General features: G+C 42.3%; 2 protein-coding genes across 5 annotated transcripts in view; both read left to right on the top strand.

Annotated features, from left to right (window-relative positions):
- The window catches only part of PLXNB3 (plexin B3), a 100,630-nt gene extending 97,834 nt beyond the window's left edge, over positions 1–2,796 (top strand). For all 3 annotated transcript variants that reach the window (XM_070741350.1, XM_070741351.1, XM_070741349.1), the window contains exons 32-34: positions 585–660; positions 1,376–1,450; positions 1,957–2,796. In XM_070741350.1, the coding sequence (XP_070597451.1) occupies positions 585–660; positions 1,376–1,450; positions 1,957–2,061 (256 nt within the window). In that variant the 3' untranslated portion in view covers positions 2,062–2,796. The remainder of the gene's footprint in view (positions 1–584; positions 661–1,375; positions 1,451–1,956) is intronic.
- A 7,026-nt stretch (positions 2,797–9,822) lies between these two features.
- On the top strand, positions 9,823–56,012 carry SRPK3 (SRSF protein kinase 3). Of its 2 annotated transcripts, XM_070741348.1 has the most exons (16): positions 9,823–9,889; positions 10,167–10,254; positions 14,588–14,724; positions 15,074–15,182; positions 17,404–17,491; positions 20,198–20,285; positions 22,791–22,897; positions 25,475–25,640; positions 29,092–29,117; positions 39,474–39,612; positions 43,461–43,733; positions 44,060–44,157; positions 49,208–49,315; positions 50,857–50,926; positions 52,636–52,728; positions 53,555–56,012. In XM_070741348.1, the coding sequence occupies exons 1-16, from the start codon at positions 9,847–9,849 to the stop codon at positions 53,737–53,739; spliced, it is 1,818 nt and encodes a 605-aa protein (XP_070597449.1). In that variant the 5' UTR covers positions 9,823–9,846; the 3' UTR covers positions 53,740–56,012. The 2 variants fall into 2 exon arrangements, with proteins under 2 accessions (XP_070597449.1, XP_070597448.1); XM_070741347.1 differs by lacking the exon at positions 9,823–9,889 and having other exon boundaries at positions 10,015–10,254.
- Positions 56,013–57,788: the final 1,776 nt, after the last annotated feature.

Here is a 57,788-nt window from a genome sequence, read left to right as displayed (position 1 = left end):
GGATTCCCATAGAAGAAATTATAATTCCTGGGTATAATTGAGGTCTAAACCCTTTTTACTTGAGCACTCCTTGTGCCAATGGAAACTGGCATGTGGAATGTACCAGGTCAATTTAATTAATGGCTCTTCAACTGTTTTATTTATGTTTCACAAAAGCTTTTTAATTCAAAGATCCTGCTCAGCAGGGAAAAAAATATCTTAACGTATCTAGCTAGTGACATTGAGTCTGGGTAGCTACTAACAATGATGGGAAACATGTGACTTTCCTTGTGTTATTGAACTATACTCTCTGACAAACCTAGCTAGCAAGATTTTGATATATTAGGAAAGGTAGTTCAACTCCATTTAGACTAGTGTATTTTAAACTTGGCAACTTCAAGATGTGTGGATTTCAACTCCAAGAATTCTGAATCACCACGCTGGCTGGGGAATTTCAAGAGTTGAAGTCTTAAAAGTTGCAAAGTTTGAAAAACAGTGATTTAGATAGAATAAATGATCTGAAGCACTTAGCCGAAGAGCTAGTTTTCACTAAGTATTCTTTAGTCCATTTATAAATGTTTGCCTTCCCTCCCAAACCTAATCAGGTATTATGCAGATATTCAACAGACTGTTCCTGCCAGCTACCAAGAGATGAATTCAGCCCTGACTGAACTTTCAGGGGTAAGAAGTAAATGCCAACATCCCCTTGTTCATTATTGAGAACCAAAGTAGTATATTTTTTTTAAAGAAAATCTTGTCAGCTTCACAAACTAGATATGGAAAAGTAATCAGGAAGATTCAGTTTCCAAGTATGCTTCATGGTTGTTTTTTCTGTAATCTTACACTAGTTCTTTGAAATATTTGTATATTACAAGGATTACTTTGAATACATTGGGTGTCTCTGCCTACACACCTCTTATATTTGATGCAACCCAACAAAGATTTATTTTAAAAACACAGCTTCTTCTTTAGTTTGGCAGTGGAGACTGCTTGGAACCATATCCTGTTCCATATTAAATGGCAGCACGGAGAAATATGAGTTGACTAAAAATACAACAATTTAGGCATGTGCCATGTGGAATGGGTTTTATTTGAAAGGAGATCACATTAGTTCTGAATAGGGTTTCCCAAAATGGAAACAGCCTACCAGCACACGACAAACAAAGCATTTCTTGGATGGTTCTTGAATTGAGAATGCTGTGATTTGTGTTCGCTTCCCTGGTCTGCTGGAGGACAGAAATAATTTGTAGAATTATTATAAATACAGATGGCAAGTGTAGCCAAGTAATTGGACAATTGAACGTATATAAATACATGCATAAAATAATGGTGATTTGCCTGCACTGTGAAAAAGTGATTGACAAAATTAATACTACTTTTTATCTTGTCTTGGCAGAAATATTCCTCTGATCTCAATTGCTTAGTGGCTCTGCAAGAACTTTACAACTATATTAACAAATACTATGACCAGGTATAGTAACATATTTATTGGAACTTAGTCGAGGGGAATGGGGAGACATTACAGGTAGCTCTCGACTTACAACGGTTCACTTAGTGACCATTCAAAGTTACAACCTCACTGAAAAAATTGACTTATGACCAATTTCTTCACATACAACCATTGTAGCAACCCCATGGTCACATGCTTAAAATTAGGATGCTGGGCAACTGGTTCATATTTATGACATTTGCAATGTTCCGAGGTCATGCAATCACCATTTGAGATCTTTTGACAAGCAAGATCAATGAGAAAGCCAGATTCACTTCACAACCCTGTTACTAATTTAACAATTGAAGTGATTCACTTAGTGATTCACTTAGCAACAGAAATTTTGGGCTCAATCGTGGTCATAAGTTGAGGACTATCTGCAGTTACTGTTGGTGATGGTGGAGATGAACGCAGAAAAGGTAGCAGAGGTTTTCTGAACAGAATGAGCAGGAATTTAATTGTTTTTTGTCGGTATGTGTTTTCTGCAGATAATCAGTGCATTAGAAGAAGATCCAATGGGGCAAAAGATGCAGCTAGCATATCGATTGCAACAGATTGCAGCGCTTGTAGAGAACAAAGTGACTGACTTGTAACAATCCTAAATCAGCTGTCCACCCAGGTCCAACACCACTAACTAGAAACCTAAGCATATTTACTAAGAAGTATATCTTCCCATGTTCTGTGATTGCTGAAGGAGGGCAAATAGACCTATCGTGAAAATTCTCCACTCTCCATTGATCAGCAACATTTCCAGGTGCCAGAAGAGCATTGCACAATCTCCCTCACAGGCATCTAAATTTTAAATGGCCAACACCACTCCTTCCCTCTTTCCACCACCCCCAGTGCCTTAACTGCATGGATGCTATAAGGCTCTTTTGCACTTGGTGCTCATTTTGTCTTTTATATAAAAAAAATCTAACTGCAAAGGGAGTAATCCCTGTTTGGAACACTGGCTTTGTAAATATAAATGGTGTATTTATTTTGGATACCCTACAAGAAGGGTGTCAACTTACAGTGTCCCCCTTTTGAGCAATGCGTGTTAATGGGCCATTCTGTGCTACCCACTTCAGATTGGGGATTGGGGGACTTTTATCCCTTCCAGACCTCATTTCCTAGCTTATAATGCACTAATATTGCAATTGGTGATAATACCATGTTTTTAAAGAAATAATTTGTATAAAATCTATACTCTTAATTGGTCTTTATTTTAACTCTTCCTATCTATTGTCCTCTCCTCCCAATTTTATGTATATATGGGAATCTTCTACTCTGGGATTGTATTTATTTTAATGACATTTTGAAGAATTAAAAAAAACTTTTCAGAAAAATACTGTTGTCTGATTTACTTACAGATTCTAAGATGGGGTTTAAAATCTGCAGTTATAAGATTGAATGCAGAGTTATTATATTCCATAATCTTTAATGTGGCAAAGCAGAAAATTATGAAATGCATAGGAATTAATAAGTTTAAGAATATTTGTTTATTTTTTTACTAATATTCTTTCTTGCACTTTTTCTAGATGTAAAGGCAGAGGTGGGCTGCTGCTGGAACACCTAACTGCATGCAACTCCGCGGCGCTGGTGCATGAATGCAGGATCGAGCACAATTTTGCTTCCCGCACCTGTGCGGGACGCAAAATCTCACACAGGGACGCACCTGCGGGCGTGTTTCGGCTAGGTTTTATGCTTCCCCGCATGCAGCGAAGCAAAAAACCTCACCAAAACATGCACACACGGACGTTCCTGTGCGAGTTTGCTACCTGCACAGGTGCAGGATGCATAATTGTGCTTGATCCCACACTCGCATTCCAGCCCAGAGCTGCGCACACTTAGGTGTTCCGGCAGCAGCCCACCTATGTGTAAAGGATAGTCTATACTTTCTAAAATTACTTTCTAAAATTGCAACTATATTGTTTTCTAATTCTTGATAATAAAAACTGATCATCCTCAATTTCATATTGAAATCATTGGAATCCCAAGAATCCTGAAGTAGGCTTTGTCTACTTCAGGATTTGTCAGTTATATATATAACTTCAATGTTATTTTATTTGCCTGAATTCATGGGACAAGAAGTTGCAGGCGCAGTGAACCTAATTCAAAGGGAAGTGGTAGGTTTCTTTTTGTTGGAAATGTTAAGGAGAGGTTGGTTCTTCATTGGTCAGGGATGTTTTAAACTGAAAAACTAGAAGGTAGAGTAGAGAGTTGAGCTCAAAGTCCTAAAGAGTCCCTCCAAATTTTATCATTCTATAATGGTGATTAATGATAGTGATTAAGATGGAAGGCAAGAGCTTTGGTCAGGGAGAGCAAACAGTTAATAGCTGAGCAAACCTAGATCTCTATCTAACTCTATTCTACATGAAACATTATTTCTTTAAAAAGTTGAAGGCAGTCATTTATGCTTATTGATCATGGGTGTTTATTATTCCACTGAAGAGGGATGGGTCTATTTTGGGCAGGCAATCAGGATCATATTTGATAATTTGGCAGAACATTATTCCTAAATAAGATGTTTGATGCCTGTCATGATTATGATTTTTGAGAAAACTACAAGGACTAGGACTAGGATGTATTAGTATACATGTACATATACATCAAGGCAGCAAAAAAGCAGATAAATCATTATCAACAATCACTGGCAATGGTCATAAGCTATGACTATTAGGCTAGCTTGGGAAGTACATGCATATTCATACAATTTCAAGCATGTTAATTTGCCTACTATAGACAAATTTGGAGACACTGCAAGTATTTCCCCAAAGAGAATGCCCACTCCTATTAGTGATGAAACATTCTTAAAGAGCAAACAGTATAAGATAAAGATGTTACAAAGTTGGGCATGACTTCATATACAGTGGTGCCTCTACTTAAGAACTTAATTCATTCCGTGACCAGGTTCTTAAGTAGAAGCATTCTTAAGTAGAAGCAATTTTTCCCATAGGAAGCAAATAATGCATGCAAACCTATTAAGAAAGAAATAAAAGCTCGGAATTTGGGTGGGAGGAGGAGGAAGAGGAGGAGGAGGAGAGTCGCTGCCGAAGAAAGAAGGTGAGGTGAGGGGAATAAAAAAAATCCAAAACTTTTCAGGCTTAAAAAAAAGAGGGACTCAGGCAGTGAGGAGCACGTACCTCCAATACACGCGGCGCGGGGCTGCCTCCCACACACTGCCTCCCATACACTGACTGCTGCTGCTGCTGCTACTTGCTACCTCTTCCTTCCCATGCTGAAGGGCTCCCCTCGCCTCTTGCTCGCTCACTTTGTAGCCAGCGCCTTTCCTTTGCTGTGGTGACTCCTCGGCTGCCCAGAGCGAATGGATCGTTTCTTTTCTCTGGGCGCTGGCAGAGGTTTATTTCCTGTCCAAGCGCCCAGAGAAAGGAAAATGCTTTGTTCGCTCTGGACTACCAAAGCCTCAAGTGCCACCAAAAGGCTCCTCTGGCAGCCCAGATGGCCGGGATAAAATGGGAAATTGCAGGAAACTGGCCAGGCGTTCATGCCGCTCTCAAATTTCCTGGGAAATTTTTCCGGGCTTGGGTTCTTAAGCAAAAAATTGTTCTTAAGTAGAGGCAAAAAAATCTTAAACACCTGGTTCTTATCTAGAAAAGTTCTTAAGTAGAGGCGTTCTTAAGTAGAGGTACCACTGTATTTTCTTCTGGGGTTATTCAACCTTTTAGTCTTATCCCAAGCCTAAGAACTGCGCAGTTGTCTTCCAGTTGTGTATTAAGGAAACCCAACTTCATCTGTTTTTGGAGCCCAAACAAGATCAGCTGGGGGCAGTATGTAAAAAAAAGCAAGCAAGGTATAAAGGTCCATTTCTTGTAGCAGATGTGTCGTGCAGAAGGATAATGCATCTGTTAATGAAGTTGGGATTTATTTCAGTGATTGATTTGTAATAAAGCAGTCCTTAGGTGATTTTGTGACGTCGAGCTGTCCACACGACCACAGACCTATTTGCCTTGAAACAGAGATGAAAACCGCTCCCTATAGTTGGCAACGACTAGTGGAGTAAAATCTGTTGGGACACCTTTTAGCTGATCCAAGCCCTACTACGAATATGTGCCTTTGTGTCAACGTCAACTCTAAGTGAATATTACATAGATTGAGTTCTTTAGAATGGTCTGTCCCCAGCCTGGTCCTTCAGTGCCTCTATCTACTAAAACACAAGTGATATAGTATTATTTCTTCACTAACTTCTTGTCATTTCAATTAAGAGATTATGAACTAATGAAAACTATTACAAATTCAATAACAAGACTGAATTCGTATTCAAAACACATGACAAATACAATTAAAGCATCCCACAAGACCAAAAGCATCATGCTTAAAGACTTTTTCCGTATGAAATTAGGATGGAAAAGAAATGGAAAAATGTAGAAGCCAGATATCTGAGTCTTCGGAGAGGGGCAGCATACAAATCTAATAAATAATAATAATAATCCAGGGTATGCCCAGGAACCAGGGTGACACAGTGGTTAGAATGCAGTACCGCAGGCCAATTCTGCCCACAGCCTGGAGACGGGCTCAAGATTGACTTGGTCTTCCATCCAGGGGTGGGCTGCTGCCCATTTTGGGGGGGGGGGGAAACAGTGGGATAGCGAAAATGGAACTCCACCCCAGAGCATCCAATTTCCACTGAAAGATGTTGAAAGAAAATGCACGGCATCCGGCATAAGCCACACCCACAGTGTGGTAGAAAAATTGTTGGTAGCCCTTCATTGCTTCCATCCTTCCAAGATCGGTAAATTGAGGAATGAGATTGTTGGGGATATGTTGAGACTGTAAACTACTCAGAGGCTGCTTAAAGTAGGGGGTCTCCAACCTTTTTGGTTCTGTGGACCAGTAGTGGGAACTTCGGTGGTGGTGTGCAATGGTTTTGAGCATGCAACCTAAATCCTGCTCATGCGCAAATAAAGCTTTGTGAGCTCGCCTACTGCTTCAGCAACCTGATTCCCAATGGACTGTTGGTAGTGGTCCGCAGCCCAGGGATTAGGGACCCTTGCTGTAAAGCACTATGAAGCGATATATAAGTCTAAGTACTATTGCTATATAGCGCCAAAAATTAGGATGCCAAGAATTAAGTACTTGAGTATGAAATTCAGTATCTGAAAAATGTCTCCTGTTCTACAGAATGATAGGGCTTCAAAGTTAAGTATTTTTTTCTTTTTTCCCTTTTTTATTTATTAAAAACAAATTTTATTTACATAAATAAATGCAATAACAATACAAGTGACAATACAAACATATAAGAAAAATAAGAGAGAGAAGAAGACAAAGGATATACAGTATAATGAAACAATAAAAAGCAGGCGGGTGCACGACAGATCTGTATTGGGAATATGAACAATATATATTCTCTATAGCCAGTTACACTATAGCTTAATAATCCAAAATATAAATAAATGAAAGAGAAATGTGAAAGAAAGAAAAGATTTAAGTAAATAAGCTTAATTTTTACATATATCTATATCTTATTTATATAATTAACTTTGACACCAGATAATTATCTTTTGCATATTAAGAATTTTTAACAGTTGTTGGGTGGAAAGTGAAGTATTTTTTTCCAACACTTAAAAAATACTTGCACTTAATTTAGACAACAATAGGAATAAAACCAGCTTTAGAATTGACAGGGAAGATATCGAAGACTGCTTCTTCCTTCTGAGATCAACCATCAACTGCAAAGGAAAAAGCAGTCAAGAAATACACCACAGACTAGCATTCGGCAGAGCAATAATGAGGCTGGGATGCATCTATACCTACAAAGGGCATGCAAGCCATGATAGTCCCTGTAACTCTCTAGGGAAGCAAAAGTTGACTTTCAGGGGGCAGAGGAGGAAGAGTGTTAATACCTTTGAACTATGATGAAGTGCCCCATTGTGCCCACTGTCCCTGTCCTATTGCCTAATTTACCTATACCTATTTTGCTAATGTTTATGTTTATACCAATACCTACCTTGTACATTTGTAATAGATAAATAAATAAATAAATAATCACATTGATGTCACCATGCCAGGTGACAGTCGTATTGATGAAAAAGAATAAAAAAATCTTAGCCAATCAGATCTTAAAATCAAACTATAACGACTCTGGCATAAACCTGTACAGGTGGTCCCAGCGGTAATCAGCACATTGGGTGCTGTGCCAAAAAACCTCAGCCAGCATTTGAAAACAATAAACATTGAAAAAATCACAATCTGTCAGTTGCAAAAAGGCCACCGTACTTGGATCTGCGTGCATCATACGAAAATACATCGCACAGTCCTAGACACTTGGGAAGTGTTCGACTTGTGATATTGTGATGTGAAATCCAACACATAAATCTTGTTTGCTGTGTATTACTGTTTTTAAATATGTTAAAGGGTTAAATAAGGTCCAGGAAAGAAGTGGTTCAGGAGAGAATAGGAAAGTGAACCGAAGAACAAGGGGGCACAATCTGAGGTTAGTTGGGGGAAAGATTAGAAGTAACGTGAGAAAATATTATTTTACTGAAAGAGTGGTAGATGCTTGGACCCAACTTCCAGCAGACGTCATTGGTAAATTCACAGTAACTGAATTTAAACATGCCTGGGATAAACATATATCCATCCTAAGATAAAATACAAGAAATAGTATAAGGACAGACAAGATGGACCATGAGGTCTTTTTCTGCTGTCAATCTTCTATGTGTCTATGTTTGTGATAATAATGATGATGATGATGATGATGATGATGATACTACTACTAGAAACATAGAAGTCTGACGGCAGAAAAAGACCTCCTGGTCCATCTAGTCTGCCCTTATACTATTTTCTGTATTTTATCTTAGGATGGATATATGTTTATCCCAGGCATGTTTAAATTCAGTTACAGTACTGTGGATTTATCTACCACGTCTGCTGGAAGTTTATTCCAAGGATCTACTACTCTTTCAGTAAAATAATATTTTCTCATGTTGCTTTTGATCTTTCCCCCAACTAACTTCAGATTGTGTCCCCTTGTTCTTGTGTTCACTTTCCTATTAAAAACACTTCCCTCCTGGACGACTACTACTACTACTACTACTACTACTACTACTACTAATAATAATAATAATAATAATAATAATAATAATAATAATAATACTGTAACTCAATGTTGTATGGATAGTTGGCGGAACAAAGCATTGCATGTCCAGTTCTTGGAGAAGATTGAAGGCAAAGTGGATAAAGAAAAGACCTGGTCATGGCTTACAAGTGGAACACTCAAATAGGAGACAGAAGGACTAATACTGGGGGCACAAGAACAGGCCATTAGAACAAATGCTGTCAAAGCCAGAATTGAAAAATCAACAGATGATCCAAAGTGCAGACTCCGTAAAGAAATAGATGAAACAATCGATCACATACTCAGCTGCTGCAAAAAGATAGCACAGACTGACTACAAGCATAGACATGATGCTGTGGCACAGATGATCCACTGGAACTTGTGCCGGAACTACCATTTCCCAGTGGCAAAGAACTGGTGGGATCATAAGCCCGAAAAAGTGGTCGAAAAGGAGCAAGCAAAACTACTGTGGGACTTCCGACTTCAGACTGACCGATTTCTGAAGCATAACACACCAGACATCCTGATTGTGGAGAAGAAGAAAGTATTGATCATCGACATTGCAATCCCAGAGGACAGCAGAATTGAGGAGAAGCAGCTAGAGAAATTAGTGAAATACGAAGATCTAAAAATCGAGCTGCAACGACTTTGGCATAAGCCAGTGAAAGAGGTCCCAGTGGTACTTGGCACGCTGGGCCCAGTACCAAAAGATCTCAGCGGACATTTGAAAACCATCGGAATTGACAAAATCTCCATCTGTCAATTGCAAAAGGCCGCTTTACTGGGATCGGCAAACATAATTCGCCGCTACATCACGCAGTCCTAGGTGCTTGGGAAGCGCCCAACTGGTGATGAAATACGAAATCCAGCATAGTGATCTCGTTTGCTGTGTTGTATTGACATCATCATCATCATAATAATAATAATAATAATAATAACAACAATAATAACAACAACAACAACAACAATAATAATAACCAAGAAAACAAATCGAGGGATCATTTAAGGAATCAATCCTTACTCGTGGCAGACGACCTGGCTCATGTTTGGAAACAATATGTAAAAACTGAACTCTATGGAGAAGGCTTTAACGCCGAGAAAGGTGGATGGATGGATTCAGTTAACGGCGGCGATGGATACCTGCCTAAAAAGTCAGGTCAGTCCTCTTCTCCCCGCTTGTCGGCAAAGCTAGGAGTGGGCGGAGCAGCCAAGTTGCTGCAAGCTCCTCCCCTTCGGTCTCACGTGGTGTGGTACAAGCCGCTCTTGCGGTTGAGAAGGGGCCGGATTGCGCAGGCGCAGTAGGGTGAAATCCTCCGCTTGTATGGAGCTCACCGGGGCAGGGGGGGCGATGAGCAGCAAAAAAGGTGAGGAAGGGGGGAGCAGCGGCGGGCGGGCAGGGCTGCCGTGGAAAGTAGAACGACGGGCGCGCGGGGGCTGCGGGGAATTGCTATCGATCGCACGGAGGAGGAGAGGGCCCGCTAAGCAGGTGCAAAGAGAGTTCAGGAGGGGGTTTCCACTTGGGCGGACCGCCCGCTTGCCACTCCATGCCGATCGCAGCCTTGCCCGCAAAACTTTTGCAGTGCGCGGCTTCCTGCAGCCCCGGCGCGCCGACCGATCTCGCGCTACTCCCCTCTTCCACAGGGCCCGGGAGCAGCCGTGGCAAAAAGAAGAAACATAAGAAAGAAAAGGCGCCGCCCCCTCCGCCGGCAGAGAGCGGGATCCCCCCGGGGTGAGTGTGGAGCGATAGAGCTGGAGGGGAAGGGGGGGTTGGATAGAGAGAGTGTGAGGGGTGGCTGAATGCAGCCTCTTGAGGTTACCCGGGTGGGATAGTGGGTGGGTGGGGGGCACGGCAACCTTGTCTTCAGCGGAACGTGAATAGGTGTGAACTCATCCTGCCTCTTGCAAGTTGTGGCTCTTAAACGCAACGCGCGGTCAACCTGCATGTTGACTGGCTTTTTGGTTGCAGGAGGAGATAGATGCCCAGGGTTGGTTCACACGTGTAAATTGTTTGCTGGGTATTTATGTAAAGGAACTGGCCCTCATCATTCCCCCACTGCCTTAAGTGCACCTGATATAAAACGACTTTTTAGGGTTATGTGCAGATGAGAATTTTAGAAAAATGCTGGTGTCCCCCCCCCCCCCCCCATAATTTCACCATAAAATATGTATCTCTTGATGTATATGTAAATAGAGATGATCCACATCAATGGATTCATGAAATTAGTCCCAAGATTAAATATGTTAAAGGGTTAAATATGGTTCAGGAGAGAAGTGTTTTTAATATGAAAGTGAACACAAGAACAAGGGGGCACAATCTGAGATTAGTTGGGGAAAGATCAGAAGCAATGTGAGAAAGTATTATTTTACTGAAAGAGTAGTAGATGCTTGGAACAAACTTCCAGCAGACGTGGTTGGTAAATCCACAGTAACTGAATTTAAACATGCCTGGGATAAACATATATCCATTGTAAGATAAAATACAGGAAATAGTATAAGGGCAGACTAGATGAACCATGAGATCTTTTTCTGCCGTCAGTCTTCTATGTTTCTATGATTGTATTATTAGGGCTGAAAAGACAAAACAGTGAGTATAGATTTTGTTAAGTGGGCCTAAACCTCTTAGAACAATAACTGCTGTGTAACTTTTTGGGGGTACTTTTGAGTTTTTCCATTCAGTGTTGCTGCATTGATGCATGAACTAGTCAGAAGAGATGCTATGTAAGATCATTCACAATTGTAGCAATACGCTGAGTCTATAAAGTTCAGTTCTCAAATTGACAATCTCAAATCTCCTCTCCCAGAAGCCCTTTGGGTCTACTGGGTAGGTAAATAGGTCAATTTCACAAGTGACCAGCAAAATCAAATTATACTGCCCCCAAAAATAAAGGGAACACTTAAACAACAGAATATAACTCCAAATAAATCAAACTTCTGTGAAATCAAACTGTCCACTTAGGAAGCAACACTGATTGACAATCAATTTCATTTTGTTGTCAGCACATTCAACTTTGTACAGAACAAAGCATTCAATGAGAATATTTCATTCATTCAGATCTAGGATGTGTTATTTGAGTGTTCCCTTTAGTGTATAAGCTCAATAATAAATATACGTCCTAACTGTCTGCTGTCCTGGTTTAGTGGCTTCATAATGACTGCTTCCACTATGTATAGCGTCTGTGGGGCACCTCTCCTGTCTTCTTCTAACCCTGATATATGGGAGAAATAAGGCTCCCACAATCTATCCCCCCCTCTCCGCAAATTAAAGGGGAGGGATGGGGAGAAATAAATTCTATATGTCAGCTTTCTGTTTCTATAGCATTTGGACACATAACTTGAGAAGTCAGCCTTTCCTTCTTTGTGGGTAGGTAGGTCAATTTCACGAGTGACAAGCAAAATCGAACTTCATTTAAATGAGGAAATGAAAAAGTATATAAAAGTTTATTTAAAACTTGTTAAGTGTCAGCATGCAAAGCATTCACCACTTGAAGAGGTAAAATGTCATTCAAATCACAGACAGCATTCTAATTGAACCTCAAATAGAAAACCATAAAGGAGAATACAGTATAAGACTGAAACGTACACTGTCCCGATGATGCTGTCTGCTCCTATTCTGAGAAACGTATTCTGCTGTAGAGAAATCTCAAGGAGCAGAAGACACATGCAGAGCTAGGACAGAGAGAATAAATCCCAGACGCAAAATGTTATGTTTAAATATATACACATGTATCAGAGCAAAAGAAATCCCTTTCTGCCTAGACTTGTTTACCTTTTCCTTAGAGATAAATGGATTTCTGAAAGCAGCAGCCTTCTGCTTGCTTCCCTGGAGATTTTCTAGCTTTCTTCTACATGCCAGCCTTTAATCGGGGCTTAGGATAGGGAAGATGAGGCTACTTCCTTCCTTTACCTTATCCATGTATCCTCCTGAGGAATTATTTGCAATTTTAAAAGGAGCAAAAGCCCTTCATGGGCAGAGGGAAGAGTTTTGGGGAGTCCTCTTATTGCTAAGTGCTGAAGCAAGCCCCTCCTTACAGAGAACCTGCTTGAGACAAGGAGATGTGTAACTGGGTTAGTCTATTTAGCAAACCCAGCAGTGTCTTGTGTCACCTTACACATTAGCTGATGAAGTAGATACTTGGCCCACAAATCTTAATTGCTTGCAGTGATAAGTAGATTAATCTTCAAGATGCCATAGGACCCTTCCTTGCTTTTGCTATGTGAATTGTACCATTTATGCCGACCTCTGTCCTTCACAGAATAATGAGCAGCTGTGACGCAACATTCGCATTGCCCCCACCCTCCTCGCCTTCCACGAGAGTCTTAAGACTCATTTATGTCGCCAGGCCTGGGGCGATTAGATCTCGGCCCCCTGGCCGACGAATGTTATGTATGGGTGATGTCTGAATGGGTACAATTGTTTTTTAGCACAGTTGGGGATTTTAGATTAGTTTACCTACTTTTAATTAATTGGATTTAGCCACTATACAGTGTTCCCTTGACTTTCACGGGGGATGCGTTCCAAGACCGCCCACGAAAGTCAAATTTCCGCAAAGTAGAGACGCAGAAATAATTACACTGTTTTTGGCTATGAACAGTATCGCAGGACATCCCCTAACACTTCAAACCCCTAAATTACAATTTCCCATTCCCTTAACAACCTTTAGATTATTACCATTATTACTGGTACTCACCATTGAAGAAGATAATGATCCTGATATTTATTAACATAATTATTTATTAACAATAATTTGGTGACGATGTATAACGTCACGGGCGGGAAAAACCGTGGTGTAGAAAAAAACCCCGCAAAGTATTTTTTAATTAATATTTTTTGAAAAACTGTGGTATAGACTTTTCGCGAATGTCGGACCTGCGAAAGTCAAGGGAACACTGTATTTTATTGTTTTTGTATTGTAAGCCGCCCCGAGTCCTTGGAGAGAGGTGGCATATAAATCCAATAAATAAGTAAATAAATAAACATGTCCATGACAGTTAGGGGCGGTTTTTAAAAATAAAAATAAAAATGGAAGAGCATTGTTCTTGGAATCCACGCTTGCCACCACCTCAGTGGCCCTAAGACACATGGGGTTGGTTCCCTTCTCCTGCGTGTCCCATCTTCCCCACTCCCAAATTCCATTTCCATCCCGGGGTGGCAGCTGCTGGAAGGTGCTAGGTTATTTTTAACGCTTCGTCTCTCTCTTGTCTCTGTGCGCATTTGGGCTCTGACGGAGAGAGGAAGTTTCTGAGCTCACAAGGTATTAATGCCTCCTTTACTAATGGAGGGAGCATGTGGAACAGATAAAGTGCCAGCCACTAGCTTGCTCTGCTTTGACAAGAGACTGTCTCGAGGCTCCCCATTTGTGCCAGAATTGGCAGCTCCCTCACAAATCTGGAAGTTTTCCTCTGAGGAATATTATCTTCTCTCTGGGGAAGACATCAGAGAGGGAGAAAACCTCCTTTCCTTGATCAGGAACTGAAAATCCACAGGAGTAGCTGAGCTATTCATTCTCTTGCTGCCTGTTAAATCCCTTTTCAAGTTGGCTGCGGTGACTCTCTCCCTCCCGCCCCTTAAACCTGTCGAGATGGGAAAAACAGCACAGATTGAAATAGAAGGCAATAGGTACGTACAGAGAATCTCCCAAGGTGAACAATGGGAATTATTTGAGAGCCTTATTGTTCTTTAATAGAGTAACGGCAAGAAAACGTTAGTGGTCACATCCCACTCTCTGAGGGCTGAAACCTAAAGGAATTTGAGGAATTGAGAGAAATGGGAGGAATATGAACAAATGAAATTACATTTTCGGAAGCTGTTATTCCATAATACAGTTTTCCCGGGCTTGTTAACTATTTAAGTTTGGTATGGTGGAAAGTATAGCAGAAGCAGTCTGGAACAGTTTGCTGTAGTAATTTATGCGAGCAGTTGGCGGCTTTGAATTAGAAGTAGGCTAGAAATGTTTCTCAGCTGTTTGTGAAATAAATAACTTTGAAATTTGGAGTGCCTTCTGATGGTTCTTTTTTGCCCATATTTGCCTGCCCCCTCTTCCTCTCAATTTCTTCATTATTAGGCCACTTAGTCCCTCCTGCTCGGATGACCCTGCCCGCCCGCCTTCCGTGCCCCCCTTGCCTCTTCCTGCTGCAGTTGGAGGCGGGCTCTTGGGATCTGATGACGAGGAGCAAGAGGACCCCCGAGATTATTGCCGAGGTATCTGAGTAATGCAGTGAATGGCCTGGGGTCTCTTAAGTGAAGGGGGGGTCTCTCTCTCTCTCTCTCTCTGTTGCTGGCAGCATCTTTTTTAGTCTTGGATGCTGTCTGCAGAGAAGTGTCTGGTTCTCCTTTGCTGGAACAAGATGCTAATTTAGAAGCTGTTTTTGTCTGATCTGTTTGGGTTTTCACTTTTACACTCCTGAGGAATAACAACAAATGAAATGTATGAGCATTTGTTTTAAGCATAAGATAGAACCTAATCAGGAATGCAATTTGTATGTCTGCCTCACATACTGAGACTTGGACAGCTAGTATATTAACTGGCCTCTTCTTTGTTCTATATTAGGTGGGTATTACCCAGTAAAAATTGGGGACCTCTTCAATGGGCGTTATCATGTGGTACGGAAACTTGGATGGGGGCACTTTTCGACGGTCTGGCTTTGTTGGGACATTCAGTAAGTACAACAGTGAATAACACACTTATTTTCCACCCTATATTAAATATACAAGGAATGCCTCTGAAAAAGAATAATATATATTCACTTTAAAAGTGATCAGGTTGCCACATATTGCCAAGCTAGATGGTAATGTCTGGTGGGCTTGGTTAATACAAAAATGAGATTGGACCTTGGTTGGACTTAGAGGGGAAACTGCTAAAACTTATCAGAGTTATAAACTAGACTGAACAGTAGAAAAAAACATTCCAGAAGAAAGGAATGGTTAAACCATATATTCACAGATGTGTCCATGAAGTCTTTAGGAGTTCAGTTCAGGGAAACAAATTTATTAGAAGAATTAAAAAGGAAGAGAACTAGAAGTATATAAAAGTTCAACCCTTATGACCATTGGCCCATTTGTATTCTTAGCCTACTGTATCATACATTTTTAACTTGTTCTTCTGGTTTCAAATTTCAACAAAAGTTTGTACATTTTAGCAATTACATGTTCGCCATCAGTGCACATTTGTACTTCAAATTCTTACATGCTTTGTTCCATACTATAAATATTTTCCTCCATTGTGAATTTTTCTGGTAACTGTAAATAGGAAAACCACTGTCAACTATATCCTTCCGCTACATATTAATTTCTCACTTGACTTAATGTTAAATTCCCACTGTTGGTTTTCCAATAATCCCCAATATAGCAACCATTTGTTCTTTTCTGTTTTTTCTATGATAAGAGTGAGTTGGGAGCTGTAGGAGTGTTTGTGGCCACAGTCATACATGGTATTTAATTCCAATTCTCAATGTGGCATGTCTAATAAAATGAGTTTTAAATCCACATTAATTTTTTTATGCCATATATATCCATGCCGTTCAAAGTTCAGGTTGTGACGTTCTGACTCTAAAAGTTTCATATTTCTCAGTGACATCCATTCTTTCATCAAACAAGAAGCAGCAAAATGCAATTTCAAATCCGGTAAATGCAGTCCTTCTCTTCCCTTTGCATTTTATAGCACTTTATATTTAACTTGCTTTCCCCCATGACCATGTACATTTAGATATATTGTTTTGTCATTGTATAAATGCATCATCGGTTGCAAAATAGGTATTATCTAAAATAAAAACAATATTATTGACAAAACATTGTTATGAGAGATTCTCCTTAACTCTGACAATTCTAATTTCTCCCATCTTAAAATGACCTTAATTTCATTCTATGTGTTAATATAATTATTTTGAAATAACATTATTTTGAAAAATTGTCATGGTAATTCTGAAATATTTTACTTTTTTCTCAGTTGTAAAACCAATTTTTCCATCACTTTAGTTTGATCTAATTTCAGAATTCTATTAACATCTTTGTCTTTATTAATCTTAAAACTGGATTTATTCATTTTAAAGCTGGCTAATAAACCAAAGTCCTTTAATTTTCCAATTAATGTTTCTATTCCTTCAAGAGGATTATCTAAAATTAAATAGAACTAAAATGGAAAAAAAAAGTGAAGACAGAGGACATCCTTGAGGGATAGATATAATTGGGAAGCGGACATCAGGGTATAATTACAGAATTGCTATCCTTGATTACTCGCCTAAAAGCTAATGCCTCCTGGTCTGAAGCAAAATTTTAAGAATATCAAATATGGGGAAATGAATCATTTTCTGATCACTTTCTGATTGAAATGCAAAAGGCTAGCTAAGTTCTGTCCTGCAAGGTGGGGACAAAGGTAGTCCCAAGGGCATTTAGTCAAAGAACCACTCTATATTTTTGCCTAATTAAATTTGTTGCTGTGGTTTTAACCCTTGTACACTGCCTGGGATCAATTTGGCGATAGGGCAACCTTATAATTGTTGACTGAATGAATCCCTAAGGTTTTGTCTGCTGAGATTCTCAGTCGTGCAGGTCATAGTTGTCTCTTTTTTTCTTCAAAAGTCAGTTTTCTTTCCTTGAAAAAGAAGAAAACAAAATTGATGAGAAGCAAAATGTTTTCTTCCGCTTCCTTGTGAAGGAAAAAACAATCCAGTTGTCTTTTGAAGGGGGGGGGGAAGCATCTTTGAGATTCCTAAAGCTTTGTTTAGCTTCCTGTGAGCTCCATTCTTTTAAAATGTATAACCCTAGCTTTGTTTTCTTACAGCAGTTTTGAAGGTAATACTGAGACTTTCAAGTGGGAGATAATTTCTTGAAATGAAGGAAGCTAAGTCTAACTAAACCTGTCCTTCTCTCCCATCACTCCAGGCGGAAGCGCTTTGTGGCCCTCAAAGTGGTGAAAAGTGCTGTGCATTATACAGAAACGGCTGTGGATGAAATCAAGCTACTGAAATGTGTAAGTTTAAAGCTTCTCAGACCACTCCAATTCTGAGTAAACTATTCCTCATGAAGGAATAGCTAACATGCTTAAGTCTGAAAACTTGAAGTAGTGAAATCCAGGAATTGTTGGAAAACACGTTATTTTTCTATTCTGACCTTCCACAATGGTACATTTGGAAAGGAAAACATTTATTATTTTACACGTTGAAGAAATGAGTTGTACCAATGAACATTATTTTCTGGGCCTATAATTAGGATAATGCTTCTTTAAAACATTTTTTTTACAATATCCTATATCTACTAAATTTTTGTGGATTATATAAACATGTCTGCAGCAAAAGCTCAAAATAATTAAAGGATATTATTCTCTTGAATTACATAATTATTACATGGAATTTGTCCACTGGAAAATGCAATTCTCTGCCCTTACTGTGGCCAAAAGACCAATATTGCAGCATTGGGAATACAATGGCCACCTCTGAGCAGATTGTCTGTGAACATAGACTTTGTAAGGACAAGTATATTGAGATATGGAACTCACTTATACAAAATACAGTAGATGAAAAATAATGATAGTTATATAAGTGTATCCAAAATAAATATATACACACTTGAATAATATTTACAAAGATAACTATGGTATATGTAGAATTGTACAGGGGGTGGACAAAAAACCCGAAACATCTTGAAAAATCATCAAAATATCTTTTAATATGGTGTTGGTCCACCTTTTGCAGCAAATACAGCCTCAATTCTCCAAGGTATTGATTCATACAAATTGTGAATTGTTTCCAAAGGAATTTTAGCCCATTCTTCAGTTAAAGCACCCTCCAGTTCTTTTAGAGACGATGGTGGTGGAAATCGACTTCTTACTTGAATCTCTAAAATCGACCATAAATGCTCAATAATGTTGAGGTCTTGTGATTGTGGTGGCCAGATGAGATGCTGAACTTCATTAGAATGTTCCTCGTGCCATTCTTTAACACTTCTTGCTCTATGGATTGGTGCATTATCATCTTGAAAGATGGCATCCCCCTCTGAAAACAGTTCTTGAACCATAGGATTAATTTGGTCAGCCAGAATTCCTAAATAGTGATGGCTGTTAATTCTTCCATGAAGGGAAATCATTGGCCCAGCAGATTTCCAAGAAATAGCATCCCAGATCATCACTTGATGGTTGGGAGAAGGCACTCTTGATGAAATGATTCTTTTGGCTGTCTCCAAATGTAAACACGGCTGGAGGTCAGAAAAAGGGTAAACAATGATTCGTCAGAGAAAATCACATTTTGCCACTGCTTGAGGGACCATTTCTGGTGGTTTCTACACCACTCTAAACGCTTTGAAACATTTGTCTTTGAGAGCAGAGGTTTTTTAATTGCAGGTCTTCCGTGGAATCCAGATTTGTGAAGCTCCCTTCGAAAGTTTTTGTGGAAACTGGGTTCTGTACGTGTCTATTGAGCTCTGCAGTGATTTTAGAAGTTGCGGTCTTGCAATATGCTCTGACAATTCGCTTTAGAGTCTGACGGTCTCTCTCAGACAACTTCGACTTTCAATCAGACCTGTGCTTGGCTGAGGACGTTTTCCCTTCTCTTTCAAAAGCAGTCATTACTTTTGAGACATTATCTCTTGAAACGCCAAACATTTGGGCACTTTCTGTTACACTAGCACTTGCCATTCGAGCACCAACAATTTGGCCTCTGAAAGTCTGAGAGGTCTGCCATTTCTAGAAGGTTATAATCAATTTCCTTAAATTTCTGTTTTAAAAAAAAGATAGTCTAAAAAATATCAGATAACAGAATGAAAACAAAAAACAAAAAAACCACCATTAAAATATGTCAAGTTTTGATTGATTTGAACATGTTCAAACATGATGCCAAAAAGTCAAGTGTTTCCATTTCTTTGTCCACCCCCTGTAACTGCTAACTTGTAATGATATTATAATACAGAAAGCAATACAGAGCGTTCCCAGAGATAGACCCAGCTATATTACGGTTGGGAGGGGGGGGAGATTTAGGGTAGCCACGCTGTAGAATCTCTCAGGATATAGCTAGTGGTTAGCGCGTTATAGCTTTAGTTTGGCAAGATTCTGGCCATTAGATATAAGTAAAATAAAGGATCAGATCGGATCTCACTGTATTCCACTTGGCTTGGGCCTGATTGGACCAGTTGTAAGTCACTTTTCTCAGTGCCTTTATAACTCTGAACAAGTGATAAACAAATAGTTGTGAATTGAAGACTACCTGTACTACGACCCAAATGTATTTTTGTCCCACGGGTATATTTTAGGGCCAGTCTACAAAGTAGATTTTAAAAAAGCAAAGCAGCATTGAAATGGATTAATACCAGATGAGAGGCCATCATGTAACTGAAAGGTTAAAAAGCAAATCTCCAATGTTTCCAAGAAACATTTTTTGAACATTTTTTTGGAAGTATCAAGAGTCACCTTTAAGGATATTTTAGCCATTACTATAAATTCAGGCAGAGGCATCTAGGTTTGTTAGATGTGCCCAGTGGCAAGGGAAACCATAGGAATACTTGGATCTAGAAAAAAAATCTGATTTACCTTTCTGTGTCAATATAGCCACTTGGCCTTTGTTTCCCCGGAATTATGATATTTTAGCTGTCCTTATGGCGAGGGTTGTTTGGGCATAGAGGTTTCTAGTTCCTGATCCATATCTAGAATGCTTAACCATTTTTACATGGTACTTCTCCCTTCTTCCAGGTGCGAGATTCTGATCCTAATGATCTAAAACGAGAGAATATTGTCCATCTGATTGATGATTTCAAGATCTCAGGGATCAACGGTGTCCGTATCCTTCCTTAAAAGATCCACAAACTCTTTCTGTTCAAATAATTGATTCTGCTTTTTTCCTCCAAAGTGCCTGAGCTTTGCCTTGTAAAACCAGTTTCTTTTACATTTTTTGATGAAAATGTCTGCAGGAAAAACAGAAATTGTTCCAAACTTGTTTTGTACATTAAAAATTGGTATGCTGAGTGACGGCTAACCTTAGGCAGTTTCTCACGAACATCCAAGATGGTGTACTGTTCAAAAAAATAAAAGGAACACTCAAATAAATATCATAGATCTGAATGAATGAAATATTCTCATTGAATAGTTCTCTACAAAGGTGAATGTGAAATTGATTGTCAATCAGTGTTGCTTCCTAAGTGGACAGTTTTATTTCACAGAAGTTTGATTTACTTAGAGTTATATTGTGTTGTTTAAGTGTTCCCTTTATTTTTTTGAGCAGTGTATATGTATGTATATATGTGTGTGTGTGTGTGTGTGTGTGTGTGTGTGTGTGTGTGTGTGTACGGTGGTACCTCTACTTACAAACTTAATTCATTCCATGACCAGATTCTTAAGTAGAAAAGTTTGTAAGAAGAAGTAATTTTTCCCATAGGAATGTAAAAGTGTGCAACTGGGGAAACCACAGGGAGGGTTGAGGCCCTGTTTCCTCCCAGGAGATTCCTAAAGAGGCCCCATGGAGGCTTCTCCTCACTTTTTCCAGCCCTGTTTCCTCCCAGGAGATTCCTAAGAGGCCTCACAGAGGCTTCTCCCCACCTTTTTCGGCCCTGTTTCCTCCCAGGAAATTCCTAGAGAGGCCCCACAGAGGCTTCTCCCCACCTTTTTCGGCCCTGTTTCCTCTCAGGAGATTTCTAAGAGGCCCCACAGAGGCTTCTCGCCTTTTCCGGCCCTGTTTCATCCTAGGAGATTCCTAGAGAGGCCCCATGGAGGCTTCTCACCACCTTTTCTGGCCATTTCCTCCCAGGAGATTCCTAGAGAGGCCCCATGGAGGCTTCTCACCACCTTTTCTGGCCATTTCCTCCCAGGAGATTCCTAGAGAGGCCCCACGGTGGCTTCTCCCTGCCTTTTCCGGTTACAGTTTCGTAGGCTTGGGTTTGTAAGTGGAAAATGGTTCTTGAGAAGAGGCAAAAAAATCTTGAACACCCGGTTCTTATCTAGAAAAGTTTGTAAGTAGAGGCGTTCTTAGGTAGAGGTACCACTGTATATATGTGTGTGTGTGTATGTGTTGGTGTGTGTGTGTGTTCATTCTGAGAGAGCAATCAATCTTTTTGTCTATCTCCCATTCCCTAGAGTGAAATAACAAAGGGCTGAGCCTTTTAGCTACATCAGGTCTTTGTGGTAAGCATAAATGGCTGCAGCCCCTTTTAAACGGTAGGTGAATACAAGAAATGTTGCTGGGCTGTAGGGAATTTTAGGTCCCTCTAGTAGAGCAGTTGTACTTTTGTTTAGTTAGCACACATCCACGTTTTATTTATTGGGGCAATGCAGTTTCAAAGAAGTCTGCTAATCCGAGGGCTTGGGGATGTATTTCTGGGCTGCTGTGCTTTGTGATTTTTCCATTCTATCACCAGCTTCCTGCTTGGCCTCATAATAAACAAACGCACACCCACATATGTTTTCTTTATCTAATAATGACCAAGAAGACTCCCAATTGTCTGCCACAATTATTTGCTATGTAGATAAAAATAACTTTCCACTGATCTTGGGATTCATCCTCTCCTTATAATAAAATCAAAGCTAAAAAGGAACAAATGGCCAATACGTTTTCCCCAAAAAGTCTGTTCTGCCAAATGTTACTGTTGAAAGAAGATTCCAGGAGAGTTTAAGTTGTCTCAAAAGTTGCTTGGTTTTTATGTTATTTGGGGAGATCACAGCCGGATGTTTCCAGATTCTGTTGTACACTAGTTTTCTTTCTATCTTTGCTCTATATCTGAATTAAATTATTTTATAACTTCTTTGTATGTACCAATGCCCTACATGGCATTGGACCAGATTACCTCTGGAATCCCAGCGACCGATAAGGTCCCACAGAGTTGGCCTTCTCTGGGTCCCGTCGACTAAACAATGTCGTTTGGCGGGCCCCAGGGGAAGAGCCTTCTCTGTGGTGGCCCCGGCCCTCTGGAACCAACTCCCCCCCAGAGATTAGAACTGCCCCCACCCTCCCTGTCTTTCGTAAACTACTCAAGACTCACTTATACCGCCAGGCATGGGGGAGTTGAGATATTCCTTCCCCCAGGCCATTACAAGTTATGCATGGTATGTTTGTGTGAATGTTTGGTTTTATAATAAGGGTTTTTAGTTGTTTTATTATTGGATTGTTACATGCTGTTTTTTATCATTGTTGTTAGCCGCCCTGAGTCTTCGGAGAGGGGCGGCATACAAATCCAATAAATAAATAAATAAATAAAATAAGGAAAGGAGGGATTTATTTACTGGTACTTTTTTTTAACAACCAGTTTCCACATTCTGGTGCCTGTTTTATCTCCTTGACTTGGTTTTCGCCCAGATGTTTGTATGGTACTTGAGGTTTTAGGGCACCAGCTGTTGAAGTGGATTATCAAATCCAACTACCAAGGGCTTCCCATACCTTGTGTCAAGAGCATCTTATGTCAGGTAAAGATGGATTTTTTTACAAACAATTTTTTTTGGGGGGGGGGCAGAGGGTTTATTAATTTTTATAGTCAGGGTCATTCCTGACCATTTTATTATGCCAAGCAGATGGGCTTAATCTGAATACTGTACCTCTTTTTCTGGAACTTGAGTACAGGTAGTTCTCAATTTTGCAATAGTTCACTTTGTGACCATTCAAAATTACAATGGCACTGAAAAAAAATGCACGTTACATTCTTGTTGAGTTTAACTCTATATTCTTTATGTTAATTAAATTTCTTTATCTATAAAATATCATATACTTATTCAAAAAATAAAATATAAGAATTATAAAAAATAGCACTTCTAACTTTATCATACTCTAGGGAAAAAGAAGAAAAAAAGAACAAAAATTCTACATTTATATTTTTTTAAACTTTTTCACTCTATCTTATAAATCTTCAAATAGTTATAAATTCTTACTTATTTAATTTTTAATACTATTTTTAAAATTCCACCATAGATATACTTTATCCCATATTTTATAAAATTCTGTTTCAGCTTGATTGTTCAAACATTTTGTCATCATGTCTAGTTCTGCACATTCTATAATTTTTTTAAATACCTCTACATCTTTTGGTATTTCCTTTTCTTTCCATTTCTGCGCAAATGTAATTCGTGCCGCAACCAATATATGTATTATTAAATAATAAATTTCTTTTTTATACTTTATATTTGAAATGCCCAATAGGAAGAATTCAGGAGATTTTTTAATCTTCTCCTTTGTTATTTCATTTATTCATTTCTCTACTTTGTTCCAGAACTGTTTTATACAGTATTTACTATAGGACCGTTTCAGTGTTCCAGGGCATGCAATAAGCTTTTGCAACCGTCTGACCAGCAAAATCAGTAGAGAAGCCAGATTCATTTTAACAACTGCATTACCAAACTTAATTGCAATGATTCACTTAAGAATTGTGGCATGAAGGTCATAAAATGGGGCAAAACTCACTTAACAAATATCTCACTTAGCAACATAAATTTGGGGCTAAATTGCAAGAACTACCTCCACTGCTATAGTTGTTAATAAGATCAAGACTCCAGGGCCTTGTAGCCCTGAATCACAAAGAGGTTCTTGATTGTAAGTTTTTATTTTTTCACCAAGTTATACAAACATCCATACATGTTATCATTATGAAAACATCCATAATGATATATTTCTGTCCAGTCAACGAAGCAGTGGAAGTGATGTGCCGGCTGTTGGGGCTTGGATGGGTGTCAACAGACTCAAACTCAACCCTGATAAGATGGAGTGGCTGTGGGTTTTGCCTCCCAAGGACAATTCCATCCGTCCGTCCATCACCCTGGGGGTGGAATTACTGACCCCCTCAGAGAGGGTTCGCAACTTGGGCGTCCTCCTCGATCCACAGCTCACATTAAAGAAACATCTTTCGGCTGTGGCGAGGGGGGTGTTTGCCCAGGTTCGCCTGGTGCACCTATCTGGACCGGGCGTCACTGCTCACAGTCACTCATGCCCTCATCACCTCGAGGTTCGACTACTGTAATGCTCTCTACATGGGGCTACCTTTGAAAAGTGTTCGGAAACTTCAGGTCGTGCAGAATGCAGCTGCGAGAGCAATCATGGGCTTCCCTAAATATGCCCATGTTACACCAACACTCTGCAGTCTGCATTGGTTGCCGATCAGTTTCCGGTCACAATTCAAAGTGTTGGTTATGACCTATAAAGCCCTTCATGGCACCGGACCAGACTATCTCAGGGACCGCCTTCTGCTGCACGAATCCCAGCGACCAGTTAGGTCTCACAGAGTGAGTCTTCTCCGGGTCCCATCAACTAAACAATGTCGCTTGGCGGGACCCAGGGGAAGAGCCTTCTCTGTGGCGGCCCCGGCCCTCTGTAACCAACTCCCCCCAGAGATTAGAATTGCTCCCACCCTCCTTGCCTTTCGTACGTTTCTTAAAACCCACCCCTGCCACCAGGCATGGGGGAATTGAGATATTCTTTCCCCCTAGGCCTTTACAATTTTATGCATGGTATGTCTGTATGTATGTTTGGTTTTACAATAAGGGTTTTTAACTGTTTTAATATTGGATTGTCATATGCTGTTTTACTACTGTTGTTAGCCGCCCCGAGTCTACGGAGAGGGGCGGCATACAAATCCAATCAAATCAAATCAAAGTACCATAAACATATATCCTCAGTTTGCTCCTTTTAACTCCAATCTGCTTTCCCTCTGTATTTCATACTATTCCCCTCCCTCTATCGCTCTCTCCCCTCTACCTTCTTTCTCCCTCTCTTCCTCTTTCCTACTTCCTTCCTCTCTTTCAACCCTTTCTTTCTGCTCCCTCTTATCCTTCCCCGAGTACCTCTCATCACAATCCATTTCATGGTTAGCAGACTAAGAATTCAAAGACTCTAACTCCATTCCAACATCGGAACTACTTCTTAAACTTATATCTTTTCCTTTATCTTTATATATTTAATATATTCTACCAGCTATAACTACCATTGTTCTAATGCTAATGCGTCCTTCCTTCTAAAAATAGGTTCTTATCCTTGGCACAATTGCTTCTTTTTTTCAGGTGCTGCAGGGCCTTGATTACCTCCACACAAAGTGCAAAATAATCCATACAGACATCAAGCCGGAGAACATCCTACTGTGTGTAGACGAAAGTTACATACGACGGCTGGCGGCTGAAGCCACTCTCTGGCAGCAGACTGGGGGCCCTCCTCCCTCTGGTTCTGCAGGTAAGTCGTCCCATCCTGTTTGTAAACAAGAGGGTTGATGGTTGTCTCCCTCCTCCTAAGAATGCTTAAGGGGCACGATAGAAGAGAGTGTGGTGGGGGAAGAAAACAGAATTTGCCCTCTAGCAAACAAAGACTTTCATTAGATGATGCAAATGTTATTAAGGGAGCAACAGTAAATGCCAAAGTGTTCGCCATTCATTGGATTAAAAAATACTAAGCAGTGGCAATGAAAGGCACAAGCTCTGTTGGTTTGTGACAGTAATAAAAATTGATTGGTTGATTGATTGATTTAAAAAATCCAGAAAGTCATAAGCCATAGGGACCATATTCATGTTCTAATCAATGGAATAGAAAAGTTTTGAAAAGGGCAGGAACAGAAACCAAGGGCTATGGTAGTGCAGTGGTTAGAGTGCAGTACTGCAGGCTACTTCTGCTGACTGCCGGCTGACTGCAATTTGGCAGTTCGAATCTCACCAGGCTCAAGGTTGACTCAGCCTTCCATCCTTCCAAGGTGGGTAAAATGAGGACCCAGATTGTTGGGGGAAATATGCTGACTTTGTAAACTGCTTAGAAAGGGCTGTAAAAGCACTATGAAGTGGTATAGAAGTCTAAATGCTAATGTTAACACAGTGATAACTAGAAAATTACAACTTCATCCCAAAGAATCCATGACACAGTGCACAGAGTAAAACAAAAAAGAATAACAAAGTAAGATTGGTAATGAAAGTGAGCAGGTTGAACAATTTAAAGTGAATCCCCTAGATCGGCATTGTTTTTTCACATGCTTGGTCATTTCCTTGGCAAAACCAAAGCCCATTTGGCACCTGTCGAAAGAGAGTGCTTTGGCCCTGGGGATTCAGAAGGCTTCATTAGGAGAAGGGGCTTCCCCACTAGCAAGTGATAGACTGGTTTAATCAACTTGGAGGAAGACAATAAAATAGAGGAGGAAGAAGAAAAGTTTAGGTTCTCTGTCTTTCCTCCATTTGCGGATACAGCAAAGTAGTTTTCCCTGCCACTGTCAGAATTCAAGGATACTTGCGTCCCCAACCATTGCGAACAGGGTACTTCGCTATTTTTCAACCCGGAAGTCAAAATACCATCTACGCATGCGTGTATGGGCACGCATGCGTAGATGGCAACCGGGAGATCAGCTGCTGGGCGGCTTCCCTGAGTCTTCCCCCTCTTGCTGGCGTCAGCGAGGAGTTTCCCCACCGCCCACGCAAACTCCTCGCTGCCGCCCGCCCTTCGCCCGCCCACGCCGTTCATTCTCGCCGCTTTTGAGCTGAGTCCGGGAGCGAATTCGCTCCCGGACTCAGCTCAAAAGCGCCGATAGCAAGCGGCAAGGAACGGCTTGTCTCGGCGCTTTCGAGCTGAGTCCGGTCAGCTCGAAAGCGCCAAGACAAGCCGTTCCTTGCCGCTTGCTATCGGCGGTTTTGAGCTGAGTCCGGAAGCGAATTCGCTTCCGGACTCAGCTCGAAACCGCCGATAGCAAGCGGCAAGGAACGGCTTGTCTCGGCGCTTTCGAGCTGAGTCCGGTCAGCTCGAAAGCGCCGAGACAAGCCGTTCCTTGCCGCTTGCTATCGGCGGTTTTGAGCTGAGCCCGGAAGCGAATTCGCTCCCGGACTCAGCTCGAAAGCGCCGAGAGCCAGCGCCCCCCGGACCCCCAACCCGGGTTTGGGGGGCTGCTAGGAAGCCCTCCATGCCGGCGGCAAACAGCCGCCCCGCCCCCAATCTTCGGCTCCTCGCTAGCGCTGTGGGAGTAAAAACACCATCTGCACATGCGCAGATGGTGTTTTTACTTCCGCAGCGCTACTTCGCGAAAACCCGCTCGTTGCGGGGGGTCCTGGAACGGAACCCTCGCAACGAGCGGGGGTCTACTGTACTTCTCATTCTAATCTGGTTTGTGTATATGTGTAGTATATGTACGAACTGTATAAGAGTGCCTTTCCCAACTGGATGCCTTCCAGGGGACTTATTACTATTATTTATGGTTTTGTTTTCCACCATCTCTCTGGGAACTCCAGGCAGCCTACAAGAGAGCCTCCTCTCGTTTTATCCCCTCTGCCACAAATGGGCAACGTAGGATGGGTAGAAAGGTAGTGAGAGACTGGCTTCTAGTTACCAGCCAACCAAATGGTTGAATGGTTGAATTAGAACTGAACTCTTGAATTAGAATTGTAATCTGACCCTTCCCCGAGCCAAACTGGCTGTATACAGATTAAAGGTTTTGGTCCCAACACTTCTGGAAAATATCAGGTTACAGATATTGTCCAGAAGTATCTGGAAAATAGCCAGTATGAGTATAAGGCCTTAACAACTAGGACAAGAGAGGCTGCTCCATTTTGCCTCCTCCCTGCTGAGCCTCCATAACCACGTTCCCAAAATTCAGCCATATGAGTGTCAGGGTCAAAACAATATCTTCGGCCTGACAATGATCATCAAATAATCTGAAAAATGGGAATGCTTGGTTTTCTTTTTAAATGAAGTGCACAAATTCTTTGCAGACTTCATTCCTGCCCCTTTCAGTGGTGTTCTATGTCACTGCCATATTCCAGCAACACTTTTTAAATTCCTTCCTACTCACAGAGCAATTGTTTGCCTTTAGAAGTGGAGAAATTCTATTGGAGGGCTGTGATTCCAAACTAAAGCAAAAGCTGTGAAAGTCCAATACCCAAACAAACACAGGCTTCCTTTTACCAAATGCCACTTCAACAAAATAATTGCTCTGCACCTTATGCCGCCAATTGAAATAGATTTCCATTTTTCTATTTTTTTTTTGTATCTGGTTCTCTTTCAAGTTCATCCATTTGGGAGTGATAAAACACTAGGTATGAGTCATGAAGTCCTTTTCTAACAATCGCTGGTGTTCTTATTACCTCCCTCCCTCTCCAGCTCTGGCTTCAGAAATCGCGACATAAGCAGCCCCTAAGCCTAAGGGCTAGGAACCTGGCCTATTTTTAGATTAAAAGCTAAGAACCTATTAAGAAAGCCCAGCAGGGAGGAAAAAACTCGACACTGAATATGGCTTCTGTTATTGGACACATGTACAATTGAGATCTGGTAGCAAATCCAGGATTCTGCCATTGACCAGGTGCAGATTCCATTTAGAACTTTCAAAGGTTCTGCATTCGTTCTACATTCAGAATGGCCATAAGAATAGAACTGAGGGCTAAAGCATAAGGCCTTCACAACTAGGACAAGAGAGGGAATCAGATTCTGCCTCTCCCTGGTTTTATAACATTAATCCTAACTCTAGGGCAGAATGATGCTAATGGTGTGGGAGTCTCTGGCCTTCCACATGCTCATCCTCCTCATCCTCCTTTACAGCATTACTGTACTGATTGATGTTTGTTTGCTTTGGATTTCGTGGCTGATTCTGGGAATCATTTCTGTCTCTTTCTCTCTCTCCCCCTTTCCTCGCCTCACTCCACCTGTGCACCTCTTTCCTCAGTCAGCTCTGCACCCCAGGAAAGCCTGGTAAGTCCCCCACCCCGCCCAGGGCTGTGATGGGGGGAAGGAATGAAGTTTCAGAGGGCCTGCTTTGGGTCTCACTTGCTCTGTGAAACTCGTGTGGACTGTGGGTGCCCACCATCTCCATTGCCCTTGTGTGGATGGCTCCTCCGTGTTTGGCAAGTTGCATCTAAGGCTCATGTTGCGTCTGTGATTTGTCTGTCAGTGTTACCATGGACACATTTTGCAAATAGTGAATATGATGTTTGCAGTCTTTGTTAGCTCCAGGAGAGATTGCATGCTTCAGCCCTTTTGGCAGTCGAAGAAAAGAAAGGGAAAAAAATATACTAGGTTGGACCGTTGCCATCTAGGCTAGTTTATGTCTTCTCTGGTTTGTGGCACAGAGATCCCTTCTTATCACCCATGTAACAGGAGACACTTGAAGTTATTTCTCCCTGTGCTCAAAGAGGGCTAAGAGCTCATTTCATTAGGCCAGGGATATCCCAAGAAACGTGAGAGCGCCTTCTCGTGACTCAGCAACCTTGTGCCGTCGTTCCCATTCAGTAAGGCTGTCTCTTGCTGGAGAGCTTACTGGTTGATTTCCCCCCACGGGTCAAATTCCATATTTGGTCTGCATCTGGCAACTAAACTTAAAATCCACGGCTCAGTTGGGCCTTTTCCTGTTGTGTGGCTGGTCTCTTGAATCAGGAGGCAGAGAAAGAAGAGAATGGCTGTCTTGAGATTAGAATCCTCAGTTTGTGCCTCTGGATGTATTTTTAAAATTATTGCATATGTGTCGTTTAACTGACTCGTAAGTTTTGTTGTGATTATAAAGTAGAGATGATTTTGATGGTGGAATGTTCCGTTCAGGATCAGAAATCAGGAAGGGGAAGTGTTTTCAATGGGAAGAGAGTTATTGTCACTTTGTGAAGCATCCAAGGCTTTCTCAATGAATGCTTTCCCTCACTTTGGGCAACTTGTGAACCTCATCAATATCTGGTAGGCTGTAGAGTGCTGACCCGGAGTTCGGTGTTTCTGGATTGGACAAGCAGCAAGGATGCTACAGCTCATGATGCATTGTTTGTTTCTTCCAGTTTAAATCTGGCTCTTAGTTTGTTTACCAGGTCATTGTGTGCACGGATTGGTTTTGCTTCTTAAGGTTGTGTGTAAAAAGGCTTCCTTAGATGGAGTGATAGATGGTCCAACCTAGTGGACACCATTACACCATCTGCAAGTTTATGGGCATTGCCTCATCCTTCTCTGTGATAAATTATTGCATTGGTTCAAATGCATGAATTATCATTGTAGATATTAAAGTTTTCTTTATTAGAACAAGAAGATGGTTCACACATCCTGCCTAAGAACTGGTTGGTTAGTACAGTGTTTTTCAACCAGTGTGCCGCGAGACATGGTCAGGTGTGCCGCGAAGCTCAGCTTCCAAGACCGGAAGCTGAGCTTCCTTCTTCGCGCCTTCCTTCTTTGCAGCAGATGAGCTTTGGGACCCACCAGGAGAGCGCCGGCAGCAGCGGCATTGGACAGTAGCTGGCGGCGGCTGCGAGCGGGAGCTCCAGGTCAGAGGCACCGGCAGCGCCCCACCCACCTGGAGCTTCCCTGGCGGGGGCAGCAATAAGTCTCCTTAGAAAGAGAGATATAGCAAGAGAGACAGAGAGAAAGAAAGAGAGAGATAAAGAAAGAGAGAGAGAAAGAGAGAGAGACAGAAAGAGAGAGAAAGAAAGAAAGAAAGACAGCAAGAGAGGGGGGAAGGAGGGAGAGAGAAAGAGCAAAACAGGAAGGAAGGAAGAGAGAAAGAAAGGGATGGAGAGAGAGAGAGAAAGAGGAAGGAAGAGAGAGAAAGAGGGAGGGACAGAGAAATAGAGTGAAAGAGAAGAAGAGAGAGATTTTTTTTTTGTCCAAACTTTTTTTTAGCCCCCTCCCCCCGCTCAATGTTCCCCAGGATTTTGAAAATGTGAATAATGTGCCGCGGCTCAAAAAAGGTTGGGAAACACTGGGTTAGTAAACCATTACAGTATTTATAAATCTACGTTAAATATATCTACGTTAAAACATAAAGAAATGCTTCTTGGGTATTCTGCAGGCAAAGGAAAGGTTTTACAGCAGACTTCACACAGACATAATCAACACATGCCAGATCAGATATTGGTTTCTGGGGCTGAGGTAATTCAAATTGTGCATAATAGGAGGAACTTTAACAGTTTTGTTCCTGCTCCCAGTTTAAAATTATGGTAAAGAAACTAATATCTTTATATCTAAAACAGTCCAAGGTGCTGGATTCTGTAACATGTGCATGGCCCTTGTGTTCTTTACTGAGATGCCAATAATAAAACCAGGTGTATTACGTTTTGGTAAATTTCCATTTATCTTTCCCCATATTTTTCTCCGTATGCCTGTTTCTTTACAAGTTTCTCAAGCAGAATAGCTGATTTTTTGCAACTTGTGACCTGAAAACACTGGTGCCGGCCTCAGAGGGAAAGGGAGCGTCACTTGGTACTGCTTTACATTCAAGAGAGGCACAGTTTCTGCCTCTATCATCTCTGGTCGAAGAGGATCAGTTGGCAAGCTTGCATAAAGAAAACAAAGGCCTCCTCACCTCTTCCTGACTGGGCCCTGTGGATAAAAAGCCTAAGATGATGGATTCCTGGATTTAATAGCAGTGTTTGTGTGGCTTAAATTGCATCACTTGAAAGGAGATGGGGGAAAGCCCCTTTTTGAACCTAACCACATTTGATGTGGATAAGGATGGATGCAGGGGTCCCCAAACTTGGCAATTTTAAGACTTGTGGACTTCAACTCCCAGAATTCTCCAGCCAGCTAGGCCAATCTCCTCCCCCCCCCCCCATTTTTACAAAAAACCTGACACACACAGAGGGTCTGGGAACTCTTCAGAATGGTCCTGGGGGCTGGGGAAACAAAAACTCCCCCGTTTTTGTGAAAAACAACCCGTTTTCCGCAAAATTGGGATGCAGGGGCGGGGCTTCGGAAGGCCCCAAATAGTTGTATTTAGTATATAAGATGCACCAACATTACCACCCTCTTTTTTGGGGGGGGAGGGAGGGGGGGAGGGAGGGAAAGGTGAATCTTATATTCTGAAAAATACGGTAAATTCCAGTTTCAGAAAAGACATTAACTACTCATAGGAAACAGGGGTATCAGGAAAAGGCTGTGGTCTTACTTTCTCCTTTGCATGTTAGTTCTTTTGACTCTTTAGAGAGAGGGGTTTTGGGTATGGAATAGGATTTGGTCATATGAACTGGCCCTTCTGCTTTAAGTGGAACTGCAGAAAATCAATATCTGATCTGGCATGTATTGATTATGTCTTTATCAAGTCTGGTATAAAACCTTCCCTTTGCCTGCAGAATACCCAAGAAGCATTTCTTTATGTTTTAACGTAGATATATTTTTTATGATTGTTAGCCACTCAGAGTTATCTTATAGTGAGACAGGCAGCCAATAAAATTTATAAATAAATAAAGCCACCCACAGTGTCTTTTGTCTGAAACTTTGGAGACCAGACCCTGTAACCTTTCAAATGTTTTTGGCTGAAGACTCCATAATTCCTCGAGCCTGCATATGCTGGCTAGGGAAGCGATTGGTCCCATCTGGCCTTGCTTTTTCCGTCAAATCCTAGCAGACCAAAGGAAACATCATTAAGACCAAGTTTTCTACTTGTTTTGCTCTAGACTGGAGATCAACTACTAGCTAACCTCAGCAGTTCTGGAACAGCATTGCACCTGATGAGTATTTGGAGGGAGGGAGCTACTAATGGAAATACTAATGATGTACTGTACTCTGTTTTCCCCAAAATAAAACATCCCCTGATAATAAGCCAATTGGGGTTTTAATCACATGGCGATAAGGCCAAGTGCTTATTGCAGGGTTCAAAAAAAATATAAGACAGGGTCTTATTTTGGGGAAAACACGGTAGATATGAGGGGAACAGTTCTAGAAAGCAGCTCTAGTAAACTTTGTACTACTCCCAAGAAAAAACTACATAGATGTTTCTATAAAGTCACCAGGATTGGCTTTGCTTTTTGTTGTAGGGGTAGTTTTTTATGTACGTCTCTACTACCCCCATGTAACAAAGTCATGCTAGTGAGTAGTGCTTCATCTTACTCTTCCTCCTCCCTTGCTTTTGTTAGACCCACCTGTTTGTCTGATCTTTTTATGCTTGACTTGTTCATCAGTTTCCATTCAGACAAATAAACTTGATTCAGCTGAAATATTCTGAGCTCAATAAAGACTACATTAGTTACATGTGGGCATTTTGAAACTAAAGAGACAGGTTTATAATTGTTTGCTCCCCCCCCCCCAAGTAATCAGCAAAGCTTAATTTCCACAGCCAAAAAGTCTAGCTACAACCCACTAGATTTGGCAATATCAGAGAATATATGACTTATTCAGACCTGAATGAAATTGTATCACCAGGTGTGTGAATTAGCTGGAAAAATTCTCGTTTTGGAAGTTGCTTTTTCGGGTATTGGTGTCAGTCAGTGTAACTCAGTGTTTTCCAACCAGTGTGCCGTGGCACACTAGTGTGCCGCGAGACATGGTCAGGTGTGCCGCGAAGCTCAGAGAGAGAGAAAGAAAGCAAGAGAGAGAGAAAAAAAGAGAAAGAAAGAAAGCAAGAGAGAGAAAGAAAGCAAGAGAGAAAGAGAACAAGAGAGAGAGAAAGAAAGCAAGAGAGAGAAAGAAAGAGAGGGAGGGAAGGAGAGAGAGAGAAAGACAGAGGGAGGTAAGGAGGGAGAGAAAGAGAGCAAAAAATAGAGGAAGGAAGGAAGAGAAAGAGAGAGGAATGGAGAGAGAGAGAGAAAGAGGGAGGACGGGAGAGAGAGAGAGAATTTTTTTGTCCAAATCTTTTTTGCCCCCTCCCCCGCCCTGCTCAATGTGCCCCAGGGTTTCCTAAATGTAAAAAATGTGCCGCGGCTCAAAAAAGGTTGAAAATCACTGGTGTAATTAATCCAAGCCTTCTTTTGTACTAAGCTAGGGCTATATCACAAGGACCAGCTGCTTGTTTTAGTATGGAAAACTTTTTTGCCTGTTTATGTATGTTTATGTTGGATGGCTTAGCACAGAGGTCTTCAAACTTGGCGATTTTAAGACTTGCTGGCTGGAGAATTCTGGGAGTTGGAAGTCCACAAGTCTTAAAGTTGCCAAGTTTGGGGACCCCTGGCTTAGCACGTGCCAGGAAGAGACAGTTTTCTCTTGAAAAAGAGAAGTGTAAATACAGCCAGTCATCAGAGATACGGTACTGCATATAATTTCACTTTCCCCGGGAGCTTTTTTTTTTACTTCTGGATTCAAACTAGGCCAGCCAACCACATTTTAGCTTAGCATATCATACAGAGCCTAAAAATAGGGTAATGAAGTAAACCGCAGTCCAGTTAATCACATATTATGTGAGGGAGTGATAAAAAAATGAAGAAAGGCCAAAATGAGCAATGGGAACAGTATTGAAGAAACCTGATCTAACCATCTTTACTGCAGCGTGGCCAATTTATGGGCTACATGTAACCCTAACCCACCCACCCTTTTTTTTTTGCATCAATAGCCCTAAGATTTTAACCACGTGGCTAAAATATGCAGTCACCAACTTTGTACAGTGAGTATGAGACCATGTCTGGCCAACTAAAGTCTTGTCAAGCTAAACTCCATGATTATGAGGTCAGGAACTCTGTAATTTCTTGCAAGGGAGATCTATAGTTGAAAATTCCATGGTGGAATTCTCATCCTTCTGAAACCATCTTACGGAGGTCTCCTGCAATTTGTCCTTTCTAGTTGCAGCAACATTTCCGGTACAATGTACAACCTTGGAACATATGTTAAATTTATGTTTCACCGGCAAAGCAATAAAGGGAGACTAGTATAGACTAGTATATTTCAAGCTATTTAGCTCTCATCAGTTAGCCATAACCTCCATCCCATAATTGGAAAGACCAAGTTGCCCTGATAGATGATAGAAAATAACCTTGGAACATGTTTTGGTGAACTTAGAAAAATGAAACGCTTCCTTTTACGCTTCTCTTTAACCACATCTCTTCTATAAAGCCAAAGGTGGGTAGAGTTGCAAGAGCTTTTTTTTTTAATTAGAAACCCAAATCAAATCCTCTAACCAATTCAGAACTAAGCCTGAAATTGTGGCTCAAGACCAGGAGTTAGTATATTTTTAGAATTGAGGAGCATGATTAGTTAGCCAAGGAATTTGTTTTCAATAGCAGAGTTGAGTTCACATTCCTGTGACCCAGATATATATATATATATATATCTGAGTAATCCCAAGGGTCTTTTCACTTATAAAGGCTGTGCCAATCGGAAGTCTGCAGTGCCCTCCATAGTCTCACACATCTGGGGCTGTCTTAGATGTTAATCAGCTCAGCATCTGCTCCAAAGGAAACAACAAAGATAAATGTTTTGCTTTGCATCTATAGCTGGGGAACAGGTGATTCCCATTGTCAGGAACATCCTTCTTATCTAGGCTCCTGGGATTTTCCTTCCTTTTCTGAACTGAAGGTGTATCGCCATTATCTGTTGCTTTCAAGTGGAAAGTGCTTTCCTCTTGGAAATAGCTTGGGTATGTTGTTGTTTCATTGGTTTACTTTTTTCCTTACTCTAAAAAGCAGACATGGGGAGTGCAGATCCAATGGCTGTAAGGACAGGCACTAAACTAGAAAGGAGAAAGCTTTTGGTTCTATGTATTGAAAATGAAGGAGATTGTGGTGAATTCTCTCTTTGCGTGGTGGTACTACAACTGGGAGAAAAAAGGCTTCCGTGCAAAAGGGAAGGTTGTGAAGAAAAATTACAAAATAAAGATTTCTTTGCAAAAATAACTATTTTATCTCTGTATTTGTTTGCTTTCCATTTCCTATTTCCTGTCCTGCCATAAACTTTATTGGTTTCTTTTATTTAGTGGGGCTCTATAATTGATGATCTTGTATCTTAACAGTTTTCAATTCGGGATCATAAAGGTTTTTATTCTGTAGTCTTTCCTGCTCTGGTTTTTCTTCCTTATATAAAGCCGATGCTATATTGTATTTTATTTTTACTTTTCCGTGGCCCTCATATACTTGGACCTTTAAGATAACAGTGCCTGACCTTTCATAGACCATGCAACCCTCACAGTCATCTATGTGCCCATCTGAAGATAAGTAGATACCTGCTTGTGGAAGGTTGAACCTGGCTGATCTAGGCTAGTCCTTGAAGGCTACAACTACCGTTCAAGGGCTTCAAACAACGGCAGGCACCTTGGTGCCAGGGCCACTCAGGGTACCTCCAAGGCCAAAGCAAGACTGATCTAAAAGAATTCATGAGTTATTTGTTGATTTTGCACTTTTCTGATTCAGAAATTAGCATTCCTTGAAACAAAATTGGCTGGTGTTTCTTAGACGTTAAACCAGCTTGTTTAGCTCGTTCCTGCCAAATTGAAAATTGGGCCAGAATCTGATAAAAATCCACTCCAGCAAGTTCTATTATTGCACGTTCTGCTACATTTATGGCAAGGGAAGTGCAGGTATGTCTCACCTGGATGCCTTTTTGCTTGCCAATAATTGTGCTTGCTTTCACGTGCACAGTTTAGAGTGAAACAATGCACCGGTTCTGCCCAGATTATTTTGACTTGGGCGTAGATCAAATGACACACATCTTCATTTGCACCTAGCCAAAGTGGGTGTTGGGGAGGGCACACTAAATATATGGGGCCAGGACAGAAAGTGAATTTCAATTGAAGCATTTTTCCTTACATTTCCTCTTTCTATCCTATTAAAAGTTGTATGGATTTGATGGGCTCGGGTTATACAGTGATAACTCGTCTTACAAACCCCTCTTCATACGAACGTTTCGTGATACAAACCCAGTGCTTAAGATTTTTTTGCCTCTTCTTCCAAACGATTTTCATCTTACGAACCGGAGCCGCCGCCGCTGGGATGCCCTGCTTCCGGACTTCCGTTGTCAGCCGAAGCGTGGGAATTCCCCTGAGGCTCCCCTCGCTGGGATTCAAAGCAGCGCTGGCAAAAATGAAGGGATTCGGCTGACAACGGAAGTCCGGAGGTGGGGTTTCCCAGTGAGGGGAGCCTCAGGGGAATCCCCGCGCTTCGGCTGACAACAGAAGTCCGGAGGCGGGGCATCCCAGCGGCGCAAGGCAAAAGGGGGTGACTTTTGCGATGGGGTTGCACGCATTATTTAGTTTTACATTGATTCCTATGGGGGAAATTGCTTCGTCTTACGAACTTTTCATCTTATGAACCTGGTCACGGAATGAATTAAGTTCGTAAGACAAGGTATCACTGTATATGATCCTGGAGTGACACAGCTTTTCTTTTAGAGACCCAGATATACATTTCTGCTATGAATGCTCCCCCTACACACACACACACACCATTGCTGTCTCTGTTCTTCTTTTGTATGAGGGGTGGGCAGTGAAGTCTTCTCTTGCACTTTGCCAGGGCCTGCCTTTGTTTCTTACTTTCCACCTTCATCAACTGCCTGTGTAATGCCAGCATTCCCTCCATGCCCATGTAAATAAATGCGAGATTGCCCTCTTTGTCACCTCTTCTGTTTTGTTTGGTATTTTTCCCCCATTCCCATTTGTGCACTCTTCCTGCCTTGTGCTCCCCAGAGTTCACACCTCTGTGCCAAGTATATCCTTGCTTCTGTCTGCCAGGTTTTAGACTGTTGCTATGACTCACTTTTTTTCTGTGGCCTGGCAAGGAAAATAGCCCATTTGACATCATGGAACGTTGACATTATGGAATGGCAGCTTTTTTTTTGCTTTTTATAGTTGCCCCAGACCCTTGTGGAATTAGAAAGGGCAGTAGAGCTCATTGTTGGAATATACACCGCTTTGTTGCCGTTGGTGGTGGTGCAGTGGTTAGAGTGCAGTACAGCAAGCTACTTCTGCTGATCACCCTTTGCCAGCAGTTTGGCATATCGAATCTCAGTAGGCTCAAGGTTGACTCAGCCTTCCATCTTTCCGAGGTGGGTAAAATGAAGACCCAGATTGTTGGGGGGCAATAGATGCTGACTCTCTGTAAACTGCTTAGAGAGGGCTGTAAAGCACTATGAAACGGTATACAGTATAAGTTTAAAATGTTATTGCTATTGTTAAATAAATAACAAAACAAATAAAGGGAAACATTTCTTCACTGGTTTATGGAATTCACTTCCAGAAGAGGTCATGACAGCTGTCAGCCTTGATAGCTTCAAGGCAGGATTAGACAGATTCATGGATGTATCGGTAGTTATTGAAATGGATGTCCATGTGCCGTCTCTTTGTTGGTTGAGGCAGGCAGGATTCCCTTGAGTATCATTTGTTGGGGGTCAGGGGAAAAGGAGGGTTTTGCCTTTTCTTTCTGCTCAAGATCCCCATGGACAATTGGTGGGCCACTGTGTGACACAGAATGCTTGGGTGGATGGACTTTGGCCCGATTCAGCATGGCTCTTCTTACGTTCTTATATATTGTTGGTGGTTCCTGCAGTTGAGCCACCCTTAGACTCGGCTAGTTTCAATTGGTCCGACACCTGCATGGCTCCCTTCTTCTCACTCTGAACTCTCTTTGCTTTGTCGCTTCACACCAGCCTCTCTCTCCTGGCCAGAGGTCTGCAATTTAGGCCGAGAGCACTATGCGGTAGTAAGTCCATCTTCTTCAGGCTGCCCCATTTCAAATTGCAGGTGGTGGTAAGTGTGCTGCCCAATTGTCCCCCTGGAGATGGAGTAAATGAATTCCATCGTATTAAAAAAAAAAAAATCTACATTGACAAAAGTAGAACTTAGCTTAAATTTCTTCCTTGAAGCAGTTTGAGGGCTTAGGAACTTTTTGTTCAGTTATGCAAGGAATTGGGCGGCATAGAAAATTTAATAATAATAATAGTAATAATAATAATAGTAGTAGTAATAGTAGTAGTAATAGTAATAATACTAATAGTAGTAGTAATAGTAATAATACTAATAGTAGTAGTAATAGTAGTAGTAATAGTAATAATAATAATAATAATAATAATAATAATCCCTCCAGCAGCTTGAAGTGGAACAGCCTGAACTTGACCATTTCCCGTTGAACGTGGCTTTTCTTTCCAGCCATTTGCTTGTGACAGTCTTGGAGAACCTGTCATGTCTCCTTGTTTCCACCTACCTTCAGCTTTTCTCTTGCTTGTTGTGGTGTGTTTTGGGGCGCAACTTACATTCCCCACTGACCAAGTGTATCAGGGCCCACGTGACTGCCTGGACTGTTTCTTCCCCTCCTTTCCCTGCCTGCCCCACTCATGATGGACAGGCATCCACCTCGTTTGCCTGTTTCCCCCCGTCTGCTCCATTCTTATGCAGCCCTGGAGTTATGAGTGGATGGGGCTGTGACATGGGGACCTCTCATCTCCCAGAATGGGAAACTTTCAAAGAACAAGCGGAAGAAGCTCAAGAGGAAGCAGAAGCGGCAGAGTCAGCTCCTGGCTGAACGACTTCGGGACCTTCAGCAGCAGGAGGACCGGGCAGGGACCAGCAAGTCCACAGAGACCACAGGTGAGATGTCTATGGAGAGTCTCGGTCGTCCCAGGTCAGTGATGGCAAACCTTTTTTTACTTGGGTGCCAAAAGAGCGTGGGCACGCACCATTGCATATGCGCAAGTGCCCACACCGTTAACTCAATGCCTGGGGAGGGCAAAAACAGTTCCCCCCACCCCCAGAAGGCCCCCTGGAGATCAGAAATGGCCTGTTTTCCAACTTCTGGTGGGTCCAGTAGGCTCATGTTTTTATTTTATTTTGTTTTATTTATTTATTTATTTATTTATTTATTTATTTATTTATTTACTTATTTATTTATTTATTTATTTATTTATTTATTTATTTATTTATTTATTTATTTATTTATTTATTTATTTATTGGATTTGTATGCCGCCCCTCTCCGTAGACTCGGGGCGGCTAACAACAATAGTACAAAACATCATGCAAATCCAATACTAAAACTAATACTAAAACATTTAAAAAACCCTTATTTATAAAACCAAACATACATACAAACAAACGTACCATGCATAAATTGTAAAGGCCTAGGGGGAAAGAATATCTCAGTTCCCCCATGCCTGACGGCAGAGGTGGGTTTTAAGGAGCTTACGAAAGGCGAGGAGGGTGGGGGCAATTCTAATCTCCGGGGGGAGTTGGTTCCAGAGGGCTGGGGCTGCCACAGAGAAGGCTCTTCCCCTGGGGCCCAAAGGCTTCTCTGGAGCCAGGGGAGGTTAAAAACACCCTCCCCCATCCCCCCTGGAGGCTCTCTGGAAGCCACAAACGCCCTCCCAGAGCCTCTGTGCGAGCCAAAAATCAGCAGGCTGGTACATACATGCACATTGGAGCTGAGCTATGGCAATGGCTTGCGTGCCAGTAGATAGGGCTCCACGTGCCACTTGTGGCACCCATGCCATAGGTTCGCCATCACTCTCCCAGGTCATGGTTGTCCCCAAGGTGCTTTTTCAAGAGGCAACTGGACTTTCTCTGTTTTTCTTGGAAGACGTCTCGTCCAAGAAGCTGCTTTTACTCTTGTATGTTTGTTTTTGTATGTTCCGCAGATTATTGTCCGCTTTGTTTAGGATTCACAGTCTGGACTGAAAAATATATTTAAGCCCAAGTTGTAAATACAGACATTCTGCACACATAATAGTATTATCTCCTCCCCCCCGCGAGGAATAAATGTCTGACTAGGCAAGTTTATAAAATTATTTCGCAGCTGTTATTATATGTATGCAGGTCTTGATTTATTTACCAGCAAAACTGCAGAAATTCTAAAGTCAGGCTTGTCCAACCGTACGGCTACATGTTGCCCTGGACAGCTAGCAATGCGACCCCACAAGATCATATTTTTAATACTACAGTGTTCCCTCGATTTCCGCGGGGGATGCGTTCCGAGACCGCCCGCGAAAGTCGCATTTCCGCGAAGTAGAGATGCGGAAGTAAATACACCATTTTTGACTATGAACAGTATCACAAGCCTTCCCTTAACACTTTAAACCCCTAAATTACCATTTCCCATTCCCTTAACAACCATTTACTCACCATTATTACTGGTACTCCCCATTGAATAAGACACTTAGTGATCGTGATATTTATAAACATAATTATTTATTAACAATAATAAATTTTGTTATTTATTTGCAAAAAATATTAGTTTGGCGATGACGTATGATGTCATCAGGCGGGGAAAACCGTGGTATAGAAAAAAACCCGCGAAGTATTTTTTAATTAATATTTTTTTAAAAAACCGTGGTATAGGCTATTTGCGACGTTTGAACCCGCGAAAATCGAGGGAACACTGTATTACAACATTTATATATGTTAACTATTTCTATGCGGCCCAAGACAATTCCTCTTCATCAGAGGGGAAATGCTGCCGTTGGAGAGCTGGTTGGGAAGGCACCGTAAGGCTCTGCCCACCTGCCCAGACGCCACCATTTGGGTTCTTTTACTCTCTGCACATGCCCAAAGCATTCTGTGCATGCGCAGAGGGTAAAAGAACCCAAATGGCAGTGTCTGTATGGAGCCTTGTGCTGCCTTTATGACCGGCTCTCTGATGACTGACAAGCATACCCAAACTGGGAGCATTTCACCCCTGCTCTTCATTCCTTGTGGCTCAGGCAAACCAAGAGGCTGGGCAACCATGCTTCAGGTCAGTGTTCAGGACCTTAATTGCTGCTCTCTAGCAATTAACTTTGAGTGACATCCTACCTTTGAGGCCAGATGTACAGTCAGCTGCCTGGCAATTAATGAACATTAGTTTATAATCCAGAATTAGTTTGTCTAATTTCCTTTTAAGATTGGTGGCCTTTACCCTACTTTACAGCACTGAATTTCATCCTCGAATGAAGTTGCACTACCAAGAAGTACAGTAGTTTTTAATTTCTGTGTCCCAATCATTTTGTGTTGGATTGTTGTTGTTATTATTATTATTTTTTTTATTTTATTTTTTTATTATTATTTATTAGATTTGTATGCTGCCCCTCTCCGAAGACTCGGAGTGGCTCACAACAACAAAACAGTACAAATCCAATTATTAAAAACAATTTAAAACCCTTAATATAAAAAACAGTCATACATCTCAGACAAACCATACATAAAACAGAAATGGCCCCAGGGAATCAATTTCCCCATGCCTGACGGCAGAGGCGGGTTTTAAGGAGTTTGCGAAAGGCAATGAGGGTGGGGGCAATCCTAATCTCTGGGGGGAGTTCGTTCCAGAGGGTTGGGGCCGTCACAGAGAAGGCTGTTCCCCTGGGTCCCGCCAAATGACGCTGTAGATTGACAGCCTCCAAAGACATTAAGAAACATCCAGTAGTTAGATAGTTAACTCATTTTATGTCTCCTAAGACAAACTTTATTTTTCTACTTTTTCTAATAAAAGTTTAGTTCATTCGAACATGCTTTGTTTGTACTTTAATAGCCATCTCCTCCGGAAGGTCCTGCCTCAGTCCTAACAGGCTGGGCACGCTGCAAGGTAGGACCCTCTGTTCCAACAGGGGGCAATCCTAATCTCTAGGGGGAGTTGGTTCCAGAGGGTCGGGGCCGCCACAGAGAAGGCTGTTCCCCTGGGTCCCGCCAAATGACATTGTTTCATCGATGAGACCCGGAGAAGGCCAACTCTGTGGGACCTAACCGGTCACTGGGATTCGTGCGGCAGAAGGCGGTCCCGGAGATATTCTGGATGATCCAAGTTTCATTCAAAAGGGAAATGAAAACAAGGTTCTGATTTTGGATCTTTACTTCTGAGACTTTGAATAAGACAAAGGGTTTTTTTTTTGTCAGACATCCTTTTTGATGTGCTTTTACTTTACTCCAAAGCATGTCATGGCATTGGGCCAGAATACATCCGGAACCGCCTTCTACTGCACAAATCCCAGCGGCCGATAATGTCCCACAGAGTTGGCCTTCTCCGGGTCCCATCGACCAAACAATGTCGTTTGGCGGGCCCCAGGGGAAGAGCCTTCTCTGTGGTAGCCCCAGCCCTCTGGAATCAACTCCCCCCAGAGATTAGAACGGCCCCCACCCTCCTTGTCTTTCGCAAATTACTCAAGACCCACCTTTATCACCAGGCATGGGGGAGTTAAGATATTCTTTCCCCCTAGGCCATTATAAGTTATGCATGGTATGTTTGTCTGTATGTTTGGTTTTTATAATAAGGGTTTTTAGTTGTTTTATTAATTGGATTGTACATGCTGTTTTTATCATTGTTGTTAGCCGCCCCGAGTCTGCGGAGAGGGGCGGCATACAAATCCAATAAATAATAATAATAAATAATAATAATAATGTCTCTGTCTTCTCCTCTTGGCTAATAATGTTTTCCTCCTTCTTGCCGCGATATCTTGGCCTTCCATTATTTCCGCAGAAGGGCATTGCAGTTGCCCCTTCTCAGTCTCTGGAGGGGGAGAGCCCTCAGGGGGGTCTCTGGCCTGCAGCCCCCAAAGCCTGACATCATCCTCTGGCTTCTACACACACAACGCCTACGACAGCTGCAATGGGCATTCCCCACCCGGAACCGCCAGCCATCATGTGAGCCCTGATTCTGCCACCTCCGGCTTCTCAGGATCGCTCTTCTCTGGATCAGCCCTCTCGAGCATTTCTAACCAGCGGGAGCGCGGTGGGCTTCTCTCACCCAGCAGTGAGTACTCGCTCCGACTTTAGGGGAGGGGAAGCAAGGAGAAGCAAACCAAGCATTGTTAACCATCCCAGCTTCCCACCTTGGCAATTACATGCCACCACCCGTCAGCCATTCCATCCCCTCCCTTCTTAATCAGACTTTCTTAAAGTTGGGGTAGCACATTATCCCTGAATTAACATGCCTCCTTAGCTCTGATTTCCATACCACAGTGACCCACCCACCCAAAATGGTGCTAGAGCAGCATTTCCATTCTAGAGAGGAGGATACGTGTGCTTTTATAGTGATTCCTCACAATGGTTCTTGTTCTTTTCTACCTGTCTGGGCAGCTTTTGGCACTTCTGAATTCTTGGTCAACCCCTTGGAACCCCAAAACGCAGACAAGATCAGAGTGAAGATTGCGGATCTGGGCAATGCTTGTTGGGTGGTGAGTAATTCGTGCATGTCTCTTCCCCGCTCCCCAATAATGGTAGCTGCCTGTAAGGAATGGAAAATTAGGGTTGTCTTTCCAAGGGTATCTGGCTTGTGTAGGAAGTTTCAAAATGGAAAGTCATGAAAATGCCTATAGGAAGAATAAGGAAGTCTTTTACATTGAAGGGGAGAAATGGTGTTAACAGAGTAATAGAATAACAAAGTTGGAAGGGACCTTGGAGTCCCAACCCCGCAGGAAACCTTATACAGTGATACCTCGTCTTACAAATGCCTGATCATACAAACTTTTCGAGATACAAACCCGGGGTTTAAGATTTTTTTGCCTCTTCTTACAAACTATTTTCACCTTACAAACCCACCACCGTCGCTGGGATGCCCCGCCTCCAGACTTCCATTGCCAGTGAAGTAGCCCTTTTTGCGTTGCTGGGATTCCCTTGAGGCTCTCCTCCATGGGAAACCCCACTTCCGGTCTTCCATGTTTTTGTGATGCTGCAGGGGAATCCCAGCAGCACAAAAACGGGTGCTTCGCTGGCAACGGAATTCGGTGGGGTTTTCTAGCGTGGGGAGCCTCAGTGAAATCACAGCATTGCAAAAACACAGAGGTGCAGAGGTGGGGTTTCCCATGGAGGGAAGCCTCAGGGGAATCCCAGCAGCACAAAAACGGGTGCTTCGGCTGGCAAAAGGGGTGAATTTTGGGCTTGCACGCATTAATCACTTTTCCATTGATTCCTATGGGAAACATTGTTTCGTCTTACAAACTTTTCACCTTAAGAACCTCATCCCAGAACCAATTAAGTTTGTAAGACAAGGTATCACTGTACTATTTTCAGAGAAATGGTTGTCCAATCTCTTCTTTAAAATTTCCAGTGTTTGAGAACCCATAACTTCTGGAGGCAAGTTGTTCCACTTATTAATTGTTCTCACTGTCAGGATTTTTTTCCTTACTTCTAGGTTGCTTTTCTTCTTGACTTGGTATGTGAAGGGAAATACGTGGAGGCATAGAGTTCAATTTCTATCTTTTCTGTAGTCACGAAATTGCTGTATATAACAGAAACAACACAGTGGAAAGTTACATATTTAGAGTCCATAAATTCATGATTTTATTAACTATACAGTATATTCTACCCTTATTCTAATAAGATCAGGGTGATGCATATGAAAATACAGATAGACCTCGGTTAACAACTTAATTTAATTTAATTTATTTGACTTATATGCCTCCCAATCCTGTGTGACTCAGGGTGGTGTACAACAATAAAATGATACAATAATACAGTGAAAGTCAAATATGAAACAGTAAAAAACAGTAAAACCCTGATTAGCTAATCACTCATTAAAACCCCTAAACTAACAATCATCACATACATACCAAGCAAATCAGAATTCGGCCATTGAGTAGGTGTTAACTCTTACGGCCCCAGACCTGCCAGCAAAGCCAGATCTTCATAGCCTTTCAAAGGCCAGTAGGGTAGGAGCAGTACGGACATTGGGCGGGAGTTGGTTCCAAAGGGCCGGGCCAGCCAAACCAGTTTGAGAGAGATTTCTGTGATTTTTTTGCTTTAGCGCAGGAAGCAAAATCTTGTGAGAGGATGTTGGGGGAAAGATCAAAAGCAACGTGAGGAAATATTATTTCACTGAAAGAGTAGTAGATGCTTGGAACAAACTTCCAGCAGACGTGGTTGGTAAATCCACAGTAACTGAATTTAAACATGCCTGGGATAAACATATATCCATTGTAAGATAAAATACAGGAAATAGTATAAGGGCAGACTAGATGGACCATGAGGGCTTTTTCTGCCGTCAGTCTTCTATGTTTCTATGATATGCGTGTGAGAGAGATTTTGGCAAAATGTCACACACACACACACGTTTTCTCGGAAGATTTTGCTTCCTGCACACACGCAGAAGCAAAATCTTGCCCGGTCACCTGGAGTTGCACACGCTTTGCGGTTTTTGCTACCAGAGCGCAGAGTGGCCCATTTCAGTATGGGACCCATTATTGCTCCGCCCCCTTTGCACTCAGTAACAGCCATGTCCCTGCCTGCGAGCCTGCTTATGAGCCCTCTGGCACTTGCATATCTGGCCTGTTTCCCCACTGACTTTGTTTGTTGGAAACCAGCAGGAAGTTGTGAGGGGGTGCTTCCTTAGCAACCCAGCAGCCTTGCTTAACAACGGCAAGGGAGACTACAGGGATTGCCATCACTAAGCATTGTGGTCACGTGATATCCATTACGACCACATTGCTTAGCAACAGAAACTCCTGGTCCCAATTGCCGTAGTAACAATCGTGATCTTTTATTCCTTGAGATGAGAAAGGGAGAGGATTTATTTATGCCAATATTAATAGCTGCAGTACCTGAAATATTTTTGCACATTTCTGCTTTGCTTAGTTTATTTTATTCCATCGACATTTAAGATGCTTTTTTAAAAAATCCATTTGGAATAGGTGATGCAAATGTTGCACAGTGGTTGCAATTCAGAAGCCATCTTTATATCTATTTAACTTTTCAATCTGCTTATCTAATTTGCTAAGTTTGTATAATATCTCCAGGACCGCCTTCTGCCACACGAATCCCAGTGACCGGTTAGGTCCCACAGAGTTGGCCTTCTCCGGGTCCCATCGATGGAACAATGTCATCTGGTGGGACCCAGGGGAAGAGCCTTCTCTGTGGTTGCCCTGGTCCTCTGGAACCAACTTCCCCTAGAGATCAGAATTGCCCCCACCCTCCTTGCCTTTCGTAAACTTCTCAAAACCCACCTCTGCTGTCAGGCATGGGGGAATTGAAATATCTTCCCCAGGCCTATATAATTTATGTATGGTCTGTTGTTTTTTAAATTATGGGTTTTTAACTTCATATTATTAGATTTGTATTGTACATTGTTTCTATCACTGCTGTGAGCCGCCCCGAGTCTATGGAGAGGGGTGGCATACAAATTTAATAAATAAATAAATAAATTAAATAAATAAATATTCAAAATATTGAAGTGGCCACAATGGGTGGCTTCACGCAACACAGTAGGTTGGTTTGTGATTGGCTAGTTTGCAATTCATTGCATCATGTGAAAGTATATTGGACTCTCAGAATTTTCAGCAGTCTCGGAAATTAAGTCGTATAGCTGGAGGTGTCCTGCATGAAGAAAGTTGACTTTATGATCCAGATTTGAGCCAAGAGTTTTTCGCCTCGCATTCAGGGAGCAGAGATATTCATGAACTTGCTGAATGCTTTTCACAAATTCTGCTTTTGCCAAGAGAATGCAAGCTGTGAGGCAGTGTTGCTTTTATTTTCATTTCCAAATTTCTAAAACAAATGCCTTTGCAAGATGGTTTTGTTTGTTTGTTTGTTTTGCTAACTTCCACTTTCTAATTATATTGCCAGGATACATTAAACCACAATGTAACCAACCATTTTGGAACCTAATCTGTGATTAGTTGATTATATGAACTTATCCCAAGTGATGCATTTATGGTTTGCTATCTCTTGGAAGCCAGGCAGTTGGGTTAAGTAAACCGCAGTTCAATTAGCTGTGAATAATTGTTGTGTCAGCCAAGCCCTTGAGTCTATCTTACTAAAAAGAACAGGGAGACAGAATTGTTGCAGAACAGTGCCTGCAGAGGAATAAAAGCTTATTGAAAAGAGAGATTTTCTGCCTCAGCATTCAAGTCAAATGAAATTGGGAATTAGCCTCCATCTTTTCGAATCAAAGAGCTGTCTTCTATTTTGAGACTAAATGGGATTCATCTGTTGTAGTTTTTTTCTTCTTCTCATTATGCTGTGGAGGAAATTTCATGACAAAAACCAGAGTTTTCTCCTAGCCTTAAGCATTGCATGCCTTAATTTCCTGAAAAGATCCTAAATGTTTCTATTTTCTTTAGTCCCTCAAACTTCAGGTAGAAGGTGGTAGATGCAACATATTAATGCATTGATAGACCAGGGTGCAAAACTCACATGAAAGCCATTTGGTACCATGATCAAGGTAGACTCTGTTCCTGGGAGAGTTACTTTGGGGTGGGGGGTGGGGTGTACATTAGGGTGGGTAAGCTAAAAATCTTGTAGGAGGAATTAGACATGGCAGGAAGAATATTTGGGTCATTGTTTGAAAGGCTGTTTGTCCAAAGAGTTGAAGATGAGGATATATGCCAGTGATGGTTATGACCTATAAGTGTTGGTTATGACCTATAAAGCCCTTCATGGCACCAGACCAGATTATCTCAGGGACCGCCTTCTGCTGCACGAATCCCAGCGACCAGTTAGGTACCACAGAGTGGGTCTTCTCCGGGTCCCGTCAACTAAACAATGCCGCTTGGCGGGACCCAGGGGAAGAGCCTTCTCTGTGGCGGCCCCGGCCCTCTGGAACCAACTCCCCCCAGAGATTAGAATTGTCCCCACCCTCCTTGCCTTTCGTAAGCTACTTAAAACCCACCTCTGCCACCAGGCATGGGGGAATTGAGATACTCTTTCCCCCTAGGCCTTTACAATTTTATGCATGGTATGTCTGTATGTATGTTTGGTTTTTATAATAATGGGTTTTTAATTGTTTTTAGTATTGGATTATTATTATATGCTGTTTTATTATTGCTGTTAGCTGCCCCGAGTCTCCGGAGAGGGGCGGCATACAAATCCAATAAATAAATAAGATGGCGAACCTATGGCATGGGTGCCACAGGTGGCGCGTGGAGCCATATCTGCTGTCATGCGAGCTGTTGTCCTAGCTCAGATCCAATGTGCATATGTGTGCCGGCCAGCTGATTTTTGGCTCGCACAGAGACTCTGGGAGGGTGTTTTTGGCTTCCGGGGGTGTGTGGGGAGGGTGCTTTTACCTTCCTTCAGCTCTAGGGAAGCCTTTGGAGCCTGGGGAGGGCGAAACACAAGCCTACTGGGACCCACCAGAAGTTGGGAAACAGAGGGCCTCCGGGGGGCCAGGGGAAGCTGTTTTGCCCTCCCCAGGCATTGAATTATGGTTGTGAGCACTCGCCATCACTGATCTATGCTATGCACACACCAGAGTGGATAGATGCTTCTTCATTCTCTGCTTCTTTTCTTTAGCACAAACATTTTACAGAAGACATTCAGACTCGCCAGTATCGGGCTTTGGAGGTCCTGATTGGTGCTGTCTATAACACTCCGGCTGATATCTGGAGCACAGCGTGTATGGTAAGTTCTCAGAAAAAAAGTTCTTGTTTGGCTTCTTTGTAACTTTTATGCCAATTCCTCCTGCTGACAGTTGCCTTTATGCAGAATAGGTTTTTAATTCCAACACATCGTTCAATGCAATTTGCAGCTAAGCATTGGCTGACATATTTTTCAAGTTCCGCTGTGAATTCCCTTGCAACCACAAGTCATTTTGTCACCTAATTTATTATCTTTTAAACAGCTAGCTCACAGTTTCTTCACCTCCCCTGTGGTGGTTGTGATAATAAACAAACTTTGCTTCAAACCAAGTATATAAATGTTAGGTTGTTGCTTGTTTGCATTGATAAGGTAATAACTTTGCATTTAAAGCGGTAAAACAGAACAAAAGCCCTGACCAAATCCTAAATAAATTATTTTAGAAGTCTTTAACCACCCAAAACCGGTAGGTAGGTTTCCCCCATACTTCAGAGACAGATAGATAACCTTAAACACACACTAAACAATTTCGATTCATTCTTGCGATGCTTTTAAATGATGATTAAACAATGTGTGTGAACTGTGTGTTTAGGAGTCACAACCCAGTTTAATCACCTGAAATCTTTTGTCAGTAGTCCGAGGGGGTGATACACCACCTTCTGCTGCCAATGAGTAGCAAGTTAAAAGATACTAACATCCCAGCAGGCCTCTGAATAAGCATATAAAGCAACCTTTTGTTTGCAATTAACCAAACCAAAAATTAAGAATATTCAAAGTGTTGGTTATGACCTATAAAGTCCTTCATGGCATTGGACAGAATATCTCTGAGACCACCTTCTGCCGCACGAATCCCAGTGACCAGTTAGGTCCCGCAGAGTTGGCCTTCTCCGGGTCCCGTCGACTAAACAATGTTGTCTGGTGGGACCCAGGGGAAGAGCCTTCTCTGTGGCAGCCCCGACCCTCTGGTATCAACTCCCCCCAGAGATTAGGGTTGCCCCCACCCTCCTTGCCTTTTGCAAACTCCTTAAAACCCACCTCTGTCGTCAGGCATGGGTAAATTGATTCTCCTGTACCGTTTCTGTTTTATGTATGGTTTGTATGATTGCTTTTTATATTAAGGGTTTTAAATTGTTTTAATCATTGGATTTGTACTGTTTTTGTTGTGAGCCGCTCCGAGTCTTCGGAGAGGGGCGGCATACAAATCTAATAAATAATAATAATAATAATGTTGCTGATCCCAGGCTTAAGTTAACCATGCAATCACATTTGCTGAAGATAATGTTAAATTGAGTACTGTAATACTAAAATCCAGCCCACAAATAGTGCCAGTGAACCCCTTCCCTTTGTATACTTGCAATGTGATTTTTAGAGTGTGATGAAATAATTTAATAATTTAAATTTAATAATTTAAGCACTACTTACTCACTCACAGCTCTCAACAAAGAACAGGTTGAGAATTGGAATCCTGAAAAATGATTCATTTGCAATATCGTGGGTTCTGGGGAAGGAGAGTCTCATTTTTTAGCTCCACTGGAGCGTTATCTCCATACACAAGATATAAATTCCCTCCTACTTTTACTCGGCAGGCTTTTGAGTTGGCGACTGGAGACTATCTCTTTGAACCTCACTCTGGAGAAGATTATTCAAGGGACGAAGGTAGAGAACACTGTCTGGGTGAACTGCGGAGGGTGATGGGTGTGGAGTTGAGTAGTTTTCGATCTTGGCATCTTTTCAGTCCAAGGGGAAATCTGGGAGTTGAACTTCACACATCTTCAAATTGCTAAAGTTGAGAAACACACATGTGGGGCGAAGCTGCAGAGTTTCATGAAGTTGCCCAGACAGGTAGAAAAGAACAAGAACCATTGTGAGGAATCACAATAAAAGCACACGTATCCTCCTCTCTAGAATGGAAATGCTGCTCTAGCACCATTTTGGGTGGGTGGGTCACTGTGGTATGGAAATCAGAGCTAAGGAGGCGTGTTAATTCAGGGATAATGTGCTACCCCAACTTTTAAGAAAGTCTGATTAAGAAGGGAGGGTTATGCTGAGAAAGCGACTGGACTATTTTTTTAAAAAAAATTCAATTCTATCTATCTATCTATCTATCTATCTATCTATCTATCTATCTATCTATCTATTTATTTATTAATTGGACTTGTATGCCGCCCTCTCCTCAGACTCGGGGCGGCTAACAATGATAAAAAACAACATGTAACAATCCAAGTTAATAAAACAACTAAAAACCCTTATTATAAAAACCAAACATACACACACACACAAACATACCATACATAACTTGTAATGGCCTAGGGGAAGGAATATCCTAACTCCCCCATGCCTGGCGACAAAGGTGGGTCTTGAGTAATTTGGAAAAGACAAGGAGGGTGGGGGCCATTCTAATCTCTGGGGGGAGTTGATTCCAGAGGGCCGGGGCTGCCACAGAGAAGGCTCTTCCCCTGGGGCCCGCCAAACGACATTGTTTGGTCGACGGGACCCGGAGAAGGCCAACTCTGTGGGACCTTATCGGCTGCTGGGATTCGTGATCACGACAGGGAATGCTGAGGAAACAATTTCAATGTGGGAAGAGAAATGGGAAACCCATATTGCTTTGAATTGGGCAGGTAAAAGAGTCTAGGACACATTAGTCCAAAATCACTCCACATTGGTTATCCAGATCTCCTAGGACAGTGATGGCAAATGTTTTTTTTCTCGGGCGCCGAAAGTGCGTGTGCACACACTATTGTGCATGCGTGAGTGCCTACACCCATAATTCAATGCCACGGGAGGGTGAAAACAGCTTCCCCCACCCGCCAGAGGCCCGAAATGGCCTGTTTCCCAACTTTTGGTGGGCCTAGTAGGCTTATGTTTTGCCCTCCCCAGGCTCCAAAGGCTTCCCTGCCAAGCATGCGTAGGCAGCGGGGAGCACAGAGAGGTCATGTGCACATGTGCAGGGGCAGGGCACACGAGAGTGTCATGCATGCATTGCATTATGGGCTTTGGCACATGACGACAAAAAAGTTAGCCATCATAATATCTCTTGGCTGCTATTTGTATTTATTTTTTTTGTACTGTATTTTAACTGTTCCAATTTTTTTCTTTATGATTGTTCACTTCCTACTGGTTTGAGATGAGAGGCTTATACAAATCGAACGAATAAATACTTCCTGTTGCTACCGAAGAGAAAGTTCTGACATCAATTCTTTTCTTCCATTTTGAATACACAGCCAGTTACTCAAAAGATGTAGAAATAGAAGGCCATGTCCCAGGCTTATACATCCCAGAATCCCCTGTATTCATAGCTTGTAGCAGAGTTGAGCGGCCCCTCCTAACGGGGGCTCACGGCAGTAATGCTTTCCTTCTTTCAGATCATATTGCCCACATTGTTGAATTACTTGGTGATATCCCACCGCACTTCGCTCTTTCGGGGCGGTACTCACGTGAGTACTTCAACCGGCGAGGTGAGTTGGAAAATGTAGCATTAAATTTGCTTAAAGGAAGAGAAAGGTCAAGTTCTCCTGAACAAAAAATACCAGGCACAGGGTGAAGGTTAGAAAGACTTAAGTGTTCTGGTTGAACCAGGAAAAAAGAGTGGTCTACCCGCTCGCAGTAAATTTCGAATGAAGGTTGCAATGTTTACTGCGATGAGATCCAGAATGAAGTTACCTGACTAATAATTGTGATACATGGTATGATTGAGTAATACATAGGGTTTTTAGCTATAGTTTTTTTTTAATGTACAGTGTATTAGATTTGTACTGTATGCTGTGTTTTTATATTTACTCTTTAAGCCGCCCCGAGTTTTCAGAGAAGGGCGGCATACCATTCTAATAAATAATAATAATAATAATATTTCCATGCAGTTTGTAAACCTTTATATCATGTCTGTATGTCAGTGCCTTTAATATACAACCATATTCTCCATTGATGTTCTCTTGTGTCTACTTTGTACCAGGGACAAAATGGTCCCAGTTCGCTTGTGTCTGTCAGTCTTTGGAGATCCAGGCCCAGAGGGTGAGGCTCCGCCCACCTACCCGGATGCCGCCATTCTGTGCATGCGTAAAGTGTTCTGTGCATGCACAGAAGGTAAAAGAACCCAAATGATGGCGGCCAGGCGTTCCCTTTGCGCCCAGTCCTCCGACGACCAACAGGCACGAATGAACCGGTAGCATTTCACCCGTCTTGTACACGTATGAGCGTGTGAACGTTAGGTTGCTGCCGATCACTGACATCACAGTATTTGCCGAGACCTTTTCAACTTTCCCATTTGTTTGCCTGTCTTGCTAGGGGAACTACGTCACATAAAGAACCTGAAGCACTGGGGACTCTACGAGGTCTTAGTGGAGAAATACGAGTGGCCCCTCGAACAAGCAGCCCAGTTCACGGACTTCCTGCTGCCCATGATGGAATACATCCCAGAAGACCGTGCTACAGCTGCCCAGTGCCTCGAGCACCCATGGCTAAACTCTTAGGAGACAAACCTTGCTAGAAGAAACTGATTGATGAAATAAGGGAATTCTAGCCCACGTGGAGTTTCCTGGCTCATGGTGTAGCCTGATATCCTGGAGTGATGGATGTGGGGAAGAATGTTTCCTCCTTTTAGTTCCAAGATTGGAGACTGGCTGAGTTCGTACGACTGGACTGGAATCCCACACATTGATTTATGGCTACTTCTGAAGCACAAATGAAAGACGACCAGGATTTCTTGCCCTTTTTTTCTTTCTCTTTTGTTAGCGTATGCCTTCTGGGTTGACCGTGGCCATCTTCTCTAGGTGCCATTTGGGATAATGCTGTTTGGACTGTTTTTAACCAGTTCTGAGATTTCTTGCAGGTTGGTTTTTTTTCTCTCTCGCTCTCTCCCTTTTAAGGTATGTGTTTAAAGGTTCCCACCCTTAAAAACCAAACAAGTGTGACAGAAAAGTAATTTGAGAGTAATGGGTAGGTGCAAGGTGGATGGTGGATGGTGAGTCAGGTGTACCTGAGAGTTGGAGCAAGAAGCTGGAAAGAGCTGCCAACTTTTGTGTTGTTGTTGGAAGAAAATAGAAGATCCTACTCTCTCCCCTGCCTAAACTTTTATTTTAACTCCAGGAAAATGTGGCCTTTTTTTCTGAGCAACAATTTATACAGGCGAATGAACATTTTGTAAGAGTTACACGATATTGATGTAGAAATTTAACAGTGGAAGCATGTAGCAGTATGAGAAAACCTGCGGGAAAAAGAAAAAGAGCTACATCAATAGCAAAGTGGGAGAGGAAGGATTCTTATTCCGGTGGGTTCTGAATACTTTGATTAAAGTTTTCTGGGAAGATTTTCCAAAGTTGTGACCCGCAGCTGAATAAACAGAAGGATGTAATAGTACCCCTCCTCCTTCCGTGAGCATTTATGGCCCCTTTCCATATTATTAGACTATAGCCCCCCTCCAATATGCATGCTTTTCACTAATCGGGGGTTGCATATCTGCTCATCATTTGATATCTTGAGAAACTCAATTCAAAAAAATAGTTGTGGTTGGAAAAAATGTTTTGAAAGATATGTACGGTAGTAAGAAATTTTTTAGCATCCTGATTTTTTTCTAATATGCCTTGTGCTGTCCAACATTGTTTTTACTCCTATGCCGTTTCATTTCCTTTAGCCAGTTTATTTTTTTTTAATCCGATTTTTGAGATGGTTAGGAATAGAGAACAATCCCCGCTACCGTTTGCAGGATTGGGAGTTGGGTGGGGGAGGGAAATCCAGCTAGCTGTATGCACGGTTAGTGTGTTTTCTTGGCAGATGTTTGGGGGTTGTTCACACTGTTGCCCTCTTGGGCTGTTGTTGCAACTCCTATTCTGATTTTCAACAGGGATGCTACTTGCGATTATTGATTTTTTTTTTTTAAAAAAGAAAGAACGGCTACTCATAAAAGTTTGATTCAGACGAGCAAAATTATTCAAGCTACTTTGTGCCTTTACAATGGAAACCTATTGTTTTCTGGATGCACTGAACAGGGATGGAAAGAAAAGTTAAGAGATGTTACATGGCAAGACTTTTTCCTCCCCCTTTCCACTCCCAAACGTCCTAGGAAAGGAATGCAAAAGAAATAACAGGCCTGGAGCCAGGAGGAAAGCCAACATCTTTTCCTTTTCCTAGAGAACGCTCTGTTGGAGCTAAGTCTTGAATCTGGAGCCTCTGGTGGGAAGCCGGAACTAAAAGATGTGGTTCTGATGAGGGGTGGATTGCTCCAACTGCTGCAATCGGTGCACTGCGCGCACAGCTTTGGGTGTCTTGCATGCACACATGCGTCACGGCATATTTTTGCTTCCTGTTCATGTGCAGAAGCAAAAAAACCCACTGGGATGTGTACACACCTGAGACACCCAAAGCTGTACGCACCGCTCAACTTTTGCTACCGGTGCAGTGTTGTTTACCATTCCGGTAGGATCCCACTACTGGTTCTGATTCTCCTGAACACTCCAGCCCCACCTGGGGCGGTGAATGGGGGGAACACCTGGTGAAAATACTGTTTATACCAAAGTTGTGTTGCCCCAGAACCAAACCCAATGAAGGCGAGTCAACTCTTGTTTTCTTGCACTGTTACCTCCCCAATGAGAAGCCATGGCCTTGATTGAAGAGGTGCTGCTCCATGTGTGCCAGTGTTGGGGTGGGGGGAAAGTATGCGTGGAAGTGTTTTGAATGCTGTGCTGTTACAGGGATTGAATTCCCCACCAAAAAAACACATTTTTTTTCATTAAAATATTTGCAATAACTTTTGAATTTTCCTTTCTTGTGCACAAGTAACAGGGATGGGAACAGATACAGTTTGCACAGAGGTTGAAGCTAGCAATTCTTATGTACTTTTAAAACTGGTCCTGCTCAGCTACTCCAAATCTATTTTAAAAATCCATGCTTTCTGCAGCAGGAATACAGTGATCCCCCGGTTATTGCGTCCCCGACCATTGCAAACAGGCTAATTTGCGATTTTTCAACCCGGAAGTCAAAACACCATCTGCGCATGCGTGCCCTTTTTTCTATGGGCACGCATGCGTAGATGGCGCCAGGCAGATCAGCTGCTGGGCGGCTTCCCTGGGTCTTCCCCCTCTTGCTGGCGGGAGGGCGAGCGGCGGGCATCAGCAAGGAGTTTCCCCACCGCCCACGCAAACTCCTCGCTGCCGCCCGCCCTTTGCCCGCCCACGCCGTTCATTCTCGCCGCTTTCCAGCTGAGTCCTGAAGCGAATTCGCTTCAGGACTCAGCTGGAAAGCGGCGAGAGCGAGCGCCAGCGAACGGCTTGTCCACCGCCTGCCTGCCCGCTAGCGAGGAGCCGAAGATTGGGGGCGGCGCGGCTGTTTTAAAAATTCGCCGCCGGCATGGGGGGGCTTGCCAGCACCCCCCGGACCCCCAACCCGGGTTTGGGGGGCTGCTAGGAAGCCCCCATGCCGGCGGCGACGTTTTAAAACGGCCGCGCCGCCCCCAATCTTCGGCTCCTCGCTAGCGCTGCGGAAGTAAAAACACCATCTGCGCATGCGCAGATGGTGTTTTTACTTCCGCAGCGCTACTTCGCGAAAACCCGCTCGTTGCGGGGGGTCCTGGAACGGAACCCTCGCAACGAGCAGGGGATCACTGTATTACTTTCCTTTTAACCCTGCTGTCGTGTTCACATTTACTATACACTTGTACTGTTTTGAGTGTAACGAAATGTAACAATCAGCGTGTAGCAAAAAGTAAACAAAACACCACCACCCCACACACACTCATAGTAAGGACCCCTCAAATGAGGAAAAGTCAATCACAAGTTTCAGATCCGCATGATAAATAACCTACAGGGTCTCAAATTTCATTTCGGATCATACAGACCCAAGCACAGGAGCAGGGTTAAATGGGAACAGCTCATTGCATCAAAATTGAGACAGTAAAATGAAGCATGAGTACGAAGCTCCTTTGAATCTACATTCTGCCAATAGCCCAAGAGGTAGGCAAATTAGAAAATCTATATTATTCATAAGTTGGGGGGGGTGCATTGTAGTTAAGTGTGAACTTTTTATTTTGTAAAACAAAATAATTAGGTTTCGCGTAGATCAGCGGTTCTCAACCTGGGGGTCGTGACCCCTTTGGGGGTCGAACGGCCGTTTTACAGGCCGTTTCACCCAAAACCAGGGAGAAACAAGATGGTGGTGGAGATGACAGAGGAAGATACGGAGCTGAGAGAGCTTTTCATGCAAACGCTGGAGATGAGCCGGGTGCTCAACAAAATCAAAAAGAAGGGGGCAAATGAGAGTTTATGGGGGATTCTGCTACTTCCCCAAAGTGGTGCATGAATTGTTTTGGGTGGTCTCGGCTTCCGAATTGTGGATTTTCTGTGAATGCTGCCAGGCGCGTCCGGTGGGGTTGACTGGCAGTTGCATTGAAGGCCTTTTCCAGGCAAGCGAAGCCGCCTGTCTTTCCGCACCTCTGAATTCCTCTCCTGAGGAAGAACAGAGCACTGAGAGCTCAGAATGGCTGACTGACAATCACAAGTTTCTGTGTCCATGTCTCTTGACACAGCCT

The sequence above is a fragment of the Erythrolamprus reginae genome, chromosome 2 (genome assembly GCF_031021105.1).
Source record: "Erythrolamprus reginae isolate rEryReg1 chromosome 2, rEryReg1.hap1, whole genome shotgun sequence".
Classification (NCBI taxonomy): domain Eukaryota; kingdom Metazoa; phylum Chordata; class Lepidosauria; order Squamata; family Dipsadidae; genus Erythrolamprus; species Erythrolamprus reginae.
The sequence above is the reverse complement of the archived record's forward strand: the minus strand, read 5'-3'. Positions and strand labels throughout refer to the sequence as shown.

What these genes read in the sequence shown, in the direction of transcription:
- SRPK3 (XM_070741347.1), top strand. Translation starts at nt 10,070, where the DNA reads ATGCCGATCGCAGCCTTGCCCGCAAAACTTTTGCAGTGCGCGGCTTCC. An exon ending in CTCAGGGATCAACGGTGTCC is followed by an intron (nt 20,286 to 22,790) that starts GTATCCTTCCTT and finishes GTTTTCGCCCAG; the next exon opens with ATGTTTGTATGGTACTTGAG. An exon ending in CTGCACCCCAGGAAAGCCTG is followed by an intron (nt 29,118 to 39,473) that starts GTAAGTCCCCCA and finishes CTCATCTCCCAG; the next exon opens with AATGGGAAACTTTCAAAGAA.